At 33.6% G+C, this 72,089-nt stretch overlaps 6 protein-coding genes across 6 annotated transcripts; 4 read left to right on the forward strand and 2 right to left on the reverse strand.

Annotated features, from left to right (window-relative positions):
* Positions 1-1,473: 1,473 nt before the first annotated feature.
* LOC128158555 (uncharacterized) lies at positions 1,474-10,753 on the reverse strand. The gene is made up of 8 exons (XM_052821430.1): positions 10,432-10,753; positions 6,181-6,433; positions 5,547-5,851; positions 5,105-5,251; positions 4,667-5,001; positions 3,235-4,494; positions 2,715-2,943; positions 1,474-2,417 (listed from the first exon to the last, which is right to left on the reverse strand). The coding sequence occupies exons 1-8, from the start codon at positions 10,672-10,674 to the stop codon at positions 1,944-1,946; spliced, it is 3,246 nt and encodes a 1,081-aa protein (XP_052677390.1). The 5' UTR covers positions 10,675-10,753; the 3' UTR covers positions 1,474-1,943.
* A 138-nt stretch (positions 10,754-10,891) lies between these two features.
* On the forward strand, positions 10,892-20,067 carry LOC128158556 (probable inactive serine/threonine-protein kinase DDB_G0274613). The gene is made up of 10 exons (XM_052821431.1): positions 10,892-11,230; positions 13,897-14,116; positions 14,757-15,058; positions 15,211-15,351; positions 15,746-15,943; positions 16,493-16,608; positions 16,954-17,405; positions 17,895-18,591; positions 18,758-19,052; positions 19,297-20,067. Exons 1-10 carry the CDS (start codon positions 11,054-11,056, stop codon positions 19,699-19,701), a joined length of 3,003 nt encoding a protein of 1,000 aa, XP_052677391.1. The 5' UTR covers positions 10,892-11,053; the 3' UTR covers positions 19,702-20,067.
* Positions 20,068-21,466: 1,399 nt separating this feature from the next.
* Positions 21,467-27,904, forward strand: LOC128157859 (uncharacterized). Its single transcript, XM_052820516.1, has 10 exons — positions 21,467-21,864; positions 22,826-23,045; positions 23,554-23,840; positions 23,928-24,068; positions 24,340-24,531; positions 24,709-24,821; positions 25,005-25,456; positions 25,716-26,397; positions 26,495-26,789; positions 27,003-27,904. Exons 1-10 carry the CDS (start codon positions 21,658-21,660, stop codon positions 27,411-27,413), a joined length of 3,000 nt encoding a protein of 999 aa, XP_052676476.1. The 5' UTR covers positions 21,467-21,657; the 3' UTR covers positions 27,414-27,904.
* An 819-nt stretch (positions 27,905-28,723) lies between these two features.
* Positions 28,724-38,418, forward strand: LOC128157986 (uncharacterized). Its single transcript, XM_052820656.1, has 10 exons — positions 28,724-29,036; positions 31,491-31,704; positions 32,324-32,625; positions 32,725-32,865; positions 33,129-33,326; positions 33,493-33,608; positions 34,051-34,502; positions 35,290-35,986; positions 36,860-37,154; positions 37,385-38,418. Exons 1-10 carry the CDS (start codon positions 28,869-28,871, stop codon positions 37,787-37,789), a joined length of 2,988 nt encoding a protein of 995 aa, XP_052676616.1. The 5' UTR covers positions 28,724-28,868; the 3' UTR covers positions 37,790-38,418.
* A 3,845-nt stretch (positions 38,419-42,263) lies between these two features.
* Positions 42,264-48,932, forward strand: LOC128159633 (leucine-rich repeat and fibronectin type-III domain-containing protein 2-like). Its single transcript, XM_052822781.1, has 2 exons — positions 42,264-42,356; positions 43,520-48,932. Exon 2 carries the CDS (start codon positions 43,540-43,542, stop codon positions 45,475-45,477), a length of 1,938 nt encoding a protein of 645 aa, XP_052678741.1. The 5' UTR covers positions 42,264-42,356; positions 43,520-43,539; the 3' UTR covers positions 45,478-48,932.
* A 19,844-nt stretch (positions 48,933-68,776) lies between these two features.
* Positions 68,777-71,586, reverse strand: LOC128161055 (uncharacterized). Its single transcript, XM_052824305.1, has 4 exons — positions 71,265-71,586; positions 70,344-70,423; positions 69,433-69,535; positions 68,777-68,817 (listed from the first exon to the last, which is right to left on the reverse strand). Exons 1-4 carry the CDS (start codon positions 71,584-71,586, stop codon positions 68,777-68,779), a joined length of 546 nt encoding a protein of 181 aa, XP_052680265.1.
* Between the last annotated feature and the right edge of the window lie 503 nt (positions 71,587-72,089).

Consider the following 72,089-nt stretch of genomic DNA (forward strand, 5'->3'; position numbering starts at 1 on the left):
CAATTATACCGTCTTTTCTTTTTCATTATTTTTATACAGTTTAAAAATGTTTTACTAATATTTCGTCGTTGATTTGTTTGACTCCTAAAGATGGAAGCTAAACGGAATTAAGGCCAAGAAAGAGTCATATTCAAATGTTAAACGTTTTATAATGAATTCGGGTCAATGAGGGTTAGGAAAGGATAAAGTATTAAATAACGATAAATGTTCAGTCTTCTTTCTTGAATTGCCTTAGATTTTTAGGCCCTTCCACATTAAACTTAACAAAAAATAAACCATTTATTCAGAAAAAATAGTAAAAAACAGAAAATAATAACCCGATTGACTTGTACATGTTTTTTCCACTTTGATGGATTGTTAATTTTTTTTAACACCGGAAAGCAGAATAGCAATTGCAAGGATAAACTGCGTTTTCAATTTATCTTGTTATTTTATTTAAAATTATTATTGGTTATGTAAAGCAAGACATATAACATGCTGAATGATCAAAGACATGCATTAGATATTTAAAACACCCCCTAGAGTGAAATCTGCATTTCCCACTGCTTAACTCCTTAAATAGCTGTTTTGACAACAACATTACCATTTTCATTGCAAGTAAGGAATTAATGTGAAGCACACAACATTCAATTCTCAAAAATATTAAATGAAAAATATGGATCAAACAGCGCCAATCTTTTAAAACATATTAATGATGAAAGTAAAATATACACGTATTTTACTTTGATAAAAAGGCCTTTTAGTAGGAGAGCAAAAATGTCTTAACATTCAGTTGGACAAGAAATGGTTTTTATAATGTAGAGTTGATTAATAAAGTAAAACGTTTGGATAATTATTCATATAAGTTTTTGTAAAAAAGAGCTGTAAGAATTAGGCAAATTTTCAGCTTTTGACTTCTATATTATTTTGGAAGTCTCATCATCAAATAATGAATACATCGCACCTTTCATTTTAACCTTATAACAATGTGATAAACCACTTATATCAAAAGTACTACCAGTCAAAATTCTTTACTACAATCCATTTAACAAAAAATATCTCTTCATGTTTAAGGTCTTATTTATTTAAATAAAAAATAATGAAACTTTACTGAATTTCCACAATTCAATAAGAGACTTAACATATGCCTTCTTTTACATCCAGTATCAAGTGTTTTCTTACATGGCGGTAGGTGGTTATTCTACGCTAGTGAAACAATGGCAATTGCAAGCAAGCATATCAGTTTGCATACTATCACACAGGTTCTGTCCTATTCAAATTTCAAAAACCTACAAACGCGCATGATATTTTAAATTGTTATGCAATTAATATATCATTAAAACTTAGCACGTGGCTCGGAACTCTCGCATTAATGTTTCTTACGACGCGTCTTTATTGAAAAAAAAATATTTTAAAAACGTTGCCCACGTGGACTTTGCATGTACCCAGTACAGGGAATTTGTCCTTGACCTTTTGTTTGCGTAGGAACAAGACTGATGTTATTTGGAAACCGTTTATTATGAACACAACAGTTATTGTAACAGTTTAAGGAACAGTTCTACAAACGGTCCTCTGTACATAAAACAAGACACATTCTTTTATATCACAGATAAATAAACTTAAATACAGTCACATCGTATTACTAACGTACATACAAATACTTTTATATTAAATCCATATTCTGATGCAGAAGGTTCTAAGATAGGCTTGCTGATATGCTAATTAAATAACTTTTTTTTCAATTAAGTAATTGTGGGACTTGACGTACGAGCTTGTACAACATACAAGTATGTACTAACATAAAGTAAGGTATAGTTACAATGCCCAGGTTTTTCCTGAAGTTCATACGAAACTCTTAACCAGACAGACCAATATACATGCATTCAAAACACACAATCAGCATACCATGACTCACGTATTTAACTGATTTGCGACTGTTCATATGATAAGAGCTAGACAGTAATTTATACACGAGAAGGAGCACCGAATCCATCAAATCTTTGAGCAGAAGTTGGATTTTCTTCTTCCACTGTTCGCATTCTGTCAATGATCGGAAATTTCACTCTCATGAATTCCTCCATATGCGGTCGGTCGTCTGCTTTTCCGAAGCACTTGGTCATGACGTCATACACTTCTCTCGGCTGGCCTTGAAGAGTCTCGTGCAGTTTCAACATTTCCGGCGGATTAACTTCTCTTGCAAACTGGTCGAGCGACCAGGTGCGGTACTCCTTGTAAGGTTTTATTTTGAAAATCAATTCCAGGGCCAAAAGTCCTGCTGCGTACGCATCATCACACGAAAGGTAGGCTTCGTCGTTCAACACTTCCGGTGAAATAAAGACAAAGTGAGAGACTTCGACAGACTCCCTGTCCATTGGGAGATTTGCTTTCCTTGGCAGACACGCTCCAGTTAGGGTGACCTTTTCTGTAGATTGGTCCAACTGATGACAAAAAATAATATCATTACGTAATGAATCGTCATATATTACGTAAGTAATCGAGGATAAATATCAAGCAAGTTTCAAAATTAAATTTGCATACATAAACGACTTTCAAGTGGTTGCAGAATATAATTATAAAGGATAGGTTTAAAATTGACATTAATCAATACAATTTCATTGGGCCCAGCACAATTTTTTTAAAGAAAGTATTTTTCAACTGTTCGGTTCCTAAACTCCGAGCTACTACATTTATGATAACAATTCTAAGGAGAAGAACTATAAACATGTTAAGCATACCGTAATTGTGTGCGTGTTCAGCTCCATGTGGACTAATCTCCGACGATGGAGGTACTCCAGCCCTTTCACTGTCTCCTGAAATATCCGGATCCTCTCTTTTCCGTCCCTGGTTTTACTCTTTAAGTATTGTCGGAGTGTCCGCATTTTGTTCTTGTAGATGAGAGCCGGAAAACCAACGTGAGCTCGATGGAGACCAAGAAACTCAGCGACATGTTGGTGTTTCAAAAACCTGAGCAAAGGAAAGAGCATTGATGTACTAGATGTACTAGAATAAGTAATTTGGACAATTCCAGGTGATTTAATTACTGGCACAATTTAAAGAATTAAAGTGAAGTCCTCTAAATGAGATACTTGTTCAAATATCAAATCTTAACAAGATCAACTGCAATGAATGAGAGAGAGAGAGAGAGAGAGAGAGAGAGAGAGATCTAAAGATATAAAATACTGCAGACTTCTTTATATTCTTTATTCAAACATCTTTCAAAGAGATGAATTGTATTATAGTATAGCGAATCTGTACCTGAGTTTTGAAACCTCCGAAGTGATATTGTTAACCCCTGATGACGTCATGTAAATTCTGATGAACACTGGTGTAACCTCCCTCTCTTCTTCTTTTTTGACGGTTCCATTCTGGAGTATGGTCCACAGGGCTCTTGTTTCGCCCGTCATCGCCCCATTGCTCTCATTCCAACTATTCTCGATGAAGTTGGAAATTCGGATGGTATGTTTACTAGAATGGTTTATGGAGTTTGAAATCCGAATATCGGCATGCCGGAAGTCATCTACAAAGATTTCTCCTTCTCCGTACTCAGTCAACTGCTGTTTTAGATCCTCTAGTCCATGCATCATCTCTTCATATAGTTCTATGGATACACTCGTATCATTTCTGCATCGTAGAATATGTTCCATGACTTCTCTGTTGGCCTTGATGATTGCAGGTATCTTCTGTTGAATATCTGAAAGCTTTTCTCTGCTTTGCTCCAACAAATTGTCAACAAACTTTCGCAGGAAAGTGTTCCCTTTCGGCGTATTGAGAAGGTAACTGTAATACCGGTCTGACTTTTCACGAGTTACTTTGGTCCGATTGTTTACGTACTCCCCCATGCGATTTTTGCCGGGAACCAAACTTTGTAGGGCGTTACCAAGAGGGGAAAGAATTTGGGCAATGAAAGGAACTGACAGTTGGTTTTCCGTGTCTTCTGTGTCCATCATCATGCTTGGTAAATTACTGAGACCAAAAACGGAGTTCCGTTTTCGCAAGGTTCCGAATTGATAACCAGAGTCGTTGCTGGTTATGGATCGACAATCTGAGTTAAGCTCGTCATCCACATCAGTCAATTCGTCGTTCAACAACTTCAGTTCATTGTTGATCTCTCTGAGAATAGTTTTTTCGATGTCGTGAATATGGCCTTGCCTCTCCTCCCATCTTACCAGCTCTTTGGATATTCTTTTCGATGTCATCTCGTAAATTTCCATCTTTAAGTCGTCCCAGCTGGAGAATTTCTGTGGATCGGGAGTTTCATTCAGTGCCCAAATTATAATTCCTGTTCTAGATGGATGTGTCATTAAATGCTGTTTGAACGACTGGAAGATTTCTTCACTTGCTTTGTCAATTTTACCGGAGAGAGCTTTGAAAACATTTTCCGCCTGAGAATTCAACCTTTGTAACTTTAATTCTATATGAGACAATTTTTCCTGAAGACTTTCCTCTGAACCGTCCAAGCGATGTACAAAAGTCTTCAAGTGATGAGTCATTCTTTTTAATATGGTTTCCAACCATCTAAAAATGAAAAGAATTTGCAAGTGAATTCACACTTCTGTTTTTTTTTTTAAATTCCTGGCGTTACGTACTGATATTTACAAGAATTCAGATTTAAGTAACTGTTTTAGTATTGTTGTTTTTTTTAAATGAATGATGTAATTAAAAACTTCGTTTCTTTTTCCATACTTACTTGTAAGTAGATGTAACCCTTTTATCGAGTGCAGATTCAAAAAGTTCATGAATCCCTTCCCATAATGCCTTGTAATCTGGAGTGATGTAGTTCTCGTTCTGGTTCAACTCTCGCCTCGCCTCGAGGGCTGAAAACTTGATCACTTGATCTGTTTTAAGACCAGGCCAGAACTTTTCGAGTTTTGTCACAATGTGATGAAATACTTCCTCTCTCTCGCTTTTCAAATCGTCCCAGTGGTTACATATAAACAGGGCCAGTCTTGGATCGAACCCCAGGCCACTGCCATCTTTCTTTTCCTTTTTGGTGGTAATAATCATTTTCAGCAAATCACCGAGCTGAAAAAGGGAGAAAATTCAAATAAAGACCTGTCCTGATAAGAAATAAAATTCTTTTTTCTTTAGTCTACATGAATATCTCAAATGTAAGTTGAAAACCAACCCTATCTTCGTCCACTCGCGACCCACTGTTTGACTTGATTAGATACAGGAATCCGTGGATCTCGTTGTTGGCAACAAAGCGTTTGATGACGCTGTCCATGACTGGGTTTTCTCCTATTCCTGGTGAATCCACCAAAACAAGTCCACACTAGACAAAAGCCAGAATCACAACATTAGCTTGACCTTTAATCAATTCCAAAATTGTCACCATTAATTAGGAAGCAAAACTCCCCCCCCCCCAACATTACCTTGACTTTAAATCAATTCCAAAATTAGGTTTTTGACTTTGGTTTGTTCCCATTAATTAGGAAGCAAAACTCACCCCCCCCCCAAAAAAAAACACCCAAAAAACAAAAACAAAACAAAAACTATGGAAGAGATCTAAAACAGTCAAAACTAACCTATTAACAAAAAATCTTTTGCAAATAGAACTGCTCAAATACCTTTAGAATCTTGCTTGGGATTTTGAGATGGACTTCGACGATTCTGTCCCCAGTTCGCTCAGTAGTCTCCCTTAGTGTTAGGTCGTGTTCATACAATAATTTTTCTACTTGTTTGTTCACTTCTATGCCGGGTGTGAGAGGGACATCTTCTTTGTTCCCGCTTTCGTAAAGGACGCACACAGAGACCTTTGTTCCATACGATATACGCGTGATGACGGATGTACAGCAAACAGCTTTGACTGTCAGGAGGTCCTTCTCGCCCAGAACCAGATTCAGAAACGTAGATTTACCAGCATTTGTTTCACCTTCAATGCAAAAATGTACCACATTTCTATTACAGTGTTTAAATATCAGTATATATGGAATTACTTGAATAGTATAAAATGTAACTTGTAATGCATATTTGGAGTGTATGAAAAATGACAATAACAAAACCGTCAACCATTTTATTCGGTCTCTCTGTCAAATCATTATGCGAATATAGACAAGGTTCTAGATCGACCATTCATACATTCATGCCACATGCTACTATTTTAAGTTTTATAGTGCTTATTTATTACAGAATTAAGGATTGGTTTAGTAGCATCAACTTGCGAGTAATCTCAGTTCTTTGATTATAAAAACGTAAGTTTACCTGCTACAACTACAACGCAATGTCCGCTAGAGATGTATTTGGTTTTGATAGTAAGATCTGTAACAAGGTCCTTTGTAATGCCCTCGGTCTGTAGAAGAGATTCCAGAGTTGTCTGCCCTTTGATGCGTTCCCTGCCGGAAGTAGACAATTTGTGGAAATTTGCGTTGGTATCCTTGAATTTACCGAGGAGTTCCCGTAGTTTTTTCCTTCTCTGGTAGTCGTCTGCTTGTTTATCGGAGAGTAACTTTAGAACCTTAAAAAGAGAAAAAAAATATTTAAACTAAAATATTTGCTTTCTAAATACTTTTTTGTGATTTGAATTATATTTTCTCTTGGCAGAGATCATTGTACATATTGTTTGCCGTTGTTTTAATATGATGATAGAAATGATGATGAAATAAGACTGATTATCAAAAAACCTTTTAAGAAAGTCTCCGAATAAAATTGTCTTTTATTTAATGTCTTAAATACTATCTTAAAATATTTAGAACCAATATCCAGTTCAGAATTTTCCTACTGGCCAAACAGTGAAAGTTTCATCAGAAAAACCAAATAAATGTGAAATAAACTTAAAAAGCCATTAAATAAGATATCGGAGTACTAGGTATCTTGTTATTTTGCTTACTGTCAATTACCAGTATCTACGGGCTAAAAGTAAATAGTTTTATAATTAGCAATTTCTAAGTGACTGAGATTTTATTTCACCCATCTGTTGTGAGTATAAAGAACACGAACTTCATTTCAGTTGAAAGCTAATCGTCATACAAAAAATAAACATTTTCAGTATGTATTCAACACCCCACAGAGCTTTTCTTTATTTCTGGACAATACCCCACCCGTAATTGGCTTCTGATTGGTGGAAAGTCAGGCTCATGGAACCCGGAAGACAAATTATGTCTTTAAACATTTCAATTGAACAATTTAAAACTGTCTGTAAACTAAAACGGCTTTCAAAATTTTTTAAATGCCAATTCACGCATGGCTGAAAATGACTATTGACAAACTGCACTAAGCTATCCTTCAAGCATCATAAGGCAGAATTTGTATCGATCTCTTCGAAAAATACTGCATTGCTTTGGGTTATATTGATTTAAGAGGACTGGATAATAGTGACCATTTTTAGACTTTTTTTACCTCCTTTAAATGAAGAGTTCTGTATAAAGATATAGAAAAATGTTCAAAATTGTAAAGAGAAAATATTTTAGAATTTCTCTCTCCTAAATAATGATGTAAAGCAGAGCATATCCTGTTAAAAAGTGTAAGGCAAATCTGACTTAATTTTTTTTAATCACCTAGCCTCCTTAAATGCAAAGATTTGTACGAATCAAATAATTGTGAATTTTGGTTAAAAGTGAAAAACAAAATTATGATAAATAAAGGACCATTTAGAATTAAAAAGAAACCTAATAACAAGGATTTAAAATAAGCTATTAAACTACGGAAAAAACCCCCAAAAGATTTATTTCGAGCAATATATTGCACCATTTTTCATGTCAATTTTTTGATTATTAAACCTGCTTGAATACAACGTCACGAAACACATCGTATCTGGTTTCCATGCTTTATCTTTTGAATTCTTTTTCGTGATTTCAATGATAATGGAAAGGATATATATGTATGGTATGTAAGGTTACCGCTGCTATTGAGATGCTGCTTTTAAACACAGAATGAAAATGTAAAGATGATACTGTGGCGAAAACCGAGAATTGATAGACAAAAAGCCCATGACTAAGAATTTTGCGAATTCCCAATACCAAATTTCCCCCCAAATCTACACCTGAGCGTTCAAAGAAAATAATTGAAATGAAAATAATTCGCCTTTGTTTTAAAAATGAACTCCCTGCCATTCTCTTGTATTTTTAGTTTTGTAATATTGTTTTTTTTTCTGTTTCTGAAATTACAAAGGGGAATTTCACTTTCCAAAATGATGTCATAACATATATATTTAAATATGTTTCATTTACTTTAAAATCAATAGACCATAAAAAATTAATTGAAAAATTTATAAATTCAAACTATTTGATAGAGTCGCAATTCTGAAAAGAAAAATATTACATTGCTGAGACCAAAAAAAAAATAACTCAACAGTCATTACATATTATACAAAAAATTGAAATATATAAATTAAATATTTTTTCTATAATCGATAGTCAGCAATTTTTCTTTCAAGACAGTTTTTGGAAAATAAATAATTGATTTATTTAAAATCCCATAACATACTAGACTGTGTCTAAACACACGTACCCCCTTTTATAGCATACGTGCACCTATAGCGAATTGAACGCAGTCGATCAGGTAATTTTCTGTAATTATATATGTATTCAACCAAAACGTTTCGCAGATTTAAACGTTCAAAATCAAAAAAACTTGTCCTTGAATGTACAGACGGTCTCGATTGTAAGATTGTGTAATCAATAAACGAGAGAGAGAGAGAGAGAGAGAGAATTCAGCTTCTCTAAAGTGACTTCAAAATATCTTTTATCAGGTAAGCCCTTATAAATGCTTGGTCTTATTTATTTATATACTTAAAAACAAATAAATGCTTATCAGTTCTAAAATTAATTTATTTTTCATCGACCCGGAAGATAGAATATGCAAATGAGACTGTGATATCGATCTACACCAGTGAAGGTCATTATTTAATTGCTTTAATGACAAACAGAAAAAAAACCTGATATGGGTATGTAAATAAAAGATCAAATACAGTTGCCAAGCGGAGTCATATCATGTTTATTTAAATGAAGCATATGATTTAAATTTAACATGCTTTTTTATATTGTAAATTCATACGTTCCGCCAAAACAGTTCCTAATATTCTCTCAATTGAATATTTTTTTCAAGATTTTTAAAGGACTCTATCCCAAATCATTTTTTTTTTATTTTAATAGATATTTTATAATTCAAAGAATATTACACAAAACTAAAAAGGGACATTTTGTCTTTTGTAATTAAAATATGAAATGAAATGAAAAATGTTCTTGATAACGTGAAAGAAGCTAATGAAAATTAGAATGCTTCGAGATAATATATTACATGATGGAAGTTTTAGAATACATGTTATTTTATCCCAAAAAATAATCTAGGCTTCTGATAATTTGTTGCTTGAAAAAAATTAGGGTCTTTTATGTGCAAACAATTTGACAAGAAACGTTTTTTTTTCCTATTCACAATTTTACGAATATAATTTGTATTTATTCTGACAAAAGTTTTTAGTTTAAAAACTTTTTAAAACATAAATATTTCTAATTCATAACTGGTTATTATTTTTAAAAAATTGTTTAGAATATCTTTAATTTCATTTTTGCAATGATGCAAGAGTTTCACAGAATAAAAAAAAAGTTAAAAAAAAAAATAAATCAAAAATATCTATTTGAAGTCCATAAGTACTTTCTTATATAAAATGATTTAAATAATAATTTTACAATATTTAAAGAAGAAATGTTAAAACATATTCGGCAAATAGTTTGAAAATAAAGGATATGAAGATCTGCGTACATACGCCATAAAAATGCATAAACAGAAGCCCCTCTACCAGAACAATGCCTACCAAAAAAGAAGCAAACAATAGACATGTACAGTGTATATTGCCAACTCAATGATTATCTGATTGATTATATCATGTAACAACATATACAGTACTCTTATAGAAAGTTTCAAAACTAATAAATGTTAATTAATAGAAGAAAGCAGCAATAGGTTTATATTTTACTACTCCAAAAAAAAATCAGTTACTAGTAATTTGAAAACAAATGAAAGATAATGAATCCAGATAATTAAGCCAGATAATTGTAAAAAATAAACACCCCACACACAAAAGTGTTTGCAACATGCAAGTAAACTATATAAATGAAAAAAATTTATGAGATATTGAAATTACTTCTATCATATTATAATACTGTTTCGTTCTCATTCTAAACTAAATAGTATTGTTGGATTGTTATTTACAGTTGTATCTACCTCCCGAATCTGTTATGCTGCGTTTAACATTGGCATTGGATTGCGTTTAATTGTATAAGGTTCAAAAGATCGATGATGAATCAGTTAAAGAGACAAAACAGTCTGCTAATACTATCTGAAATCAATGTCAATCAAAACAAGTTACGAAAGTTACTGACGTGTGTTTTTTTATTTCCACTCAAAATTATTTTGCAAATTCTAATAAAACTTCTATAACTGTACCTGTCTTAAATGAAGAACCTTAATAAAAGCATATCTAATTTTTTGAAATCTTTCTTTAACGGAGTCTGTTACCTTCTCAATTGGGTTCCCCTTCGACTCCATGAAATCCAGGTGCATACAGATTCGGGTTCTCATTTCCTCCACCGTGTTAAGACCGCTCAGACTGACGTCCAGTTCGTCGGCATAGTCCATGACAGTGTCCAAGTCAGCGTCCGGACTGAGCACCATGTCCTTGTTGATGTCAACGCTCCCGCGCCTTGTTATCATAAAGTCCTTATAGGACGTGTCCATATCAGGAGGTCTAGGAATCGCCATTTTTTCTAGCACAGAACAACTCGCTCTTGATTCTGCGATGACTGCGAAAAATCGCCAACTGCAATTGACTATATAAAGACGGGTTTTTCTTATGCAACTGCGCATGCCTGTTTTTTTTTTTTTTGCTTTGGATTTTTTCTTACTTTTGTTCTATTTTTAAAAGTCTCTTCCATGCTTGAAACTTGTATTTGAACCGGGAAGAGCTTTAAAGGTACACCTTCCACAGAGCCGTAGCACTACTTAGGTCGCCAGTGTAAACCGAGAAGAGGAAGAAGTATATTTTTTTTCTCTTAACCTTTCTTCGAAAGACCTTTTCTCCATCTTGTCGTCTGACGAGAAGAAAACTGGAGCTTTGGGAATTATACAGGAATCGAGCACCATGCCCGTGGATATAAAATGTCGGGACGATATCATAAAGTTACCAGACATCGCCTCGCTGCGTGCTTTGAAGAAACAGTGGAACGTCCAGAACGAGGGTCCCCTCACAAACAGGGATGATTATGTACGTCTTCTGCTCAATTTCTACGACAGGATGGGCGCCCCCGCTAACAATAAGGTAAGACAACAACAACAAAAAATAAAATAAAATCGTCATCTGTTTTCTAATTAACAATTTGATCAATCGGTTGATTAAAGGGGCAACGGTGCATTGTCAAACAGGCGAGGACTGTTAAGGACTGTTTCAAAACAGCGAATGGACATAATTATTGTGAATATAAATGCTGCGCATGGAATTTACATTTTTCAAAAGAACTCTTTGAAAGATTTACGTAAAATGCTATATTGTTGAAAAAGAAAGTAGATAACGTTGTGCCAATAAATGTGAAAGTATATGTATTTCTATTCTGACGTCTACTTTCGGAATGTTTATTACGTGGTGCACACACACCTTAATTATATACCAAGCTATAATCTGCGCAGCTAGATCATATTTGTCCCAAAGAATAACCACTGCTGCACAACAGCCTGGAACAACAAACACACAAATATAATACGTTGTGGATCTAAAGGTGCACAACCTGTATGTATTCATTACATTACGAATCTTGTAGAAGGTGCAACGATTGAATTTTGATACAAATGTTGCACTTGTAAAGAATAAAAGATGTCGTCAGTTTTAATTAAGAGCAAAGAATTTAGCAAAGTCTTTTTTCTTATGAAAAAAATAACATCGCCTCAAATATCACGGGACATATCTGCTTGATTGTATGGTATCGTTTAATCTTTGAACAAATTTGAATAGCGTAATTTACCATTAAGGGTGGCACAGAAACTCGAGTGTGAGGATATTTAACATTTGATGAAATTGTCAACATGGCGCGGGGCCGTCGTTTAGCGAGAACGAGCACATTTCCATACTCAGTATTTATTTGAACGAGCGTATGTAAGAAGATTTGTTCTTAGTCTACACAGGTGATTGACAATATGTTTATCAGTTTTTAAACACTGAACGCTAGTCAAGGAAGAATGGATTCAAAAGAGAGCTGTTCAAGCACCACGCTTAGTAGGCAATTTCATTTTGTGCTGAGTTGAAAAAACAACATCGTTTTCTTTGTATGAATATATTTTTTTTTACAAGATAAAATCATGTCATTATCTAGTTTTCGGAAGTATGACAATTTTTTGTCCTCCTATAAACCAGTTTATAATACAAGGCAATTTAAGGCTGCTATATCATTTGTTGGGTATTTAAATGCAGTTGCCATTAGCTGAAGCAGACACGTATATATCCATTATTAAAGTATGTATAAAACATTGTCAGCTAACGATTTAATTTGCGTGTGTCTATGGACGCAAAGAGTTTGCAATCAACACAACCTATAACGAAAACCTTTTAGTTGAATGTCGAAACGCACGGTTTAGATTTCAAAATTTAATGAAATAGAAGAATTCGTTTAGTATACATGTACGTGTAAGAACACAACATAAACATTAGGTACTCATATATATGATCAAACATTCAAAAAATTGTCGCCATAAAAAAATAGAAAGCACCCCCCCCCCCCAAAAAAAAAAATTCCAAAAACAAAAACAAAACAATGGTTCTGATGTTTTTATGATTTAAAAATATTTTGTCAATAAATATTATTCAAAACTAGAAAAAGTTGTTGTTTAATGTTTGTGATAACTGAATTAATTACTAGTAATTAATTTTTTCATTCATTCTTTCATTCGTGAATCTATTCTATATAACAGGAAGTTGACTATTTTTTTTAAATTCAACATAAAAAGCCTTTTGATTGGCTAATTATTATTAGATCCGATTATACTGTTAAACTTTTAAAAGTTTTTATTTAAGTAATAAGGCATCATACTTTGAGTATAATGAGGTGACTAAATACGATCCAGATGATAAAATAAAAAAAAAACAACTAAAGCGTTTATTTTAGATTTGATCACACTGACCGTGTTTGATCACCTCTTAATTGTCAAAGAATAATTCCTTATTTTATACTTCAGCAATCGTCCTATTAAATATTAGTATTAAAAAAGTCAATGTATTAGACTACTAGTTTACATTACAAAATCAATTCATAGTGTTATCACAAGCAAAGACACTGAAAAAAAAGTAAAAATTGTTAAAAATAATAAAGTAAAACCCCGACATTGATAACCGTACTTGTATTAATTGAACATTCAGAACCAGGAAGTACCTATATAAATATCTGATCGGATTATACTGATTAGTTGCAAAGAAGGGATAAGTGAAATAAAATTACGAAAGGTCTGTGGCCTGTAGCCTCAGTGGGATACAAAAACTGCGGTAAATCACCGCGTACACTTTTATTTGGACCCAAACAACTAAAACTATCACTGAGCTTTTCCAAAGTAATAAAAAAAATCGACTGAAGGTAGAGAACTGCAAACATTTGAAGCGAAAACGATTTATAACTTGTTTATACATGTAAAGCAATACAATGTGCCTATTTCGATAATAAATAAAAAACAGATACCAATTTACAAAATAAATTCATATGCACATGTAAGCACGAACCATTTCGACTGATCATTGTTTAAACAACTTTTTAATTGGTTGTTTAAGTACAACCCATCAAATACCTTTCAGTGAAACATTTGAGAAATTACGTACACAGAGCACCAATTCTTCCTTTTATTCCTTTCATTCTTTCTTTAATTCTGATTCACATTCATTTTCATTCATTTGTCCAGCTGCACACTGTTTCAATCTTTTTAAGGATAGAGATTTTTACGTTTTTTTAGCCCCCTCCGGATCCGAATGCTGGACTTTCGGAAGCCATTCAGCTGGACACCCAGAACCGAGCTAAGCTACAGGAGATGTACGACGAGATCCTGAAGTATTACGGCATCCTCCCCCACCAGTACCAGAAAAGTCTGAACACCGCCTACCCCGACCTCGTGAACTATATTGCCGCGCGGAGGAAGGAACTCGATTCTAGGGAATTGGTCATTCTGGTAGCAGGTATGTATCACAGATTTTTACATTTGATATCTGCCAGAGCAGAAATACCGTAACGTACAAATGTACACATCGTCGTCTTTATTATCTACGGTACTACATCTGTTACATTTATATATACTGCAGAAGCAGACATATTCGTTGAGGATTTAATTTCGTTATTTTCTTTGGCAGTATAAATCAACGAAATCCATGATGAACTTTTATCCCAAGTACTAATGATTACAAAGAGCTGATGAAATTATGACAAAATGAAATGCCAACGAAATCTTAGTTCGTTTAAAAACAACGAAATTTTGACCCAACGAAAATATGTGCTTCTACAGTATGTATGTTGGTTTGTAATTATAGTTAAGTTGACCTGAAGGTCTGTAGCTTCCGGTCTGAAAAAAAAATTCGGCCAACCGAATTTCGGCAGACCGGGAGCTACAGACCTGCATCAAAGTTGAGTTGAGTTGCAGAAACAAGATTTGAATACGGTTTATGACAGAAAAAGCTGATGAAAAATGTTTTTTTAAATGAGCAATGATATTCAAGAAATCTTAACATTCAGTTACTTCACTGCATGTAAGAAATTAGATCAATAGGATATCCAACACAAAACGGATTTAACACTTTTGTTAACTAATGAGAACTATTTTAGGTGACACAGGGGCCGGTAAATCGAGTTTTATCAACCTCCTGTTGGAAACTGATATCCTTCCTGTATACGCCATTGAAGCCACGCAGACAATTTGTGAGCTACGAAAGTCCAGAAATGGGGAAAAAGAAGCAATTTGTTACTATAGGCGCGATTCATCAAGGAAGCCGAGAGCCCCCGAAATAATAAAAATAGATGGCGCTAGAGGCATGGAAGATTTAAAAAACCGAATCAAAGAAACCGACCAAGATGAGGAGAGTCCGTATGAACGCATAGAAATATACATGCCTTTCAGAATGCTAGAAGTAAGGAATATTATGTTTGATATTGAAAAACCGAATTGGACTGTTTTTTTAATATAATCTTTTGAACTGTTTTGGGTTTGGTATTATATTGGAAAACTGATGTAAGAAACACTCATGTATTTTCGTTTTCAATGGTATCGTTTTTCTTTTAGGAGGGCGTTGTGATTGTGGATAGTCCTGGGTTTGGAGAACACGGAAAGAGAAGTGGTCAAGTGGAGCGATATTTGGCCAAATCTTTTGGCGCCATCTATCTTGTTAATACCGCATCAGCCGGAGGTGTAAACTCAGGGCGGGTAAGATTATATTTATGTATGAGTATAGCGTAACAATCTCCAATCGTCTTTGCTTAAACGATCAACAATAATTTCGATATCAACATCGACATCCCTATAATATTAGCCAAACAATAATGAACAAACGTCAGAACTATGGTGTTTCATAGCAACTGATGTAATTTTTCGCATGTATCTGTTATTACCCTCAAGTTTGCATTATCTTTTTCAAATAATACCTAAAATATTTACAAAACTGCCGCTCCATTGCACAATCGACATTTTTTAAAATATTGATTTGATTTCAGAATATAGGTATCATCTTCCAGATCCCCAACGTTCAATCAATGAAACGATTACATATGAATACATTTAATAAGATAATAATTATCTATAATAACGTTTCCTTTAACAGCTAAGAGACTTCCTCCGATTCGTCGTTAATTCCGCCGGTGATGATTTCAATCCTTCCGCTACCATCTTCATCGGAAACAAAATAGATTCGGTGGATTCAAGAGACCAAGAGGAGGTCAAGCAAACTACATCATACAAACTAAAGCAGTGCTACCCTGGCCTGAAGGACAGCAATATATTCTTCATGTCTGTTAATGAGGTTAGTTATTCTAATCATCATAACCGTCGAAGCGTCGAAAAACATCTCTAAATATTGAGTCCTCTGTTTTAAGCATCTATTGTCAATAGCATTAAGCTTATCTAGCTACAAAAGATTAGATAAATGTAGCTAGTACAATTTTATTTTTTTTCGGTTCTATTTATTTTAATTTCATGCCATGAAGTCAAACTATGCCATGACTTTATATTTTTTTTATCACATGTTTTAAACTTCTCAAAAAGTGTTCTGTTTAGATTTTTTTAAAAATCGTATTATATTTTAATACGCAATCAAGAGCTTTAAATACTTATTAGATAAAGTGTTATAGATGTTTAGGAATGATACATATAATCATGATCATTTCATTATATCCCCGGTAATGATTTTGAAAATGCCTATCTCCACTTAAAGGATTACATGTGAATAAACATTGGAATTACGCGACCGCAAACATAGAAAATAATGTTGTTAGAAAACTTAAAATCGTTTTAAAAGTCACTATGCACATTTGATTTCTCCGATTTCTATTCTCTTAACTTTTTATTCAAGGCTTTGAAAGGTGTCTCTTACAATACAAGAACTGAGGATCACCAGAGGGTTTTGGTGCACGGGATACAGAAACTCTTTCCCGCCAGTCTCAGGAACAAACTCAGCAACCATTACAGGTCAAAATTAATCTGTTTTTAATTTGTTAGATCATATATTGTAGATATTAGCCGTAGTACTATCTCCTCCTTTAATTTTATTTTAGTGTGAGTGTCGTTGGCATCCCCTCTGTTATTTATAACTGAACTAAATAAAAGTAAAGTGCAATTTATGTCAGATCATGCCAAACTTATATATATTGATATATAGTGTAAATTTAATCATACTACAGATTTTTTAGAGTGCGTTATTATTTTTAGATAACAAATATTATAACAAAAAAACATTTTGATTTATTAAATAGATATGAATAATTAATAAATCTTATTTAAATTTCATTTAAATATTTCACTATTTCACTATAGGTTCCAATCTCAGATACTGAAAAGAACACTAGTATCTGTAAAAGTTTCTAAAACAATGGCAGCGACTGGACGCGAGAAAAAACAAAACGAAATCGAAGATATTCAAAGGCGAATGAGAACTCTCGAGCAAAATGCAAAAGCAACAATCCAAAACTTGAAGATGGACATCAGGCACGAGGAAGAACAGCTCTACGAAGATCTCGCATCTTCTCTACGTGGCAGAACTTTCACCGAGAGTCTGTTCAATATCCAAGAAATTGAATGTGCAAAACCCTCAAGAGATTGGAAAAAAGTAGCACAAGAGGCCAGTGACATTATAAGCAATAAGGTAGCAAAAGAGATCGATGATTGGGACAATAAGAACCAGAGCGTGGAAGGGATCAAGACCAGGATTTTGGTGAAATTCAACAAAGAATGTCAGGTCTACGAAGATCAATTAAAGGAAATTGAAAGTAAGTGGATAAATTTACTTAAAGACTAAACATGCTGTAAACCAACTAGTAATCGCGACGATAATATTTCGCAAATAACCTGAGATGAAATGGTTTGCGGCGACTAATTTTCGCGACTAAGCCTTATCCAGACATGTTTTATTTATCATAACTATAAGGCAAATACTAGTCTGTGGCGAGAAATATTCGCAACAATGAGGTTTCGCTAACCTCGCGAAAATTTCTCTCACGCGAATAAAAGTTGATTTACTGTATATAAAAAAGATTGGATATGTTAAGATGAAAAGCTCAGTTAAGAAAAGTGATTAAAATATTGAAAAAATTGATTGATATTTGTACATATATTATTAAAAAAATATGTGTCTGAGGCATACTAGCAATAATTAGACCGCTTTAACATTAAAAGTATATAATAATAATTTGGGGCTAAATTTGACGAATTTATTTTGTGAAAATAACTGAAAATTATGTAATTTTTGCTTTGAACAGGTGCGTTGTTGGACGGTGACGTCAGGGCAATCAAGGACTTACACAGGTCCATGAAAAAACAAGCTCCCGTGAGACAGATCTGGGCAAGAGCTAAAGAAACAAGGGCCAGTGGAGACAAAATCAACAGTTTGGGATCCATGATGAGCAGCGTCGGGGGTCTCTCCACAAGCGACAAACGAGTTAAAGACGTCTGTAAAGCATACGTAGCAAAAAATCAACTCCAAAGCATGAGATCACTGATCTCAATTTACATTGAAAGCATTTTCGATGGCAACGACCTGAGAATCAAAATCAGCAAATTCGTGACCAGATTCGCTAAAGGTGTGGACACCATAGCGAAAAAGATTCCCGATTTTATTAATGCTGACGCAGAACTGATTAAGAATATCAAGGAGGAAATTCAAAATGCCGAACATAATTTGAGAGAGGTGTATCCAAAGCTTCTTCAAACAGGCACTAGACTTCAGGGACAACTCGACGTTTTCTACGTCAAAAAGGTTATGGAAATGGATTTCCGCCTGCGAGACATAACTTACAACCCACATGAAGACTTGCTTGGAAGTGGGTCATTTGCTGAAGTTTTTCAAGCTAAGCTTCTTTGCTATAAACCCCCACTGACGGTGGCATTGAAAATTGGGAAAGACTATTTGCAGGAAAACAATGTGTCCGATGTACTTTTGGAGGATCGTACCATGAGGTAAATATGAAGGTTTATTACGATGTACCATGAATTAATAATTCTCATGTAAATTTCTGTTTTTTGTTGGTAAGTACATGCATGCTTTTGTTGGTCGGTACATGCATACAAGAAATCATACATTTCCAAATAATATGATATAATCTTAACTCTTTATTGATTTCAGAGAGTTGGATCATGAAAATATTGTACACTATTACGGAGCAACTTTGCGTGAAGAAAAAGTAAGAGGAAAAAACCGACTCTTTTGGATAATGGTTATGGAACACTGCTCGGGGACTCTGAAAGACAAAATAATCAATGAAGATTATGACAACCCCGCCAAAGTAGGAAAGATATATTCCGTCCAAGTGGAACAGATGGAAGAAATGGCAAGAATGGTGATGGAGATCTGTGAGGGTCTACGGTATATTCACAATAAAGATATGGTCCATAGAGACCTAAAGCTCGAGAATGTTCTTGTAAGTATCAACCTTGCAATTATTACATGTAGAATTTTTTTTTTCATAATATTACGTGAGCAAAATGAAAATAGCAGAATGTAATAATTCAAAAAGGGAAATATATGTGCGATTTTTTTTGAAGTAGGAATAACTCACTCTTTGAAATGAGTGTTTAAATTTTTAAAAACGTGTTCATTCAGACATAATTTGTTTACATTTTTTATTAAATTAAAAATGTTTGAGATTATCTTTTTATTTCTAGATTTCCAAGGGTCCAAATGGAAAAGATATTATAAAACTAACAGACGTTGGTCTTACCAAATCTATTACGGATATCGGCGGAACCATAGCAGGTTCCCCAGCTTACATGGCACCGGAAATTCTGCTTCAAACAGAAATTCATAACTGGAAAGCTGACATCTATAGCTTGGCCATAGTTATGTGGGAGATGTGGTACGGTATTGATGCTGCAGATCATATCCAGTCGCAATTATACGGAACGTTAGAGAGTGCAGTTAAAGGGGGACTACGCCCTTCTATGTCTCTTGAACACAAACCGCCCGCTGATTGGATGGCTCTGATAAAGCGTTGTTGGGACTTTGATCCGAAAAATCGCCCGGAAGTCGATGACGTCTGGAAATTTTTCGACAACTTTCTAAAACATTAATTTCGTCCATCGACATTTAGATTGATACTGTAAACAAAAGATATATAGTTTGAGGAGGTTTTACGAATAGAAGCAAGGGAACATTATGTTTAATAAATTAATACATGTAAATACGAGTATGGAATATGATAATTACAAATTTAACATAATTGTTAATTGAGTGTATTGTATGTTTTGACTGAATTTATTTTTTACGGCGATGTAAAAATGTAAATATGTAACCAATAGTAATGAAATGAAAACTGTTATTAATATAACTGCATACTGCATGTAGTTTTCGTGCATATACTGTCAATTTAATACCATTTTTTCTTAAAATGTATTTTATAACTTTCTCTCTCATTGATGATTAAATATTTATGTTGCTCTTGTTTCATTTATCTTCAGGAGTTTTACCAAAAAAAGAGTTTATTTATATCGAGACTATCATGATAAAAAAGTAAAGATAGATAAAAAGGAAAACTACATATGACTGATCCTCGTGTTGTTAATTTAGACTTTTTGTCTATTAAATAATTTTGTCTTGAAAATACGTTTTTGGAAAACAATAAAATAATTAAAATACATCGTTGTCAGCTTTATATTAGAGCTGTCTTACAGTTTTTCCACTAATGTCATTATTATTGGGAACAGTCGAAACAAATGACTCAATTTTGCGAGTTTCAAAATTAGAAGTAAGTAGCCAAACAAAATAGTGATTCTAAAACTGTTCTTGTACATGTATCATGTATTCAATTCCAAAATATTTCTCTCACTTTCTCTCTGTCCGTCCATCCATCTGTCTATCAGTCTGTCTTTTGTCTGTCTTTTTATATGTCTGTCTCTTTGCCTGAATGCCTGCTGTCTGTCTCTCTGCCTGAATGTGTTCTCTGTCTCTGTGTGAATGTCTTCTCTCTCTCTCTCTCTCTCTCTCTCTCTCTCTCTCTCTCTGAATACCTGCTCTCTGTCTGTCTGTTACTATTGTCATGTATTAAAAATCACAAAATATTTTGTTTCGTCTGGATACCATCATGTACTGAAATATTTTAATCTTTTTCATCTAATTATCGTGCACAAGGTAATTCATATTCATAAAAATATGTGATGATGAACTCATGTGAGATGTTAGAATTAAAAAGATGTATGATATTTCTTTCAAAATATTTTAAAGAAATACACCACACTTCTAATGCCATTATCCTCTTTGAGGAGTTCTCTTACCTTACAAATAATCTAAGTATAGAGTCCATTTTAAATATGTAGTAAGCTTTTAATTTGATCGTAGGAATCTGCATATGTTATTAAACACATCTAACGACGTGGCCTTCTTTTGAGGTATATTGTACAATGTGTATAACAATTTTATTTTTCTACAATGTGTATGAATAGTGGAATATTAAACAAGAAACATTTTTGTCCTTGAAATTAGTGTAATATAAATGCTGACAGTAGTTCCATCATCAACAATCAACAAGGGCCATCTTTGGAGGTCATTCTGTTAGTTTTGCTTTACACGTAATACAAATAACAAAGGCCAGAGTAAATCAAAGTAAAACTTGCATATATGGGCTTTATTTGATCCTTAAAAAATAGATAGATAGAAAAACATGTTGGATAGGAGAACATTTTGCACAATTAAATTCATACTGAACGAGATTTAAATCCTTTTTTAGATTTTTTGGCAAGATTTGTATTAACAAAATATTCAGAATAGACAGTCAAACTTTTTCTTTCCACCTACTGGGTTCTAAAAAGTACAGTGGAGGTAAAATTGTTGTTAATACTGCAACAGATATGATGGAAATAAAACCAAATATTCATATAAGAAGCACTATGCAACAACACAAGGAGCAGGTGGTCTTTAAATCAACTGGCTTACTGCCTAATAGACTCACAGAGGATACGTCTATTGTCCATTGTCTGTTTCTTGATTAACTTTATCCAAGGAGATTGCTGCATAACAATTCACCATCATAAATGGACGATGAGAAGAAGAAGGACTCATTACGAACATCTGTGGAAATAAAATGCCGGGAGGATATAATAAACTTACCTCACATTGCAACACTGCGAGATCTTAAGTCACAATGGAATATAGAGAGCGACAGTCCACTACAAACTAGAGAGGACTACATCAGACTGTTGTTGAGAGTGTACGATCAAAGTCATGAAAGAATACAAAAGGTAAGGATCGTTAGTCAGTCAGCAATAACCATAATACCAAATATTATACTCAGTAGGGTGTGATGTCCACTTCACTGACAGCAATTTTTTGTTGTAAAAAAAGTACAAAATGATTTTTCCTCCGTATTCTTATAAGTTTGCATATAATTCATAGGGTGTCTAAACTTTTAATAAGAATGTTTCTGGTGAATTATGCTTTGATTGCCATTTTCTTCACAGATATTTGTTTGAGCAACATGCTTCAACATTTCTTTTCATGGTTCATTGAACCTCTGTTTATTTTGTTTTGTTATCAATTGAATTGGTTTAGTTCTGTGTTTGTGTTCCAAATATTTAAATCCTTGGTAGTGTCTGTGCAAATGCCTATTGTTTTGAATGTCTCGATGATTCAATTATTTAAAGCAATACATTATTATGTACCAGCAACAGTTTTAAAATTGACTTATATAGTGTAAGCAAGATATTCGTTCTTTAGAAAAAAAGCTAGTTCACATCCTTCATAGTATAAAAAAATACCTGTAATATTAAAGACGGTACTCAGTTGACTGAACAGCGGGGATACGTCATTCAGTCATCTTCCAGTTATCATTTAGTCACGTTTTAGTTACGTTTAACTACAGTTTCATCGACTAAAAGAAAGAGCTGTATATTCTGTTGCAAATTTTTTTGTTATTTTGAGATCTTTTATTTTAGTTGAAAAATGACATTAAGGAGTTAACCAGCTCTTTACGCAGATCAGTTTATAAAGCATTTTTTTTTAATTGGTTTAAATTATCAATAGGCGGCAGACTTAATTCAACATTCCTTAACATAATTGCAAACGACATTCATACCTCCCTTTTAAAATACTAGCACGCCTGATTTCACCGTCTTTAAATTTCGGTTAGACCTATGTGCAAGCACATAAGAAAAATAAAGCTGATTACGTAAAAGATATTAAAAGATTATTTTTTTTCTAAAGGCACTACCAGATCCAAACGCTGGACTTATGGAAGCTCTTCAGATGGACTCACGCAACAGAGCTAAGCTACAGGAGATGTATGACGAAATCCTAGGATTTTACAATTCCCTCCCTCCGCAGTACCAAGACAATCTGAACACCGCTATTCCCGACATAGTGAATTCAATTGCAAAACGAAGGTGTGAACTTGATTCAGGAGAACTAATCATCATGGTTGCAGGTACCCAGTAAAATTATCATATATATATATATTAGATTCGAATCAGTTTTACACCAAAGATTGATTCCGATTAGCTTGTTCTTGCTTAGGTTAAACAAATATGCCTGTTTGTAAGGGATAATTAGATTGAATTAAAAGTTCTATGCCAGCTGAAAACTTCTGAGTCATATCTCAACGTTTTTCAAATTTCTCTGAAATGCTCTTACCCTGTTGTCCATTATCTTAGCGGGCCCTTTGAGGTGGTCACCATCTTAATGTTGTTTAGTTCATAATTTTGTTTTCGATGTAACGTACACTGCACAATTTGTTTGCTTGGCACTGTTTTTTTTCAGATATTTTTCAGATACATATAAACTTAATGAAACAAAAATTTGGCATTCGCGATTTTATTTTCTTGCAATTTGATGGAAAACGGTGAAAACGTGGAATTAAATACTCGCGTAAAATAAAGAATATACAGTATTGTTGTGTTTCTGTGATATATTTGAAGATTGCACTGTATTTATAGGAGACACTGGGGCAGGGAAATCAAGCTTCATTAACCTTTTGTTAGACATAGACATACTCCCTGTGCACGCTATTGAAACAACGCAGACAATTTGTGAGCTACGAAAGTCCAAGAATGAGGAAAAGGAAGCCGTTTTTCACTACAAGAGTGGGTTCAGGAGGGAGGGCTTGGCCAAAAATATCATTAATCTGGATTGCGCTGAAAATATAGAAGAACTGAAAACAAAGATCAAAGACAGAGACCAGTATGAACGCATTGAAATATACATGCCATTCAAAATGTTACAGGTTTGTTCATAATATTTCATCAATGCTATGAAAAAAAGTGTGCTGCACGTACAAGTTAATGCTCAAAATCGTTGGATAATATTTCAGGAAGGCGTTGTGATCGTAGATAGTCCCGGATTTGGAGAACATGGAAAGAATTGTGGACTAGTGGAGCGTTATTTATCCCGTGCCTGTGGAATCATTTACGTGATCAATACAGCATCGGCCGGGGGTGTTGATTCTGGAAGGGTGAGACAGTGATGCATGTATAAATACATTATAATACTTTATATTATGTAAAAATAATCCTCAGATCTAAGTTATCCGGTTTATACTGTTATTCATATATTTCAAGTTTTTAACCCAAAAACTCTTATATTGGTAGAAACCTTATAACACATTGAAGACAAATATTTACACTATTTTGATGTATGTTGCATACTGAATAAATAAAAATTAGAGTAAATTTGATAAATATGTTACAATTGCTTTCAAACTTGTTTTTGTTCTCGTTGTATAGATCAAAGACTTTCTTCATTTACTTATAAATTCCACTGAAGATCATCCTTCTGCTACAATTTTCATTGGAAACAAAATTGACTCAGTTGATGCAAGAGATCGAGATGAGGTTAAAGGCACGACATATCACAAACTCAAGCAATGTTTCCCTAGTTTGAAGGATAACAACATTTTCTTCATGTCCGTAACTGAGGTAGGGAAGATTTTTCTAACTCATGTAATATTTGTCTTTTTTAAAAAAGTAAAATAAAAATCCAGATGCCTTTGAAGACACTAACAAAGAATAGAAAACGTGAATCAATTGCCTAATAATCTACATGATACATATGTACATGTATGCTAATGTTTTAAAAATTTATATTTGCTAAAGGCTTTACAAAGTGTTTCCTATGATACTTGGACAAAGGATCATGAGAACATGATACACGGAATACAAAAACTGTTTCCAGCTAGTCTGAGGAATAGACTGAGAAGCCATTACAAGTAATAGACTGTTGCCTTCCTAATCTATTGCAAAGCATATATCATATTTTTTCATAAACGAATTTTTAAAAAGAAGTTAATTATATAAGTAAAAGATAAACAGTTCGTTTTCTTTCATCGGAATAGAAAAAATTGTCCTATTCAGCTATTTATATGATTTAACTTTCAGGTTTTTTTTTAAAGATTTCAGATACAAACATTAAAAGATATAATTGTACCTGTTCAGGATTCACACAATTTAGCCTTAGCAGGACGAAATAAAAATATTACCACAATGAAGGATGTCGAACGTAGAATGAATATTCTTGAGCAAAATGCAAAATCAACCATTCAAATTTTAAAGAAAATTATAAGAGATGAAGAGGATCGACTATATGGAGATGTAGTTTCTTATCTTCGAAGCAGAACATTCACTGAAACTGTCTTTGCTATTGAAGAAAGCGAAAGTGCAATACAAACTAAAGATTGGAAAAAAGTGGTACAAGATGCTAATGTAATCATAGGTTATAGGATAACAGAAGAAATAAATAAGTGGGAAAAAGCAGATAGACGTACCCATGGAATAAAAACATTGATAATGGACAAGTTGGAAAAAGATTGCCTGGTATGCGAAAAACAGCTAAAAGAGATTGAAAGTAAGAAGAAAATATTTATTTCATTCATTTTTCTTGCAAAACCGAATTTTTGTCGTCCTTAAAAAAAAGGTAACCTGCAACAGAAAATCCAAATCTCAGTATTTTGAAACAGATTATAAATACATAGAAGTATGCTACAGAATAAATGAATTATTTTCCTTAACAATACTTAACAATATCAATTAATCAGTTGACAATGGTTCTTAACATAATATAAGCAAATTATCTTTAGTTAAACAATATTGTATTTCCTATGTAGGTGCATTTTTTGGCGTTAAAGATCTGCAAAGGTCCATGAGAAAACAAGCACCAGTGAGAGAAATTTGGACAAAAGCTAAAGAAAACCAAAAACATGAAGACAACATTAACAGTTTGGGTACCATGGTAAGAAGTGCGGGGGTTTTGTGCACCAAAAACAAACGTGTTAAAGAGATATGTAAAGGATACTATTCGTCAAAAAGCCCACAACAAGACATGCAGACCATGATTGCTATATATATTGAAAACATTTTTGATGGAAATGACCTTAGAATTAACATTAATAAGTTCATGAGCAGATTTACAAAAGGTGTGGATATTATTGAAAGAAAAATTCCTGAATTCCTCACCGAGGACGCCAGATTGATTCGAAATAGACAGGAAAATATTTCTGAAGCTGAACACAATCTAAACATTTCTTCAAAGATTCTCCACCAAGGAAAACAATTGCAGGGAAAACTCGGTGTTTTCTGTGTTCACAATATCATAGAACCGGACTTCAGTCTTGGAGACATAAGTTACAACCGATCTGAAGATTTGATAGGAAGTGGGTCATTTGCTAATGTTTACAGAGCGACACTTGTCTGCTACGAACCACCTCTGACTGTAGCCTTAAAAATCAGGAGATGTTACTTGCAGGAAAATAATGTGTTTGACGTTCTTCTAGAGGATCAAACAATGAGGTTAAATTAAAAACAACATTTTTTAAGCTTGTAGCATTGAATTATATGAAGCTTAATGCACATTTCTATTAATAATTGATTCCTTTATCAATTTCAGAGGGTTAAATCATAGAAATATTGCTCATTACTATGGAGCTACTGTTCGAGAAGAGAAGGTCGGGGAAAGCAATGTTATTTTTTGGATTATGGTTTTAGAGCATTGTACGAGCAACTTGCACGAAAAAATTATGAATGAAAATAACGTTAATCCTGCCAAAATAGGAAATAAATCCTCCAATCACGTGGAACAGATGAAAGATATGGCAAATATGGTAATTGAGATATGTGATGGTCTACGATACATTTATGACAAGAACATGGTTCATGGGAATCTTAAGCCTGCAAATATTCTTGTAAGTATATAAAGCAACGGAACAAGTATTCAGTCTACACCTACACACAAACAAAATATCATTTTCATATATGTGCTGTTTATGTGTCGTGACAAATTATTTATATTTTAAACTTTTTGATATTATATTGTCTTAAACTTATTCAGTGCTACTTTACTTAAAAATTGTCTGCCATACCAAAATTAAACTGACCCACACTTCTTTTTTTCTTAGATATCCAAAAATACAAATAACAAAGACATAGTAAAACTATCAGATGTCAGACTGACTAATTCTTTCATGGATATCGGCAATCCAACCATGAATTTGGGAGTCTACACTGCGCCCGAAGTTCTCCTCCAAACAGAAACTCACAACCAGAAATCGGACATCTATAGCTTGGCCATAGTCATGTGGGAGATGTGGTATGGTATTGATGCAGCAGATCACGTAAAATCGATCTCGCAGGGAACATTAGACAGTGCCTTAAAAGAGGGACTGCGTCCTTCTTTGTCTCTGGAACACAAACCGCCCGCTGATTGGATATCTTTGATCGAGAACTGCTGGGAACTTGATCCAAACAAGCGATTAGAAGTTGACGCCGTCAAGACATTCTTTGATAGCTTTCTCAATCACGAAATTTAATTTTCATTTTTTTTTACTAAATGATTTTTATAAAATTAAATAAGATAAAGTATCTAAATCATATACTTTGTGTTCTTTTCTAAATTTAAGCGGGCCAATTTTCGTGGTTTGTTGGTTTTTTAATTATCTGTAGGAATGACATTTAGTTGTAACTGTGTTTTCATACTAGATCAACACATATATACTGCTATAGATTACATGTATATGCACATCTCGGTGGCAATTTTTTTTGGGCTAAGGTGGGATTGTATCTAAGAGACAAAATATCAGCTGTTGCAAGCTATATAGTCATACTCAATGAATATCACAGCCTCAATTATTCATTATGATTTGCAAGTATCATGGGCACATTAAATAATTTAAATCACAAGTCGTTATACTCGCACATCATATAGTTTACGAACATTTAGGTTTTGTATTGTAAATACACCGTGTGCATTGCTTAAACATTCTGAACATAAATCAGCAGGGGGAGTGAAATATAAAAGATTTCTCAGAAGTCAATTTGCATACTTGTTTTTGTTTGTTTGTTTTTTTCCTTTTTCCCAAAAATAAGCAACAACAAAACTTATTCAGTACGCCGCACAATAAAGGATGTATAATGCGAATGGATTTGTGTTTAAGGCTGTTTTCAATACAAATTATATAATCGGCATGGATATATGATCATCTAGTTTAAATATCTTTTAACTAAGATTAAATCGTATTGTTAATGCCTTTCTAAGGCAAATTGTTCCTGAATAAAATTGTTGGATAAAATGTAAGCCCTCGAATGTCCATGTACAAGAATGTGCACACTATTAATGAGGCTAGATTTTAACATATAAATTCGAATAATAGTTGATTAATTTTACTTATCATGAAATCAGTGAATAATCCAAAAGAATGCACATACTTTTGATGAATATAACGATTGTAATTGAGGTAATAAAATACATTCAATTCGAAAATGATGTAATAGAAGAATATTCCCCACCTTACCTTTAACATATCTTTAAACAGATATCCATAATTCAGTTTCATCAAAAAGTAGTAAGTCAAGTTCATTAATTCACAATAAAGATTCCTTACGTTATTTTGTAGGATTGAATTGTTGAGTCACTTCATGCAAAAGATTCTTACGATAGTAAAAAAGAAAGAAAGGAAAACCGGTAATTCTGCATAAAAATACCTAGACGGTATTCTAACTTATAATGGAAGCATTGTAAATCTTTTGTGTAATCCTTATACAACTAGGTGTAAATTTATATTTTCCCCTAAACTCCTTCAAAAAAACATTTTAAGATCCTGGTTGGTTTGTCGACTGAAATTCCAGAGTGAGGCTCAGGCAGTTAGGATATTTGCATCGACTTTTCTTATTTTTGACCGAATCTTTTGAAATTTAACTTAAACAAGTGGTTTTTTTTTCAAAATTCCATTCAAATGGAGAGAGGAAAATAATTAAAACGAAAAAACATGAAAATCAACTGTAGGGAGGACATCATTAGACTACCGGACGTTACATCTCTTCGGGCATTGAAGAAACAGTGGAATGTGAAGAGCAATGGCCCCCTTCATAATAGAGATGATTATGTCAGATTATTGTTGAATTTCTACGACAAAGATCATGAAAGGAAAAATAAGGTAAGAATAATTGTATAACTGAAAGAAAAGAAGAGAAGAAAGAAAGGAAAAAAATGAAGTAAAAGAAAGGAAACTTAAGAAAAGGAATTTGTGCTATTAAAATGCATAAATCTTGTTTCAATGTTCGGTTAAGACTGAGAAATAGGTTGACGTTTTATCATTAATCAAAGATAACTCATTGCAAGTGCAGACACTAAAACAATGTAAGAAATATGAAAATATCGGTATTTTTTTTGTTTTGTATTGTTTTTTAAAGTTGGAATTGCAATGGTCCACAATTTTCTTTATTTGGTATCGTTTAAATTGTTGTCCTTAAGAATTTGAGAACCTAAAAACAATCATGTTTGTATAAGTATTATAAAGTATACTTGTCATTGGTAGAGTTTGAATAGGTGAAAAGAAAAAATAATCAATAATTCAATGATATTAATATTAACGTAATCAGTTTGGATGGAATGTTAAAATTAAAAAAAAAAATATTGTTGATACTGATATGTTTTCTAAAGTCAACTTGCAAAGGAACCTACAGCAAAATGGGGGCGTGTTTCAAGGTTATCGCCAAGTGTACGTCGTATGAAAAACACGACAAGGGCGATAGTACATAGAACAAGGCAATAAACCTTCGTACAAAAGAAAAAGGTTATCTTTTCCAAGTATTAAAAAATCTCAGTTTTTAAATGGCGATGTTTACAGATGAAAGATAATGTTTTAACACAGGTAAATCCATTTCATAGAATTTATTTATATTAGTAAGCCATGTAAACCCACATTTTGATGATAAATAAAAAGAATATATTTTTGAATATTATTTTTCTCTTTTGTCAGAGTTAGTGTTTTTTCCCGATTCACCAGCATTCTACTGTAGTGTGTATCAAATATAAAGTAATTATTGTAAAACCGAAAGCTACATTACATTATACATTTGATGCATTATGGTTAAAGAAATTTGAAGATTAATTGCCCCAAGAAAATTTGTATATCCCGAGGGTTTCGCCTGAGGTAAATTTGATTTTTCATTTGAGAATAAATCTTTATATGTATATTTTCCGAACATTCATGCAATACACGATTTATTTTACCGAACAACATACGATTTTACAAAATACGCCCATTCTTACGGGGTTTTCGACTTTTAGAAAGCAAAAACGTCTTGAACGTGGATTTTTTCTTTTCTTTTATTAACTTGAATTGTGAATATTTAACTTGGTTTTTGTAATAAAAAGAGAATTAAAATAATAAAATGGTTTTTTTAATCACATTTGTCCCTATCGTATGCTCCTATCGTATACCGAAGAGGTGGAATATGATATATATTCCCCGGGAGACACGACATTTGTTCGCCCTGTCACGTGTCCTTCAAGACCAACCAAACAATGCGTTATGTAACATTTTTGAATAAGTTTTCTTGTTATGTCACAAATGAGATAATTTTATTACTATGCCCTGAAAATTGCTGAATCACACCGGAAACAGTTATATTGCCCTCCCGGAAACAGTTATATTTCACAGGAAATAGTTATATTGCCCTCCCGAAACTGTAATATCACCATCGCGTGCAAGAATTCTGCATATTAATTACGTCGGGTTCGAAATTCAACCCAAGCAAACGTAAACAGATCCGCGAATTTTAAACATGTCAGGCCAACATCTGCGGTTTGTTCATCTTAATTCAGATGATCTCGATAGTTTAATTGATGGAAAAAAAAATTCGGCAAATACGACAAAAGTGATAAACTCAAGCGTGAGTGTTTTAAAAACATTTGCCTCTGCCTTGTGAATTAAATGAATATGTTGATAACCCGAGTTTGATTTGTTTAAAAATGTTATATAACATATATTACATGTCTTCTCGGACGACAATACCAGAATATTTGTCCCTCGGTGACAGGAAAGCCCTGGAGTGTTATGTCGCCCTCTGCCTTCGGCATCGGGCGACATAACACTCCAGGGCTTTCCTGTCACCTCGGGGCAAATATTCTGGTATGTCGCCCTCGAAGACATGTAATATATGTATAATATATAATAATCATATTGAGGTGTAATAATCAAACTTATATTGAGAGACAGCGTTACGCTATGACTATTTATATGTTTTGATAAATTGTATGTATCAATTGATTTGGTATCATGTTTATGAACCGTGGATGACAAGTTCAAATCCACCTGGGGCTTTTGATCATATTTACGGAGTTAAATGGTCAAAATACCCATAGTTTTTATAATTCAAAATTACATATATTTGGCATATATGATTCTTATGCATCGTGCTATCTTTCAAAATCAAGTGATTTTCCGTTGATTTTGGAGACTTCCTCGATGGTAAAGAGAGCCACATTAACTTGCCCACTGACAAATCGGGCGAAAAACTTTAAGGCATATCTATCTCTATTTTAGTACTTAAAATGTTTCAAAATCAACATTATTTGATTAACATGAAAGTCATTATTTTTTTAGCCTGACTCTAACGCTGGACTTTCAGAGGCTATTCATTTGGACATGTTGAACCGAGCTAAGCTCCGGGAGATTTATGACAAGATCCTTGGGTTGTACAATACCCTTCCTGTGCAGTACCAGAAAAGTCTAAATTCCGCCTACCCTGATCTTGTGAACTATTTAACGGCAAAGAGGAAGGACCTCGATTCCAGCGATATTGTAATTCTTGTGGCGGGTATTTATTAGAATTTTATTTTCTCTCTATGTTTATGTCAATTTATGTTTCACAAAGTCATACGCTTACAGACTTAAATCTATTTAGGTTCTGAATTTTAATAATGAAAAAATCATTTAGTTTTTGCATTTTTTTAACAAATAGACCTTATATACAAGAACTTATATCAATCAAAAATCTCCTTGGGACTCACTTTTGCATATGCTTTTCTTTCTCTTAGTTTCTGTAAAATAATTATTTGTCGCTTAGCAGGAGTTCATCAGTTGACTAAACATTACCTTAAACAAAATAATAGACCAGTACTTGTCAGTTCCCTGCTAAATTGGAATGACTTGAAAAAAACAACTAGATTTTCATTTTCCGTCCTCAAGCGATGTTTCAGTAATTATTACAGATTTTTTTTTCTTTTATCTATTTCGTATACAGCGTTTTCTTTCATTTACCTTTTCACCGCTACAAACTATATTCAAGATAAAAGACACGCATCAAAAGATTTCTTTAATATGTTGTGATTTTACAATAAAATCATTTAAAGTGTAAGAGCAGATACTTTTTCGCTGATTTACCATTAACATGTATGAAGAGTACACATGTATAAGATAAATTACCTATACTGCAGGTGAAACAGGGGCCGGGAAATCAAGCTTCATCAACCTTCTGTTGGAAACTGACATACTACCTGTTGGTGCCATCGAGTCCACACAGACAATTTGTGAGCTACGAAAGTCTAAAAACGAGAAAAAAGAAGCATTTTGTTTCTTTAAACGTGGAAACAATAAAAGGGCAAGAGCCCCAAAAGTTATCAAGGTAGAAAACCATAAAGGTGTAGAGGAACTGAAAAAGAGAATCAGAGAAAGAGATAAAGATGAAGAAAGTCCGTATGAACGAATAGAAATATACATGCCTTTCAGAATGCTTGAGGTCAGTGCTTTTATAATTGGTTTCATCTTTAGAATAATGTTGTCAAAAGATTTTGATACATATTCATAACTCTCAGTGGATTTTTTTGTCGTGTTAAAGGAAGGAGTTGTGATTGTTGATAGTCCTGGGATTGGGGAGAATGGAAAGAAAAGTGGCGAGCTGCAACGTTACCTCGCCCATTCGTTTGGCGCCATCTATCTCGTCAACACTGCCTCAGCCGGTGGAGTTAACTCTGGCAGAGTATGATACTCTTTTTCTTTTTTAATTCATAAATTAAAAATGAAGAAAAAAATTGCAATAAAATAGATACATGTGTATTAAGTAGAAAGTGTATTAATTTAGCTGTAATTTTAGCCAGTGTTTACATATTTGAAAATTATTTCTTTAATTTGCAAAATATTTGGAATATGAAAGGACGCAAATGAAATCATTAAAATTTCATTTCCAAAAAGCAGTCACGGATAAACAATCCTAAGCCTGACAATAATTTTTCTTTGATATAGCTTAGAGACTTTCTTCGATTTGTCGTTAATTCCACGGGTGATGATTTCAATCCTTCTGCTACCATATTCATTGGAAACAAAATAGATTCGGTGGATCTAAAAGACCAAGAAGAGGTCAAGCAAACTACATCCTACAAACTAAAGCAGTGCTACCCTGGTCTGAAGGACAGAAATATATTCTTTATGTCTGTTAATGAGGTATCTGTTACTCATTAAATGACATGAAATTTAAATTTCTAAAATCTTCAAAATGAATTCCAAATAAATCAATTTAAAGTCAACTAATTCAATCAACAGGAGATATCAAAATGTATCCCAAAACTATTATGTACTTTTAAACACCTTATGTTTATGTTTATATAAGGCTTTACAAAGCGTTTCTTACGATACCAGAACGGAGGATCATGAACACATTTTGGTACAGGGAATTCAGAATCTGTTCCACGCTGTTCTTAGAAATAATCTAAACATCCATTACAGGTACTTAATATTCGTTGAATACCAACTTTCGTGGATTTCGTTATTAAGTTGATCCACGAAATCAAGTGTTCATTGTAATGCAATTTTTATTAATGTTTTGTATTGATAGGATCATTGGCCACAAATTTACGTGTCCTTGAAATTTCACTTTATCCACGAAAATTGATATCCTTGAATATTAATGAAACCACAGTAGCTTCTGGTCGTCTTTCTTAATCTAATTTTATGATAACAATCTATTCACAATTTGATGATTTTTGACAACTATCATATATTTTTTTGAAAGAAAAAAGTACGTTTTGCAGAATACTATAGTATAAATTTCCTTAATTATATAATCACATCTACATGTACATTTTACAGAATATTATAGTATTAATTTCCTAACTTATATAATCACATCAACATGTACTTGTAATTATGTACAAACATTTCTTTTCAGACTTCAGTCTCAAATTTTGAAAAGAACGTTGGTGTCTGTAACCGTTTCTCGAACAATGGCGGCATCAGGCAAAGAGAACAGACAAAACGAAATCGAGGACATCCAAAGACGAATGAAAACCCTCGAACAAAATGCAAAAGCGACAATAGAAAATTTGAAATCAGAAATTAAATATGAAGAAGAGAAGTTGTATGAAGACCTCGTATCCTGTCTTCGAGACAGAACTTTTACTGAAAAGGTTTTTGATATTCAGGAAAACGAATGTGCAAGACCATCCAAAGACTGGAAAGAAGTAGCTGAAAATGCCAGTCATATTATAAGTAACATGATAGCTAGGGAGATAGATTTCTGGGAAAATAAAATTAAGCGTGTTGATGGAATAAAAGCAAGAATCTTGGACAAATTTAACAGTGATTGCCAAGGCTATGAAGAGCAGCTTAAAGAAATTGAAAGTATGTAGCAAAAACACTGTATCGGATAACTAAACTAGTGCCAAGGTGGCATTTTGCACACGTCTAAGCTGCATGTATTACATAATTCAAATATATGCTATATGATCGATAGACCATAGCTGAAGTTTATAACCGCTTGGGTAATTGAATGTTAGGTGAGATATTTACATTTAGAAAATAAATTCCTACAGGAAAACAATTATACCATAGGATATATAAAATGTCCTATCGGATTCCTATAAAAATGTTAATTACAATAGGATTTGAACCAAACGCCCATGATAAGAATTTAAAGTACGATAGCAAATCTTAATTTCTTCAGAAAAACAACCTGTATGAATCAAATTTCTGATGGAAATACTTCTCTTTTATATAAAATATAATTCCGCTAGTTTTTTTTAAAAGAAACTCCTATAGGATTTTCGATATTTCCTGAAGAAAAATATCTCTTATATGGGAATTCTTATTTGGATATCAATTTTAAAGGGTAAATATTTCACCTTTAAAGTGAGACACACAAAAACAAAAGTGGTTATAAACTCCCTAGACAATGGTCTATAATTTTATTTAATTTAAATATTGATTTTAACGAAACTGCATCTTAAGCGGGTGCAAAAATGTCACATTGGCAGAGATACAATTATCCGACACAGTGTTCAAATTTTTTTCACGTTGAAATACATTAAAGTTTGGAATATACATGACAATAAATTCATTAGAATAATAAAATATATAAGTAAATGGTGCATATCATATTCTAAAGTATGTTTTACTTTTTTATGTACAGGTGCCCTGTTGGGCGGCGACACTTATTATATTAAAGATTTACATAATTCCATGAAAAGACAAGCACCCATACGACAGATCTGGGCAAAAGCAAAAGATGTTCGACGCAATGGGGACAAGATAAACAGTCTGGGGTCCATGGTAAGCAGTGCTGGGGGTCTGTCCACCTCAGACAAACGAGTAAAGGATATCTGTAGGGCATATACACCCAAAAAACAACTGGAAAAAATGAAGTCCCTGGTCTATATTTATATTGAAAACATTTTCGATGGAAACGACCTAAAAATTAAGACAATCAATTTCGTGAAAAGATTTGCTACAGGTCTGGATACTATAGCAGAAAAGATTCCCGATTTCATCCATGCTGATGCAGAGTTGATTGAAAATATTCAAGAGGAAATTCGAAATGCTGAATACAATTTGAAGGAAGTTTTTCCAAATATTCTTCAAACTGGAAAAAGATTGCAAGGGCAACTTGATTTTTTCTATACAAGAGAAATAATGGAAATGGATTTTTGTCTACGTGATCTAAGTTATAACCCATCTGAGGACCTGCTTGGAAGTGGGTCATTTGGTGATGTTTACAAAGCAAAGCTCGTGTGCTTTCGACCACCATTGGACGTGGCTATTAAAATCAGTAAAAAATACTTGCAGGAAAGCAATATATCTGACTTACTTCTGGAGGACCGTACGATGAGGTAATCCCAGCTTAAGAGGGATAGATGGCCATTTTGATGCTATATTTACCTCCTTATTGAGAAGAGCTCTATGTAAAGATTTAGTAAAATGTCCAAATTTTAGATCTAATATATTTGGATTTTTTCATTGCTTTATTTTGTTTTTCATAAATATTCCTATAATGAAATAATGTTATGTCAAAATTTAAGACACATCTTATAGCTAATTTGTTGACCACTAAGCCTCGTTGACTTAGTATTTCATAGACGAGTGGTGTTTGAAATCTACTGAGACACCCCATTCATCAGTTGATATCTGGGTCGTTTCTTGGAAGTGAGAGTAAATGCCCCTATTATAACAGCCCTGTTATAATTATATCAATTATAATATAATAGCGTATTATAAGAAAAAGTGTTTGCTTTTTTATTCGATATTATTTTCAGCATTTTTCGAATCAAACCCGATTAACTTTCGAATAAATTGACAATAAATGCTTCGATATTTTGCTTTAATAAGATACATTTAAAGTGGTATGGGACACCTCCATATTGTGACATAATTCTGATAGAAATAAACAATAATGATAAGCAGAATTTTATAAACATTTTCTTTCTCTAAATTGTTATCTACAGCGTAGCGCAGTAAGTTAGAAGGTTAACTACGAATCTGTAAGTCATGACTTCGAATCCCAATTGGGCTTTTAAAATTTTTACCCTTCTTGAAAAAAATTTTTAAAAAAATATTTGTTGGTCATGTATTGTAAAATTTGAAAAATTTAAAGCGGTGAAAGTATATTGATTATTATGTACTTTTATCCACATTAATTTCGACAGCTGTCCAATACCTTTTGAAACATACAATATATTAATCATTTCACCTTCTATCGATTTTAGAGACTTGGATCATAAACATATTATTCAGTACTACGGAGCGTCGTTACGAGAAGAAAAGGTCCGAGGGAAAAAATGTCTCTTTTGGGTTATGGTTATGGAGTACTGTTTCGGAACCCTGAAGGAAAAATTAATCGATGAAGATTATAACAATCCAGCCAAAGTAGAAAAGATCTATTCTGTCCAAGTAGAACAGATGAAAGAAATGGCAAGAATGGTGATGGAGATATGCGAGGGTCTGCGGTATATTCACAATAAAGATATGGTCCATAGAGACCTGAAGCTTGAAAATATTCTCGTAAGTACCAGCATAGCAGATTTGTTACTTATTGGTTTCTTTTTGTATAATTTATAAAAGGCATTTTTACACCGAGTGCTAGCTCTAACAGCATCAAACGAGGAAGCATGATATTTTGTATATACCGAAAATTTTTTATATATTTTGTATCTTGCACTCGTGCTACATGTAGCTTATATTAAAGAACTTTAAATTCTTTGAGTTTATCGTTTGAGTGTGTCGTTTTACAGATTGCTGTGGACTCGAGTGGTAAAGACATACTAAAGTTAGCTGACGTCGGACTGACCAAATCGGTTACTGATATCGATAGAACCGTCGCGGGTTCTCCAGCTTACATGGCACCGGAAGTTCTCCTCCAAACAGAAATACACAGTTGTAAAGCTGACATCTATAGCTTGGCCATAGTCATGTGGGAGATGTGGTATGGTATTGATGCTGCTAAGCATATCCAGACGCAGTTATATGAAACTTTACAGAGTGCAATAAAAGGTGGACTTCGTCCTTCTTTGTCACTGGAAAACAAACCACCTGCTGATTGGATGGATTTGATAAAGTGTTGTTGGGACATTGATCCGACAAATCGGCCGGAAGTTGATGAAGTCTGGACATTTTATGATAATTTCTTGCAATATTAATTTCCGGAATTTTTGTCATATTCTTAAAAATACAAAATGAAGAAAAGTTCAAAGTAACAAGATCCAAACATTATTATATTTTCTTGCGTCTAATAATAGATAAACAAATTTCTTAAAAATTTTAATCCCATGATATATGTAAGTCTCCGGACTCATTCTGATTGATGAAAAAATTCGGGCGTTTCGAATCTTTCGGGAGTCGGCTGACACAATGAAGACTTAACTCATTATGTTTTAAGACCCTTTAGACAGAGTAAGCCAGCCCAGGAAAGAAAATTCCTGTTGTTAATGCCCTTGTAATATCCCTTGTAAACCCCTATTGCCCATATTAGAAAATTTGTGTAAGAACATGCGCAAATATTAAACATTTTGCGTTACGATCTCCTTTTGCTGCTGACACTGGCTGTGATTGAACGCATAATCCGCGTCACAATCTGTTTTATTCCGGGGTCTGCGGCCTGTAATTTGAATTCATTTGAGGTCTATGTAGTTAATTGCCCATTTATAATTTTCATTGTCATAATACAGCTTTATTCCTGGTAAAATTAGTTTATCATAAACAACGTCAGTTCAATATCACTTATCACTGACTTATAAACATTATCATTGACTTATATAAACATAATCATTGACTTATAAAAATTATCATTGACTTATAAACATTATCATTGACTTAAATCAACATTATCATTGACTTATATAAACATTATCATTGACTTATAAACATTATCATTGACTTATAAACATTATCATTGACTTATATCAACATTATCATTGACTTATATAAACATTATCATTGACTTATAAACATTATCATTGACTTATAAACATTATCATTGACTTATATCAACATGATCATTGACTTATAAACATTATCATCGACTTGATCATTGTTTTATATATATATATATATATATATATATATATATATATATATATATATATATATATATATATATATATATATATATATATATATACATGTTTATCAATTTATCGTTGTTTCATTTATGTACGTCAAATAAATAATAGAATCTGCCAACACATTTTCTATTACTCTGTTCTGTCGAATATTTCAGGCCACAGTTTATTTGGTACACTTATGATAAAAAGATAAGTAGTAGCCGAATAAACAGAACCCCCTCCCCTGTCCTGGTATTGCTCTCATGCAGCTTCGATAGATGATCGTATGTTTTATCCTTAATGGGACCTAACATTATTTCTGATGTCCGGGAGAGAGAGAGAGAGAGAGAGAGAGAGAGAGAGAGAGAGAGAGAGAGAGGGGGGGGGGGAGAGAGAGAGGGGGGGGCTTGTATCAACACATGTGAATCTTCTTAACTAGAAATTCTAAAACTAGTAATTTTGCCCAGGTACAACAGGGGTTTGGAGAAATATATTTTAAACAAATACATTGCTTGATTTTAATGTCAGTATCCCAAAAGTTCGTAAACACAAGAAACTGGATACTTTACAGATGATTCTGCGTCTGAGAATTGATCAATTCTAATCAAAAGAAACAATAAAAATGTACTTGCAAACTTTGTCATATAAAAGAGATTGCAAATAGCAAAGTAAACTGACACTAAAAAAGAGAATTCCTTTTGCTTTTGTCACAAAATACAACCCTGGTGAACGACATTTCAATATAGTGGAGTGTCAAAGATAGATAAAGTCGCTTATTTTTCGAGTTTAATGGACCGGCATACCTCACGGCTGAAAGTTATTTTTTCTTAAAGATATAACCCTCTTCAAACATTTTTGTACGGTCCTAGATTTTTCTTAGGTCAAATATGTTTTTTATAATGCAAAAAATTGAAGATTTCAGCATATCTTTTATGTTTTCTTTATTTTGTTGTCAACCATTGTAGTTCTCCAATATATTGAGATATTTTCTTGATTTAACAGTTATTGTTGCCTAAAAGTCCGATGCAAGTATACATTTTTCTTTTTTTTCTTGTAAATAAAACAAACATTGATTAACTCAAAGTCTCGTTTTTAGCTCACCTGAACCGAAGGTTCAAGTGAGCTTTTCTGATCACCTGTTGTCCGTCGTCCGTCCGTCCGTCGGTCCGTCCGTCTGTCTGTCTGTCCGTCCGTCTGTAAACTTTTCACATTTTTGACTTCTTCTCTAGAACCACTGAGCCAAATTTAACCAAACTTGAGACAAAGCATTTTTATGAGAAGGGGATTCTAAATTGTTAAAATAAAGGTCACAACCCTTTTTAAAAGGGAGATAATTGCGAAACTGCGAAAATTGGGTGGGTGTCTTAAAAAATCTTCTTCTTAAGAACCACTACACCAGATATGCCAATATTTACACCAAAGCTTGTATATATAGTGAAGATTCTAAATTGTAAAAATCGCGATCCCCGGGTCAATACTGGGGTCCCAAGAGGGGTTCAAAGTTGATTAAAAAAGACAAATTTAACATAGAAATATATGGGGGGAAGTGTTTTTAAAAATGTATTCTCAAGGACTACAGTTCTAAAATTAGTGAGATTAATATACAAGTACCCTAAAAGTATAGATTCTAAATTGTGAAAACCGTGATCCCCGGACTAATACTACATACGGCTCCAAAATATGTTCAAAGTTAAACATAGACTTATATATTAATGGGAAAATGTTTTAAACTCTTCTTTTTAAGAATTACAATGCTACAGTTTGTGAGATTACTGTGCAATCATTCTGAGATAGTGCAGATTCTAAATTGTTTAAATCATGTTTTATTAAAAGAAGTATTAAAAAAAAAAAAGAAGAAATTTCCATGATAAGATTATCATCGTTAAATTATCTGGTTACACATGTGTATGTTTATCGACTAGTTTTTTGTTTTTTTTTGGAATTTCAATCCCGAGATCAATTACTCACATATCGGGATACAAGTGATCGGGATCAAAGATCATAAATTCAAACAACTTCAAAAAGGTGTGGATCTTAGTTTTTACGAAGTTTTGATTCACAAACACACAGTTAGGAAAGATAAAGGAACAAAAGATATGGAAAAAAAGTAGGAATCATTGATAGACTTTATCAACTATATATAGACTTTCCATGTTTTTTGAGTTTAGTCTATAAGACAGATGATCGATGAAAATGCAAAATCTAACATGCCTAATGTCCTCATCACACCTGCAATATTTTTATTTGATGAATCGATAAAGAAGCTTTTAATGATTGAAATACAAAACAGATGCCAATATCATCTTTTAATTATTTAATGAATATAATTCAATTTTTTCAGTGAAATTGGATTTTTTTTTTTTTACTGCAAATGGGTATTTTAGAGCTTAAAATTCAGTCTCAGTTGATGTGTAAAATAACTATGAATAAAAACATGCCAAATATAAAATTGTTTCTTCTTTTTATGTATTGTTTAATATATGGCAAAATCTTGAAATATATGAGTTTTACAATATTTATTCAGAGTTCACTTCATAATAAACCCTTTCGAAATAAAATGATACAAGGACTATTGTTCAGGTGAGCGATTTGTGGCCCATGGGCCTCTTGTTATAAACTGCTGACCACATGGACGATTGGCTATACGATAGTGTTACATATCTTGTTAGCTATTATAAGGGTGAAAAAGATAGCATCCACAGATACTAATTAAGGCACCTACAGTAATATTTTATATATGTTTAAACAATATTCATAGTGAAGTAAAGACAGACTTATAAAAATATTATTAGTTTTGTAAATCGACATACTTCGATTTACGGTGATATGTCGTATTTTTCCTTACTTGCAGGGTCTTAATGATACACTGCATATTATAAAATATTATACATTAATTAATTGCGTGAAACATCCTCTTCTTTCAAAGCTTTTATCTGTGCCCTAATGGTTACACGTCAAGAAAAGTGAAACTTCATATTTTTCAATATATATTTGATATTACTTCCAATGAGGTCAAACAAAGCGACAAACAGATAAAAAAAAATAGACGACCCACTATACTTTAAAAATGTGATTTTGTAGCCCAACAATTGAACGTTTTAGAAGAATTATACGAATCCGTAAATTCGTGGCCAATGCCTCGTATAGCATTTAAACAACGCACTTTGTTGTGAATAAAATGGCTCAGTGGTTAGAGCACCAGACATAGGTAACTTTATAGAACTTGGGTTTTTAGGTTATGGGTTCGATACCACCAAAATTTAAGGAGTTTTTATTTTTCTCTTATTGTTTTTTGAAATATTTTATACTAAATATAGTTAGAAATTACCCTTGTGTAAACTTGTATTATAACATATGCGGTACTATTATAAATCATTAATCCTTGAAACAAGCGTGTCTTTCTCGAGAAGAATATAAATGAATCTGTTGACAAAACATACAAAACTACAAAAATACAAAAAAAGAGTGTCACTGGCCAAGTGTTCATCTCTCTTATACAAAGTTGTGCGCCGACAAAGGATTACATGTACACATCGGATCAAATCAACCAGGGGCGAAACCACTAGTTACCGTTTTGAACCTGGAGACCGGAAGTGGTTACACAATCCAGGTAGAATGTTGAAATAACAACAGCTGACTAAGAGAGGTCAAACCACGAAATCAGGTATGTATTTATCATAATTTATCAATTTTATCTTAATAAATGAAAAAAAAAATGGTTGGTTGATGAATTGTTAATTGCATGTTGGTAGGTTAAAACATTCAGAAATGCGTTGTTACAGTCTATATCTATGTCACTTCCGGATGAAGAAATATTTCACCTGGCCAGTAAATTGTAAATCAAATTAGGCCTAAATGAAGAAATAGGCCTAACATTATAAACATAGAATACAAGTGGTATATGCAGTAAATAGACTTTTTGTTAATATGCCAATGTCTGAATCGGTCTGGCAATGTCTTCGAAACTATATTTACATTTTTAAAGTGTTGAATTTCACTTCTTTTTTTTCAGTTTCCTTTGTAATTTTTTTTTTCTAAACATAAAACAATATTTGTACAATTCAAAGCATAAAGCACAGTCCAGAGAGAGAGAGAGAGAGAGAGAGAGAGAGATCTTTGTGAGACTTCATTGCCTGCTGTGCATATATCTTAATGTTAAATGTCATTATTGTCCGTCCCAAGATATTTATGCTGCTTATTTGGACGATTTTTAATAAATATACACATACCTGTGAAAGAAGTGCAATTGAAATCTATTAAAGGGAAAATTTCCAAGATAACTTCATTCACACTTATGATTTTTCCCTCGTAAAATTATGCACAGGACCGAAAATAGATTTCCTTCGGAGATTCATAATGGGGAATGTTGACATCTTTTCTCCATTCGGAATATCTCGCTTAATTTGTCAACTTTAGCATCCGGGCTTAATAATGGCTGATGCAATGCAAAATCCCTGTAGACTTTCTATTTTTTAGCCGCATATTGAAACCTGATAAGCTACAGGGGGCGTTTCAAAAGGGAAATCATGGGATTTTTTCATACAATTGAATGAAAATTGTCTGAATCGAGGTGTTTATAAATATTGAATAATTTAAGAAAGTTCGTGGCAAAAATATCTTGGGACAGACTATAAGACATTTTTACTCACTACGTTTTTGATCTTCATGTCATTGAAAATTATTTGGGGAGTTTGCAACTTTCCTCTGTGGTCTGCTTATTATTCTAAAGGCATATTGTAAATTGAAGATTCAATTTCTTCAATCATACAACTGAATATATTTATATGAAAGTATTAAATTAATGCTCCTTTTCTCTATTTATTGTAGTGTAAGAAAACTGAACAAAGATGCAACATAAATTCTTCATTGTTATCCTCATATCTGTGGCTTGGAATATGGAGAACACACATTCTGTTTATATTCAGAGTATTAGTACACATGCACCGAAGAAAAATAACTCTATACCAGACTGCCCTAGATTCTGTGAATGTGATCAGGCAAAAAATGTTTACTGTTCTTCATATTATGAGGGATTTTCTTTTAATTCCATACCAAATGCTCTTACAGTAAGGAGTTTGAACTTATTTGGAGGTTTAAGATCTATTCCAGTCGAAGTTCGGTCTTTGACTGGGCTCAGAAAGCTAGATCTTAGCAGAAATTCTTTAACCATAGTAGACAAGGTTACTATTGGCAATCCAGAAATATTGCAAATGTTGGACTTGAGCTCAAATGACATTGTGAAAATCTCTCCTGGCGCATTTACAGAGTTAGTCAACTTGGAAATATTATCACTCAGTGAAAACAATTTGCAGACTTTACCCAAAGACCTTTTTCTAGGACTGACAAATCTGAAAACACTTCGCTTGAGTTTCAACAGAATTTTCTCTGTTCCTCTTGGATTATTTGACCATCTGCATTCACTAGAAGAGTTAGATTTGGGAAGCAACATCATTCAATGGCTTCCAGGAGGAGTGTTTCAAAATATGACAAACTTGAAGACACTAAAACTTAGTGAAAACAATCTCCGAAGCTTGTCTCCAGATGTACTATCTCATATGAAAAATTACCATGATTTTAGCATTGAATTATACGGAAACCCATGGGACTGTTCTTGTAAATTGGAAAACTTTCTGGAATTTTTGTTTTTATACAAAACTAATGTTTCCCATTTAGATATGCTGGTTTGCCATTCTCCTGCAAGATTACTTGGAACGAAATTACTTGATTTGGTCCAAACCGAATTAAGATGTGATATACCCGTAATTGATGAAATATCGGATTCTCAGGAAGTGGTTGTTGGGTCAACTGTCACTCTTCATTGCAGAGCCTCAGCAGAAAATCATGCCATCGGATACTGGGTGACTCCTTTGGGAGAAAAAATAAGTCACATCTACTACCAAGAAATGCTTGAACAAATGAACATTACAACTAAGCCACATTTGAAGTATAAGCACTATGGAGATGTTTTCTCTGAAGCCTCCATTTCACAAAACAATACATTGACACTAACCAATTTTCGAGACGTTTTCAATGAAACTTTTCAGTGTGTTATGATCAACAGCGCTGGAAATGGTACAGCTACCTTGACCTTGACTGCGGTGACCCGATTGTTCACAGTTGAATGGGTGAGCATGGTCGTTGGGGGAATCTGTGCTCTGACAGCACTGGTGATTGGCCTTTTAGTGGGCACTACAAAACTCTGTGCCATTCATATATGCAAGTGCCCATGTGTGCTTTTCGAGCCCAGAAAACCAAGCAACGAACCAAATTATACTTTTGAGGAGTATACAGATGATCAGAACACTTACAATAGAAGTTCTGATGACCAAGACTCTTATGACGATTCGTATCAACAAGATGAATCACTGCTGAAAGTTCCTGTGAACTCTCCTGTTGCTCGCACACCGAGGTCGTCACCAAGGAAATGTGCCACACCCACTCCTGAAGAATACTTAGAGAAAAGTCGGGGAAATACCAACAACACTCTGAATGAAGTGAAAGTAAGACTGGAGAGAAAGATGGAGAAAGTGAAAAGTCGAGTACACTCGATTCGTGAGTCTGGTTCCCAGTACCTGATTACCATCAAGGACACGGGAAGCATCGCTGCTAATCGGGTCAAGGCAGGGGTGGCCATGGGAGTGGAGCAGGTCAAGTTTGGGGTCATGTCCATGAAGGAGTTCTGTGGGACGGGTGACATGGCTCAGACAGTGTCCGTTGTGTCGGTCAATACGGATGTGGATAGTGAAGAGAAATCCACTAAAATCACCAAAATGACCACACTTTAGCGAACCTAAATCCAATGGATTATTATTATGTTAATAATAGTCAAGTTTGGAGTCTCATAAGTTTGGAGTCTCATTAAGGCTGATGCGCTGATGTATTTGTGCCAGGTTTTTGTTGTTTGTTTTTTTTACCTACAGCCACTTGGATTGCTGAGCAAAATGTGAAAATAGATATTTGCACATGAAAAAAGTGATATCTTTAAATGCATGACCATGAAGACTGCAGTTATATTTTTGTATAAGATTGGAGTGATCACTTTTGTGATATTATGTTAGTGAGTTGTAATATATGTCAAAAAGAGTTGCTTTTATGACATTTGTAAAAAAAAATAAAGTTCAGAGATTGAATTCATGCATATGTGGGAAAGGGAATGAGATTGTAAGAACGCAGAGTGGGTAAGAAGTATAGTACAAGGAGTTGTATATTTGAATGATTTTGAATTAATGTTGCCATACATCATGTACATTGTTTGTCTCATATTTTTATGATAGAATTCCATTTGGGTTAGTTTTCCTCCATTTGCATGATAGAAATATATTTTCCCTTGTTCTTTTTTGAATTACAATCATATTTGTTCTTATTGATATTTTTATTTTAAATGTATGTATATTTGTTAAAATGTATGCAAATCAAAATGATGATGATGTCGGATACTGGGAGATATGTTAACAATGATTTAAGTTTATCTCTTTACCCTACCAAAACCAAAGGCACATGATCCTGATCTAAATAGCTGCTATAATGATTATTATATGCAATTTGAGAGAGAGAGAAAGAGAGAGAGAGAGAGAGAGAGAGAGAGAGAGAGAGAGAGAGAGGAGAGAGAGAAAAAAAAGAGAGAGAGAGGAAGGAAGAAAAGAGAGAGAGGGAGAGAGCCATACATGTACACTGCTAAAATGCCCTTTAAATATAACTGAGAACAAATATTTTTGTCGGATAAAATTTTTGATTTTTTTTTATGATGATAACATTTATTTCTCTTGAGCTTTGGATTTTTTCTTTTGAATAACATACATGTACATTCAAGATCAACCAAAAAAAAAAAATTCAATTTCATAAATGAGATTAATGCATAGGACTCCTAAAACAAGAAACATCTTACACTCCTGAGTCTCCATAGCAACAGTTCTTTTTTTTCGTTCAAATTCTGATCAAAGTCCTATTTAGCAGAGCAGGTGTCAACAAGCCCCCATCTTAATTAGTGTTAAGAGAATTGGATCGGAGATATTGATGGTTGTGAACATTTTTAGAAAATAATTTATTAATTTCCTTGAGAAAAAGAGCCCTGTTCAAAGGAAAATTTCAAAATTGTAAAAATTTGGACTTTTTCTTTACAGAATAATTATTTGTGGCCAAAAATGTCATATTCAAAAATTTGTTGTAGATCTGATGGTTGATTTATTGTCCGTCCAACCTTCTATTCAGGGTAGGGAATTTTGACAGGTGCTCTGCTGAATATACCTATGTGTAACATTTTTCCGTTTTTGTTGATTTAGCTGTACTGTATCCAATATTAAAGCAGGGAGTCTGTTTCTTTAGAATATTCGGGGCTCTTTTGTATAATCATGGACTACATGTATATCTTTTACCCATGGTAATGATAATTATTGAATTGTTTGGAAACAAAAAAAGTTTTACTTTTGCTTGTTTAAAATTAAGTCAATAGAAAATGTTGACATATGTTCAGATGGGTATATAGAGATTGAAGGATTTAAACAGCTTAAGGTTTATATATATATATATGTATTTATATATATATATATATATATATATATATATATATATATATATATATATATATAAATCTTCATTGTTTACAAAACTTATTTTCACTGGAATCTCCTCTTAACTTCTGGACATTAGTCATTTTTTATGTGATTTGTTGTTTGATTGCTCCAACTGAATTCAAAACCACAGAGTTATTTTCAAATTGACTGTGACTTGCATGAACAAAGAGTTTCTTATCTCTAGTTTTGTTGTTGGATATATTCACTGTCAGCTACTGTTGATTGGCAAATAATCACGATGGTTTTAATTTCACTATGTTTGGGCTATAATTTTTTTCTGTCTGCAAAATCACAGCCATTGTGGTTTAATTTTAATTGATTAATTGATTCTTTGTCAGTAACTTAGTTTATTCATTTATTTATAATTCAACAATAGATATTTAGTGTGTAGTAAATAGCCAATGTCAGAACACATTATCAAATGCCTTTTACAGAGATCAAGTTGTAAAAAATACAATATTTCCAGCTTATATTCTGAAAAGAAATGTGTACTTTTTTTCTTAAAAAAAAATTGACACCAATTTCATTTACAACGGTTTTTTTTGGTCAACAGTGATCGTGTCAGATTTTAGAATATACACATGTATATGCAAAAGTGCTTTTCTCTAGACTATTGATGAATATGTAGTATAGTAACTGAAGTAGTGTACCTGTTGTGTATACCCAGAGAATAATAGACATATCAGCGTATACACAATTTATTTCACTTGCACGTTCAGGCACGTAGCATCATTTTTGAAAGTGGGGGGGCCAGACTCATGCAAAAAATCTTGACAAGCAAAAAAAAAAAAAAAAAAGATATCACAACTTTTCCAAAATCTTCAAAATCCTAATCCGTGGGGGGAGGGGGGGGGGGGGGGGGCAACTCCATGATAATTCAATTTTCTATATGTAAATTTTAAAAAATTTGCTGCTGCGAGAAAAAGTGGGGGGGCCAGGCCCCCCCTGGCCCCCCCTGATGCTATGTGCCTGACGTTATTGGTCCTGATAATAGCTCCTACACACCTTATCTATCTAATGAATTTATCAGCAGTTTTTGAGAGAGGTTAAAGATTAAGTGAAACAATGATTACTTTATTTGATGAATTTGCATTGCTTTATTAAAGATGGTTTTGTTTGGTTTCCACTTCATGACAGTTTAGTTTATATGAACTGCAATACATATTTGTCGCTATTCATTGGAATGATACATGTTAAAGTAGAAAGAATGTTAGATAAATTTCATATTTTTTGGAGTGGCTACCTAAGAGATAATTTGGTTAACAGTAGTTAAAAGCTGCTGAAATTGTTTCTAAAATGTTCATATTCATAGTTTAAATAAGAGGATTTGTTTGAACAGTTTCTAAGTTATGTATTTTCATGTACAAATTTGAAATGTATTTTTTAAAAATGTTATATCATTCTGATCTGTTGATTTTTCAGCTGAAGAACATGAAATCCATCAAACTCATTTTTTTTCTGGTATTAAGAATGTATTTTCTGTAAACTGTGTCTGGCTATGCATGGTTAAACATTCCAGCTTTTGATGCGCTCGACTTTCAATTATATATATATATATCCCTTACATGTAAAAAAAAAAATTGTTGCGTTATATTTTATACATTTATTGATATGAACTGGCCATGTCTTTCTAGCATTTGTATTTTTCTATTAATAAATCTCAGTTTTGAGTATGCTTTGACTTCAATTTTAGCTAACCAGGACAAAGTCTGGAGGAACGCATTCAATACCTTTTGAGTCGATGTCCAGAACTGGTTAAATTTTTTAAATTGTTACTTGTCCTATCTTCACCAAACTCTGGGAATACTCATGGACTTAAAAGATTTGGATGCTGAATCTAGGCCATGAATTTCAGATGCTTAAGGAAGTTTAGATGTTTGGAGCAGGTGTCCTTTAATGGCCATATCAAAGTTATTACTGGCAGTCCTATTTTTACCATACTTGCATGGATTGTGCACTCAGTGCCATGTACTTGATAGGCCTGAATGTTGAAACTGAGCCATAGATTTTAGATGCTAGAAGAGGTTATGGTTTTTGGAGCAGGTTAAAGACTTTGAAGCAAATGCCCTCTGGTGACCATATCTAAGTAAATACATGTACTATAATTTGATGCAATATTATACATTATAGCATGATACAATGTCATCACTAAAGTATGATACAATATTATACATTATAGTATGATACAATATCTTATAATATATATTGTTATAATATATGTTACACTACAGTATGATACAATTTTATATACCCTAGTATGATACAAAACCATACACTAAAGTATGATACAATATTTTACTTTATAGTATGATACAATATTATACAATATAGTGATACAATATTATACAATATAGTATGATACAATATCCTTTTTATCACGATACAATGTTATATTGTTTATAAATGTAATACTAGGTTTTATCTTATGTATGATTCAATATTATTTATTGAATCAAAATTTGCTGCAATGCAATTAAATGAAAAAAAAACCCAGTTACATGTATATAAAATTCATCATATTGTATAATAACGATATAGATCATATGCTATGCTTATTATATCTTATGCATGAAGGATTTTATGGCTCATTTAGGTAAATACTAGTAGGTTCAGATTTCTGATTAATTTCGTCTTTAGCAGTTGTTAACTTTTATCTCTTTCATCTTCCACTATAAGAACCACCGGCCAATTTCAACAAAACTTTGCCCAAATTGTCCATAAACGAAGAACGTTGAACTTAATAAGTAAAACAATTAAATGGCAACATATCACATTAAAGGAGAAGATAAGTTAAAATATTGTTAGCTGGCGTGTTTATACCCTTGAATTGTTATCCTTTGAGTACTTTGAGGAAAAACGTTTTAAAGGGAATAAAAATATCTAAAATAAATCGTCGTTGCAAATAGGAAAGAATAATATATATTATATTTTGTGGTCAGATAACGCTCGAAGATTTCTTCACTAAAAAAAAGTTCTCGTTTGTGCAATTTACGTGTGAGGATTAGCAGAGGCGGATCCACAATTTGGAAAAGGGGGGGGGGGGGGGGGGGTTCCAATCGATGAAAATCAATGCATGCAAAATTCATTATTTGTCAATAAACAAGGCCTTTTGAACGTTCTCCGTGCGTAAATTTAATAAATATTTATTTCGTTTTGCATAATTTCTAGCCTTAAAAAAAACCAAGTCTACAGCAATGATCGAGAACGTGCGTCTGTGCTTAATAGAAAGAAACACTAAGAAACAAAAATGATTCAGACTAATTCAGACAACAGGCTACTAGTATTATAAAAATGATTTTTTTTGTAATTTTTTATGTCTTTGATGTGTAAATTCTGACTTATTTATCGATTTTGATTTCTATCGATCGCCTTCTTAAAGAAAGGTCTAAATGATAGGATATAACAAAAAATTGGGATAGTTTATCTGCTGAATAGATGGAACATGCGTAATACAACTGTACAAGCAATAGTCGTCCCAGGGAACTTAATTGATGTTACCTTTGTAATGGGTGCTTCACATCATCCGGCACTAGTACAGATGCGATCCTATTCAGGAAAGTTTTGAAAAGTTGTGCATTTTCATCATGATTTACAAATAAACCCTTTACACGGTATTTTTGTAACATAATTTCCGATTCTTGGAAACAAAACAAAAAAGGATTTCTTTTGTGTTTCATGTGGGTATGAAGGTAGCTAGTATTCCAGAAAAATAGCATAACCCGCATACGCGGGTTTAATTTTCTTTGTATTTTTCTTTTTTTTTTTTGCATGGAACGAAGTAAAACTTTTTTATCATAATTACTTAAGTTAACTAAACAATACATTTGAAAACAGCTTTTAAAAATAAAACGAATGTGTGTACTCGTACTTGAAAGTCGTTTAATTTACTCGATGGCTTATCAGTTCAAAACTGTATGTTTACTCATGGAAGTGAACACCGGATGCTGAAGGGGAGTACTTTTTTTCGATAAAAAAATAGTTCAGGTTTTTTCATATCAGAAATACATGTAAATTACGGTACGTTGTAAGAAATTCTTTGGATAAAAATTTTTAAAAGCATTTATTTGAGATAATTAGAGTATTTATATTATAAATGGGAAAAATTGCCTTTAAATAGGCATTAAAAGTTTTCAAAAAATTCATATGTCTCAGAGAAGGGGGGGGGGTTCCGACCCCCGGAACCCCCCCCCCCCCCCCCCCGGATCCCCCAATGGGATAAATCTTGCATGGGGAGGGAGAGGGCGGGGGGGGGGGGGGGGCGCTCCTTGCCGCGGAAGACTATAACTTGGTCAACCTTGAAGATTCTTGTTTTTGTACCAAATCTTATTTAACGTCCAAGAAACCAATACGACTTTTAGCGGTTTTTTTTTTTTTAGAATTTGCATGGAATATACATTGAAATGGATTTGGGATGTGTAAGCACCGAAAGTTTGATTTCAACTGACAATGATTTTATATTGAAAACCATGCATAGTGAACCCTGAAATAAAAAGAATGTAGATCAAACAGCTAATAAGGAAGTCATACAACTGTAAAAGTGTGTATATAAAAGGGTAATTTAAAAGATGAAAGATAAGCATCAACAAATATAAAAAGAAGTCAAATAAAAGATAAAAAAGTTCATCTTTCACTGTGACTCAGGTGGGCGGAAATTATAGCGATTTTAGAACAGGTGACGACGTATGAGAAAAGGGTTTGTTGCAATTTGCACAAGGGCTTAAAAATAAATTTGTACAATTGTTATAAATACTAGTGGTCCAAACGATCAAGTGTCACATCGTGACACACGCATGAAGTCCCCGGTCGTTTTTACTTTGAATAGGTAATCAAACCAGTTTAAAGTACTTAATTTATTATTTAAAAACAACAAGTCTCTTATCAAGAACTGAAACAATTTCCCCTGGTTCAACATATAAGGCTTATACCTTTGTAATTTGAATAAATACTTTGATCAGATGTAAGATCTATCAATAATTTGACAACATTAGCTTTTTGTTCATTTTTAAAATTTTGAAAGGAAAGTATTGACCCCAAAATTAGAGAAAATAGACTTTGCAACAAAGTAACAAGGGAGTCAAATTCCATTATCTGTTGTTACAGGTCATCCACATCACTTCATTTTTCAACACCTAACATTTTTAAAATCAAATGATTTATGCAATAGATCGTTGGAGCGTAGTGAGGTAGACATTTATAATTGCGTTTAATTCTTTTACATCACAGAAAATTTGAATTCGGTGTAAAATGTAGGTTAATTGATCTGTAAGTCATGAGTACGAATCCCACAGGTCATTTTAAAATTTTTACCTTTCCAAAATTTTTAATACGTTTTTTTTTTGTTTTGTTTAAGATTGAAAATTCTAAACCGGTGAAAGTATTTTAATTATAATGTACTTCAATCCACATTGATATCGACAGACGTCCCATACCACGTTTAAAGGGCTGGATGGCCGATGCCATTTTTAGGCTATATGTTCCTCCTTGTGAGAAAGAACACTGTATAACGATACAGGAAAATGCTCAAAAGAACTATATATGTTATTAGTCAAATTTGGCCCCCATAATTCGCTATTTTTAAAGTGATTCAGATACATCAATTTGTTCTGTTATATTATAAAAGAGTTGACATAAAATATGTTTTTCATCTATTTATTTGATTTATATGCACTCACTGGCAGTATATGACGTCAGAAGTGACGCTATTTTTATAATTCATTCAAAATCAGTACAAAATTGACATTTTTCTTATCTTTTTTCGAATGGGAAATACAGAGCGACTCTTTGAAAAAGAACGAACTTTTGGTCACTTATAGGTACTGGGGAGATACATCTTTGGTGAAAATATTTTGTTTGTTCAAGCAGTCGCTCAATGTTTCCTTAAAGACAAACTGCTTCAAAACAAGCCGTTTTATGCTAAAAATGCGAAAATGGCGGGAAAAGGTAAACTTTATGATGTCATATTTTTAAATTGGGGGCATTAAAATCAAAATTAAAATTATGAAAAAACTACAAATGTATATCTGTACAAATAAAACAAAGAATTACAGTAAAATGACCATGTTCATTTAAGGGGGCCATTTTAGGCTCAAACCATATATATAGTACTTTAAAGCTTAAATATTTTGATTGTTTTACTTGACGTTAGTATAATTTTGGCAAAAAATATTATATGCCAAAGTTGAAGGCAGATCTGATGGTTAATTTGTTGATAATTCAGCCTCCTTAAACTGATATAATAAAACATCTTATTAAAATATTCAACACAAAATAGACTGGACGAATGGCTTTTACGAAGGTGTTCTGAATATAATTAAAAGCTAAACTTATATTTGAACTAAAAAGGTGTCCAATTCAAGCATAGCAGATTTGATTGAAACGATGAATTGCCCTTTTTATGGAAAAATTTTTGTCCAAAAAAAAAAAAAAAATAAAGAATCTTGATATTTTTTAAAAGACATTTTTAATTTTTTACTTAACAAAAAACATTTTAGAAAATGCTAGAAAATAATCATGAGGAAAGGATATTACAAGAAAGATGTTATACTGACTGAACGAATAAAAACAATTTATTGAAAAGTGCAGAAAGGACCGGAAAATGTATTTTCATTTATGTGACCAAAAGTGCAATCAACCTACATTTGACACCGAGTTTAAATTTTCTGTGTTGTAAAAGAATTACACCCAATTATAAATATCTACCTCACTACAGAGGTATCGTTGGAATACCATGTACAGTTATACTGTTAAATACACCTTGTTGAAACTCGTGGTTTGTGTGGAGTTTTTATTCAGCGTAAACTTGAGCAAGTGTAACGAATTGAGCTTTACCCTGAATTCATCATATGGATTCTAAGAGCTTTACCATTTATATTTACAGTCAGTTTACAATAAAAATCAAATACAAGATACGTTCGTGAAAGTTAGTTAGTATATTAGTAGAAAGCTAAGTGGCATGCTACCAGGCTAACCACAACTTTACGGAAACTTGACGAAAAGAACTTTGCACTTAATATAGCATCGAATCATGATTTTTTGAAGTATACAGTCTCATAACTGCAGCGGTGTGTGAATACAAATTGAGTAACGCGCGTAAGCCTTAAAATTCCTATCTTATCCTAAGGGTAAGTTCATATTAATGGAAGAGCCACAGTAACAGCCGCAAGCGTGAACTTTGATTTTCGCTTGTGACGTTGCAGTTAACAGCGTTCAACGTTTGTAACGTCATTATAGAACTCGTCATTTTAACCTTTGAGTACCCTGTGTGCATTACAGTGTTATAACTGCCGTAGCTTTCAACACACTTTACAAGCAAAAAAAATGTGGAATGTAAATATAATGTATTGGTGAAATTAGCATATAAATGTTTTACATGTAACAGATTTTGAAGGAAAATGTAAAAGAATATATTGCAGAAAATTGAAAGGCAAAGCTGTACAAGCTTTCCTCGATTCCCCATTTAGTAGAGACGGTTCAATTAAGCATTGAATCATTATTTTTTGAAAGATATAGTCTCATAACTGCAGCGATGTGTGCATACAAATTGAATAACGCGCGCTATCGATTTAATGCTTAAATTTACATTTTTTTTAACTTCTTTCCTTGTCTGCAAATGTAATTTTTACGTCAACATTTCTGTTTTATCCTATGGGTAAGTTCAAATTAATGGAAGAGCCACTGGAACAGCCACAAGCGTGAATTTTGATTCTCGCTTGTGACGTTGCATTTTACAGCGTTCAACGTTTGTGACGTCATAATAAAACAAGTCATTCTAACCTTTGAGTACCCTGTGTGTGTTACAGTCTTATAACTGCAATATCTTTTCACACACTTTACATGCAAAAAATATTTGGAATGTAAATATTTAAGTATTGAATCCTTATTTTTTGAAAGATATAGTCTCATAACTGCAACGCGCGTTATTCAATTTGTATGCACACACCGTTGCAGTTATGAGACTATATCTTTCAAAAAATAAGGATTTAATGCTTATATTTACATTTTTTTTACCTTCTTGCGTTGTACGCAAATGCCAATTATACCTTAAATTACTGTATTATCCCATGGGTAAGTTCAAATTAATGGAAGAGCAACAGTAACAGCTACAAGCGTGATCTTTGATTTTCGCTTGTGACGTTGTATTTATCAGCGTTCAACGTTTGTGACGTCACAATTAAAACTCGTGATTTAACCTTTCAGTACCCTGTCTGTTTTATGGAGCTATATCTGCAGTAGCTTTACATGCAAAATATACGTGGAATGAAAATATTGGTCTTTAACAAATATTGTAACATATATAGATATTCTAATTGTACAAACTAAGACAAATGAGGGAGAAAACCCTAATGGTCATAACAAAAAACATTGTTATGAATTGAAATTGTTACAATCAATTTAAATTATGGAAAAAAATTAATACAAAATGATGTAAACTTTATCCGGAAAAGCAAGAATTGTCTACTCATTACCTGTATCTCAATTAAAGGAGAAAGAATCTAAAAATATGTTGTAAAATAAATCAATTAATTATCATCTACATGTACTATAATTGTAAATCTTATTTATTTTCAAGAAACCCCTGGAACAATGAACAATGATAAATCAAAAAAATCAATTGCTTAATTTCAATTTCCCGCCGCTATGGTAGATGCCAACTTTAATCTATGATGTCGTACCATCTATTTCCGGTTTGTTTTAATCAACATAGCATCAGTATTAGCAAATCATGATATTCGCTTTAAATGACAAGTTCTGAAAAATTTGAAACAATATCGATTTAAGACCATTCTTTTACCTTTGACTTTCCTCTAAATTATAAACCAACGTCAAACATAGCATGTTCCGCGATAGCTGGTTATGAAAAGTTTTCTTCAATTATAATGGCTACTGTAATGACCTGCATAGATCATCAGAGAAAGCATTTTATTGTTTATAGTTACATCTTCCTTTAAACAAATATATGATAGATTTAAGGATTTTGTTTAGGTTTTAAAAAATTAAGTTAAATTAACAAATTTTCTATTAATGTATTTCCGTACTATAGCTATAAGAAACAGCCAAATCTCTTACATGAGAATTTGAGTCTGACATCACCATGATTATTTTGTGCTGTCCGTGATTTTTCCTTGGTCGCTGCAGGTTCCGACCAATCGATAAACGGTGCATGCAGATTTTTGTCCTGTCATTATCCTGTCAGTTTTAGCCGCAGTAGGTTTCGACTAATTGATAAACGGGGCGTGTAGATTTCAGTCCTGTAAGTTTCTATATAGGTATGAATTAACGATTGGGTTCCGTAAGAAACAGAGGGAATCATACTCAGTAGATTTAAATATTAATCATAAATATGGAAGATAACAGTTTTAACAGTAATTTCTATAATATGATGTCGCCATTACAAAATGCGTAAACACTATGCGTGTAAAACTTATCATTCAGAGCACTGAGAAGGAAAAAAATCCCAAACTAAAGCAATTTTGAATTCATGGAGTTTTATTGTTTGTAATTAAATATGATAAACGCATTATACAACTTATCTATTTTGATCTTAAATATGGAATGGTGAATAGGAAATCAATGAAGATAGCTTACAAAGTAAGATATCAAAAGTTTAAAAAAGGGGAAAAATATATTTTGTCTACCTATTTTAGCATTAAGAGAACAGATTTACTTGTTTTTTTTTTTTAAATAGGTTTTCTGAAAACTGAAACTGAAAACACCCACTAAATTACTTTACCACGAATAAGCAAAAAACCCACAATCCACGAAAATCTGCCCCCACAAATTTAATTGATTCAAAAGTAAAGGAAAACAGATTAACTACAATTATACAATGTACAAGCAAGAAACACGCACAAGTGCCACCCACGGTATCTGATTGACAATAATATTGCTTATCTCAAGTAAACATGATAAAGCAACTTTAATAGTTAATAGTTAATATATAGTTTAAAAATTCGAAAAGTTTTTTTTTAATCTCTTCTAGATGTTATGTTCTAGTGGAAAACCATTATTTTAAAACAACATTCTCAATCAATTTAGCAAAAGTATATCTAATACTGAAAATAAAGAATAAGTTCCAAAATAAATCATGTTAGATGTGATGCAAATCTAATTCACACAAATTTAAAGCATAATTCTTTAAATTTCCTATTTTCAATTAAAAATGCTTTTGGAAAATAACAACAAATAAAATAAACATTCATTGAAATCATGGAATAATTCAAACGTAACAATTATTAATAAATAACACTTAAATATAAATACACATAATGTTTAATATTAGACAACTCCGATTGTTTACATGTATATCTCGTATTTTTAAAATATCTATAACAAAAAATAACATAATTATTTCTGGTTGTTGGTTTCCTTCTCTTTTAAAAATATGTGTTTGTAAACGCATAAGACACGACGGTATCTTTTACACGAACGTGTATTGTACTTATATATTAAATTTGTTTGTTTTGTTAAAATACATGCATAAAGCATTTTCAAAATTGGTACTTAGTATCGTTCGACAAGAATTTTCGAAGCATAGATTCGAAGTATTGAGAATGCAGAGCGTTAGTTTTAACAAAAAATGTACATAATAGTTCCACAGAAACAAACAAAGCAAGCAGTTTCTTCAAACTTTCATACTACATGTATATAACAAACCGAGCCTTAAAAAATGGCATAATACCTTATATCCAGGTTTTTTTTTTATCAGCATGTCACAGAATTTTCGAAAATGAAAAAGAGGCGAACCATTTTAATTTTCGTCAGTCATTTTTTGCAATTAATAAGTTTATCATAGACAGTAAGACAAGATACAATTTCTGCGTATTCAATATTTGCGATGTAAAATAGAGCGCAAAAAAGCAAAAATTAGATCATTGCGAAAATCACCATATATATGGTATCTGCTGAGTATTAGCGGCTGTCCTCTTAGAGACGGTCATTACTGAGGATATATAGCCTACGACAACTTCCTTTGCCTACAAATACTTCATTTTTCAAGAAAAATGTCTCTTTCACAAATGATGTTCAAATTTTTACCACAATATTCATCATTCCACAGACCGTCGGAACACAATCCCACGCAATGCTCGTTGCCGTTAGAGTTGCTTGGTTCAGTTGAAAGCCAGTTTGTGAATTCGACATTTTCTTTGTTTGTCCACTGGAACACATTCTCATTATCTTGGTCACTTGCTCCAATCCATGAAGGACAACAACTGCAAGCAGCTATATATTGGATACATTTATATGTAAAATTCAGGGTTACTGTATTAAAAGATAAGCGATATTTGGGCAAGGGTAAGAAATCTAAAGAGAGGACAAGACGTCGAGCGATCTGTGCGTTTTGAACCCGAGCCCAAATAGTGCTTAAAGGAATCGTCACATATTTTGTTTATAGAATATGACTGTCACATACAAAAGTCTAGAAGGCTCATGCAAGGTTCAAGATTCGAAATACGAGATTCGAAATACAAGATACGAGATTCGAGATTCAATATCGAAATTAGCTAATCACATTGTGGAACTGAAAACCTGTGTCCTAGCGTCACCAAACTGTTTAATTAAAGACCATCCGTACATGATCTTACCTCAAATTAATGTTGTGTCATCTCTTATAAAATGGTTTTATAATGGTAAAATAATGGATTGATGAACTTTCCCACACAGTAAAAACTTTGCAAATCTAAACAATTTTGCTCGCCCTGTGTGTATTTTCCACAATAGATTTTAACCCAGTCTGTATTCGCCCAGATAGTGTACAAATATTCTTGGCTTGCAAAGAAAGATGATCTTTAAACACCTGTTACAGTCTAAATAATTACAATATTAAGTATAGTTTTAACAATGAAACGAAATTCAAAGTAGAGGTTATGATGAAGTTCAAATACCATGATTTAGATAACAAGTATATAAACTATTGATGATAAACAACCCCGACAAGAATCCAAAATTTCTATTGTGGTGCATAAATAAAATGATCAAATTAAAGACAATAATACAGAGAGAGAGAGAGAGAGAGAGAGAGAGAGAGAGAGAGAGAGAGAGAGAAATGAAATATACACATTAAGACATACAGAAAGGGGCTATGAATAAAGCTATTTCCTTCTAGCTAAAATGTTATCAAACATATAAAAGTTAGGGCACAATATGTTTATTAGAGGAGGGGGTCGGGTTAACGGACGCAAATCCACGATACATTTTTAAGATAATAAGCAGAACATGAAAGCAAAATAACTATACTGGTAAAATTTTGTTACTTTTTGTTAAAATGTGATAAAATTTACAGTAAAAAATGTATTCAGGCTACTTTTAATTTGCAGCAAACGTCTATGCTTTTTCAACATCACATACAGTTTCTTTAGTCGGTGTTACATATGCGTATACATGTATATGGCGACAAAGTGTAAATTTAGCTTTCCAAACAATCTTGTATCTACCGTCCTTATTGGATTTTATCCAATCAAGTGTGATGTAGTAGCATTCTTTGCAATGCATGTTTACATCTTTAGAGAGTACTAGTAACTTACATACAAAGCACATTTATGATTCCAATGTGATTTTTAATCTTGGTGTGTGTGTGTGGGGTTGGGATTGGGAAACTACAGAGAGATTTAACTTCGGTGTGATGCGAATGCCTGTTTTATACCTTCTATTCTTTCTTGTTGATAAAATTTATAAAAACAAACTAAAAAACTAAAGGTTGAAAACTACTTTCAATCAAATCTCAAAGTTTTATTGTTCTTCACATTTTGGCAATGTGATTTTGATCGCATAAAAATGGATCCTTCTGTATTGAAACTCTAGATTACGAATTTACATACTGTGGTTTCATTAATTTTCAAGGGTATCAATTTTCGTGGATAAAGTGAAAATCACAGTTTCAAGGATATGTAAATTCGTTGCCAATGACCAAATCTATACAAAATATTAATAGATATTGCACTTCAATGAACATTAAATTTCGTGGATCAACTTAACAACGAAATCCACGAAAATTGGTATTCAACGAATATTGATGAAACCACAGTAGTAAAATTACTAAAAATAGGGCCTCGAAATACCCCTTCCACATTAAACAAAATTGTTCTGGGACAGTGCATGAATCTCTCTAACATAACTGCATTGATACACAACAGTGGTCAATAAACCCCGGTTTTAAACTATTGATGATAATATATCTCCGGGTCCAGGCGCATCAAGAAGGAATACACACAGGGCTAGCAGAATCGCATAGATGTACACTTCATTCTTACTGGTCAGTTATTTTGTGTAAAACTAAATACAGTTACAAATAATAATTTAGCTAAGGGTAAAATAACATATATTTGTACATAAGAGCGTATACGGATGATCTTTATTTAAAACAGATTGGTATCAGTCTTATATTTTGAATCTCAAATTTCGAATGAGCCTTTTTGGGCTTTCGTAGTCACAATCGTGCTAATATCACAATTGCAATCAGTTGCAACTTTAGTTCTACAATTTACTCCTTATTCGAACAACAGTTGACAATTATTTTTTGCTTGTCAATAGTTGAAACGCAGGAGGATAAAACGTACGCCCAACTAGGACCCCAGGTCACCTGCTTATTCACAACTTCCAAATCTGTGCACTCCGCTACAAAATGTAGTGCATTACAACCGCAAAGTGAAAGTAGAATAACTAGTACCACTACTTAGCCTTTAGAAATGATATACAACAGGCAGAAATGTATTTTTTTTAAAAAGAATATCCCTCAAAGTATTGGAAATACACTATAGAGGATAAAAAATTCAATATTGACTGTTATTTGAAAGATATATGATATACGTTATATAGACATAAGGTGACCTGTGGTCCCCCTAAGGATATATAAGTTAAATGTAACACAAAATCCTCCTCATTAAAATATCAAAGTACTTCACCTTCTTACTCTGTATACGTAGGTGTAGCCTATAGAAAGATGTAGTTTTGCCCCCCCCCCCCACCCCCAAGCCACCCACCCATAGACTTTTTACTGATACTTTAATATAATGGTAAAATGATTTGATAATAAATTACATTAGATGACATCTGGTTTCCGTAATGGATGCATGCCAAACAGTTTTGTATAAAAAAAATATCTGACATTTTCGAGCCCGTTAGTGATGAGAACTGTGTGATATATTTTTTTTCTCCATACAGAGCTGTTTTCGGCATACATCGTAGTTAAAACACTGCTATTGAATTTCATTGTTGATTTACCTGAGACAGTCTGATTTTGAAGGATATCAGTACTGTAACCACTAGTAACGGTCTTATTTTAAGAAGCTCACTAATATCGGACTGTACATGTAAAATTTTAGACTGCTGGAACAAAGGAATGACATCAAATTTGTGTTCTAACTAAAGATACATCTGATCATACAACAAAGGCAACCTTATAAACTTAATGCTCTAGCTAACATCTAGTCTCTTTATTGTCATTACGGAGTAGGTGCTCCCCTGTCTACATTTTTAACCTGTTGTCTCCTTATAAGTTATGCTATTTCTGGTCTCCCCAATGATGTACAATATATGGCGAACTCTGGTTTACGTATTCATTATCATCTTTATGTGACATCTGTTCCCTCTAACAATTATGTTCTTCCTAATAAACAATATAAATATAGTGCATGATTTTCGTCTTTTAAAAAGACATAAGATAATCTCTGGTATCCGTATTGATTTTCAAAATATTACATTGATTTAGAAGCTAAGGTGACCTCTGGTCTCCTAATAGACATTGGTTTCTTTACAGTGGATGAATTCTGCATGGTAATTCTCCATCTTGTAAAAGAAGGTGGCATCTGGTCTTTGTATTGATGAACAATTTACTACAATAATTTAGGTCTAAAGGTGACCTCTCATCTCCTTATTGATAATTCATAAAATTTTATCCCTAGTCTCTCTACCGTGGATTACTTTGGTCTCTCTACAGTGGATTACTTTTGTATCCCCACCTTATAAAATGAAATAAGGTGACCTCTGATCTCCTTCTTAATTAACAAAATTATTACGACACATATCCAAGACCTAAAAGGAACTCTGGTTTACCTACAATAGATGATATTTTATGATTCCTCATTTTGTAAAATAACATTAACGGATCTCTGATCACCGTATTGATTTACAGAATTAATAATAACTACATCAATTTAGATCATAATTAAGGTGACCTATGGTCTTCTTTTGGATATTCCACTTAAGGTGACCCTTGGGTCCCCTACAGTAGATGACTTTTTTTTAATCTCCATCTTGTAAAATGACATTAAGTGACCTCTGGTCTTCGTTATTAGTTAACAAAAATATAACGACATAGATCGAATACCAAAGGTGACCTTTGGTTTTCCTACAGTGGATGGCTTGTTGGGAATCTCCATCTTTTAATGACATGACATTATCTGACATCTGGTTTACGTATTAATCTTTGAATTATATCTAAACCTTTTTGAAGCTAAGGTGACCTCTAAATTCCTTTTAGATATTCCTCTTACAATTACCACTTGGTTTCTCTACATGCAGTAAATGACTTCAGGTTAATGTCTATCTTGGAAAAGAAGGTGACATCTGGTGTTCGTATTTATCAACAAACTATTACATTGATTTAGGACATATCGGGACCTATCATCTTGAAATTCCATTCAAGCTGACCCATGATCTAACACATGGATGACATCTAGTGAGTATACATCTTGTTTAATGACATTTGGGGACCTCTGGTCTCATATTGGTAAACAAAATTATTGCTACATTATTGTAGGACATAAGGGGACCTCAGGGCTCCTCATGGATATTTTACTAAATGTGAACTCTGCTCTCCCTACAGTAAATGACTTATTTGAATCTACATCTTGTAAAATGACATTAGGTGACCCCTGATTTCCGTTATTAATGGACAAAATTATAACGACAAACATCGCTTTCCAAAGGTGACCTTTAGTGGATGGCTTCTAGGGATATCCATCTTGTTATGACATAAGCTGACCGTTTCTATATTAAAATTATTTTATTGATGAAGGACCTGAGGTGACCTCTGCTCTCCTTGTGCATATTTTTACTTCAGGTGACCCCTGATCTCCCTATTATGGCTGAATACCTATCATGTAAATGACATAAGGTGACCTTTGGTCTCCCTATACATGTAGATAAGGAAAATAATCATTTAATTGATAGGGGACATGAACTGACTTCTGGTCTCCTTATTGGTGTTTCTGTAAATGACATACGTTGACATCTGGACTTCTTGTCATTACAAGAAAATTAAATCTACATTGTCTTTAGACCTAGGTTGACGTCTGGTAGCCTTTTAGATATTCACTTAGGGTGATCCCTGGTCTTCCCACTGTAGATGGTTTTGGTAAATCTTTACCTTGTATATTGATATTTGTTAAAACTCAGGTCTCCATATTGAATCAAAGAATTGCAACGTCAATCTAAAACTATTGGTGACCTCTGGTCCCCTTATCGATTTTTTACTTAAGGTGACTCCTGGTCACCCTACCGTGAATAACCTTAGTGAATCTCCATCTTGTAAAATCATCTGAGGTAACACCAGGTAGTCAAAGAATGGATGAAGACTGATTAATCTCCATCTGCAAAATGCATCTGCCGACCTCCAGTTTCCGTATTGATTTACAAAATCACTACGACATTTGTATAGGAAATACATGTAAGAAGGTGACTTCTCTTTCTCTCATGATATTTTAATTACTACAGTGGATGACCGGTAGCTCTCAATCCTGTGAAATGACATAAGGGGACCCCTGGTCACCCTACAATGGATGACCAATGACTCTCCATAGTGTAAAATGACGTAAGGTGACCCGTGGCCACCCTTCAGTGGATGACTGGTGACTCTCTATATTGTAAAATGACATTAGGGGACACCTAATCACCCTACAGTGGATGACCGGTCACTCTCCATAGTGTAAAATGACATAAGGTGACCCCTGGGCACCCTTCAGTTGATGACTTGTGACTCTCTATCCTGTAAAACGACATAAGGTGACCCCTGGTCATCCTACAGTAAATGACCGGTGACTCTCTATATTGTAAAAATGACATAAGGTGACCTCTGGTCACCCTACAGTGGATGACCGGCCACTCTCCATCGTGTAAAATGACAGAAGGTGACCCCTGGGCACCCAACAGTGATGACTGGTGACTCTCTATCCTGTAAAATGACATAAGGTGATCCATGGTCTCCGTATTGATATAAGGAATTAATACAATAGTGATAAAAAAAAAATTGGGTTACCTCTGGTCCCCTTAGGCATATTTCAATTAAGGTGACCCCTGGTCTCCCTACGTTGGATGGCTTTGGTAAATCTTCACCTTGTATATTGAAATATTTGTAAAATCTGGTCTCCGTAATGACTCAAAGAATTACAACATCGATCTAAAAACATTGATAACGTCACTTATTCATTTTTCACTTAAATTGACCTGTGGTTATCCTACAGTGAATAACTTTTGTGAATATTCATCTTGTAAAATGATCTGAGGTAACACCAGGTAGTCAAAGAATGGATGAAGACTGATTAATCGCCATCTGCAAAATGCATCAGCCGACTTCCAGTGTCCGTATGTAGTGATCTACAAAATTATCACGACATTTGCGTAGAAATACATGTAAAGAGGTGACTTCTCTTTCTCTCATGATATTCCACTTAAGGTGACCCCTGGACACCCTACAGTGGATGACCGGTCACTTTCCATCGTGTAAAATGACATAAGGTTCACAAAATTATAACGACATTTGTGTGGGAAATACATGTAAGGAGGTGACTTCTCTTTCTCTCATGATATTTCTGTTAAGGTGATCCCTGGTCACCCTACAGTGAATGACCGGTAACTCCCAATAGTGTAAAATGACATAAGGGGACCCTTGGTCACCCTACGGTGGATGAATGGTAACTTTCCATTGTTCAAAATAACATAAGGTGACCGGTGGGCACCCTTCAATGGATGACTGGTGACTCTCCATTCTGTAAAATGATATAAGGTGACCCCTGGTCACCCTACAGTAAATGACCGGTGACTCTCTATATTGTAAAATGACATAAGGGGACCCCTAGTTACCCTACAGTGGATGGCTGGTCCCTCTCAATCGTGTAAAATGACATAAGGTTCACAAAATTATAACGACATTTGTGTGGGAAATACATGTAAGGAGGTGACTTCTCTTTCTCTCATGATATTTCTGTTAAGGTGACCCCTGGTCACCCTACTGTGGAAGACCGGTAACTCCCCATAGTGTAAAATGACATAAGGTGACCCGTGGTCACCCTACTGTGGAAGACCGGTAACTCTCCATTCTGCAAAATGACATAAGGTGACCAGTGGACACCCTTTAGTGGATGACTAATGACTCACCATCCTGTAAAGTGTCATAAGGTGACCCCTGGTCACCCTAGAGTAGATGAATGGTGACTCTAACCTTATGTCATATAACATGATGGAGAGTCACCAGTAATCCACAGTAGGGTGCTCACAGGTCACCTGATATCATTTTGGAGAGTCACCGGTCATCCTCTGTAGGGTGACCAGGGGTCCCCGTATATCATTTTACACGATGGACAGTCACCGGTCATCCACTGTAGAATGATCAGGGGTCACCTTATATCATTTTACACGATGGAGTGTCACCGGCCATCCACTGCAGGTTACCAGGGGTCCCCGTATGTCAGTTTACACAATGGAGTGTCACCGGTCATCCACTGTAGGGTGACCAGGGGTCACCTTATATCCTTTAACACGATGAAGAGTCACCGGTCATCTTATGCAGAGTTACCAGGGGTCCCCGTATATCATTTTACACGGTTGAGAGTCACCGGTCATTCACTGTAGGGTGACCAGGGGTCACCTTATGTCATTTTACACAATGAAGAGTCACCGGTCATCCTCTGTAGGGTGACCAGGAGTAACATTACATCAGTTTACACGATGGAGAGGCACCGGTCATCTACTGTAAGGTGACCAGGGGTCCCCGTATGTCATTTTACGTGATGGAGAGTCACCGGCCATTCACTGTAGGATGACCAGGGGTCACCTTGTATTATTTTAAACAATGGAGAGTCATCGGTGGCCAGGAGTCACTTTATGTCATTTTACACTTTGGAGAGTCACCGGCCGTCCACTGCAGGGTGACCACTGGTCACCTTATGTCATTTTACACAATGGAAAGTCAACGGTCATCCACTGCAGGGTGGCCAGGGGTCTCCGTATGTCATTTAACACGATGCAGAGTCACCGGTCATCCACTGTAGGGTGACCAGGGGTCCCCGTATGTCATTTTTCATGATGGAGAGTCACCAGTCATACACTGACGCGTGCCCACAGGTCACCTTATGTAATTTCACACAATGGAGAGTCACCGGTCATCCACGTGCACTGCAGGGTGACCAGAGGTCACCTTATGTCATTTTACACGATGGAGAAACACTGGTCATCCCCTGTAGGGTGAACAGGGGTCACCTTATGTCATTTTACACGATGGAAAGTAACCGGTCATCCTCTGTAGGGTGACCAGTTGTTACCTTATGTCATTTTACGCCATGGAGAGTCATCGGTCATCCTCTGGAGGATGATCGGTGACTCTCCATTGTGTAAAATAATATAAGGTGACCTGTGGGCACCCTGCAGTCAATAACTGGTGACCCTCCATCCTGTTATATGACATAAGGTGACCCGAGGTATCTGATTGATATTAAGAATTAATACAACAGTGATAAAAAAACTTAGGTTACCTCTGGTCCCCCTAGGCATATTTCAATTATCCATTGTGTAAAATGACATACGGGGACCCCTGGTCACCCTGAAGTGGTTGAGCGGTGACTCTCCATTGTGTAAAATGATATAAGGTGACCTGTGGGCACCCTGCAGTGGATTACTGGTGACTCTCCATCCTGTTATATGACATAAGGTGACCCGAGGTCTCCGTTGTGATATAAAGAATTAATACAACAGTGATAAAAAAAACCATGAGGATACCTCTGGTCCCCCTAGGAATATTTCAATTATTCATTGTGTAAAATGACATACGGGGACCCCTGGTCACCCTACAGTGGTTGACCGGTGAGTGACTCGCCATTGTGTAAAATGATAAAAGGTGACCTATGGGCACCCTGCAGTGGATTACTGGTGACTCTCCATCCTGTAATATGACATAAGGTGACCCGAGGTCTCCGTATTGAAGAATTAATACAGCAGTGATAAAAAGAAAACGTAGGTTACCTCTGGTCCCCCTAGGCATATTTCCATCAAAGGGGGATGGTCACGATTTTGGTCAAATTCTATTTTTATTTTTTAGAATGCTTTAGACATGCAATGGTCAAATGAAATTTGAGAGTCATTCGTGGAGTTGAAAGCAAGATACAGAGCTGGGAATTCTTTGTAATGTAAACAACGCCCGTGCCCTGTTTTTGTTTACATAGGTTCAATATACGAGTAAAAAGTTGTAAACCTGATTTGTCTATCTTTTAATTTACTATAAGCACAAATAAACAGTTTCATTTCATTGATTTAGGACCTTAGGTGACGTTGGGTCTCCTTATTGAAGTTCCACTTATGGTTAAGGTAGTCTCCTACAGTGTCGAACTTTTAGTGATTATCCATCTTTAAAAATGGCATTAGGTGAACTTGGTCTTCCAATATATTACCAAAATTATAACAACACTTGATTCAGAACCTAAGGTGATCTCTATTGATATCGTATTTATAATGATCCCTTGTTTCTCTACAGTGAATGGCTTCTGGTGAATCTGTATCCTTAAAAATCTATAAAGGTGACCTTAGGCACGTAGCATCGTTTTTGAAAGGGGGGGGGGGGGGCAGACTCATCCAAAAAATCTTTAAAATTTTGACAAGCAAAAAAAAAAATCCCCCAAAGTCTTCAAAATCCTAATCCGTGGGGGACTGGGGGGAGCCCCCCCCCCCCCCGATGCTACGTGCCTGGGCCTCTATTTTCCCTATAGATTATAAGAATACATAGGTCCTAATATAATATGACCTCTAGGCATATTATGAATACAGTAAAACACGGTTATAGCGAACACGCTTATAATGAATTGACGCTTACATCGAAGTGAATTTCATTCCCCAAATCTCTATTTCATGTTGTAAACTTGACGGATATAACGAATTACGCTTATAACGAAGTTAAATTGCCTGTCCCTGGGACTTCGTTATAAGCGTGTTTAAGTGTATTTCACTTAAAGTGACACCTGCTCTATTAATTACCAAAATTATTTTTTCTCTCTTCATATTTAGGTAACCTCTGGTCTCAAACGAACATTCCACTTAATTTAACCCCCGGTCTCTCTAAAATGACTGACTTCCAGTAAATATTAATCTTGTAAATTGTCATAAGATGACTGGATGACATCTCCCCATTGATATTACACATTTGGTGACCCCTGGTCTCCCTACAGTGGATCACTTCTGATGAATCTCAATATTGTAAAACTGACACTAGGCAGATGTTAGGTAACTTTTGTTTCCGTATTGATTAACAAAATGATTACGACATTGTTTTAGGACGTAAGGTGACCTGTGGTCTCCCTATGGATATAGAAAAAAAGAAAGTAGATTTACATTCTTATCTTCACTTGTAAAAGAGTTCCATAAGTGCTCATCAATACACTCATTTTGGAGAACTATTTTCGGGTGACCCAAGGTCCTAGTTGAGCGTACGTTTTATCCTTCTGCAGTTGAAACCATGACGCCATTGCGTAAGCGTAGAAATAAGAATGACGTCACAATGCATCTGAATGTCGAGTAAACACACTAGCCTAAATAGGGGCATTAACCGAATATAGCTATGATTTATTGGGTCACTTTTATGCAGTCAATACGAGAGGTTCACGCAGCTGTAGGATAAAAATAGTGATGTTCAAGCAACATTTGACCTTAATTATTGTATTAAAAAAAAATCATCATGTTTTCAAAAAAATTATAATCGTTCATTACAAGTAAGTGAGACTTTATTAAAGTCAGTTGACTCAATACTCCCCCCCTCCCCCCCAAAAAAAGGATTACAGACAATGAACATAATAAGTTTTTTTGATATACATGTATCGTAATAGGCTTTGATTTTTGTGAAAAAAAATTGATGTAAAAAAATGGGTATTTTTTTTACTGTCTGATGCTTACTAACGTAATTATAGTGAATCTTACCGGCTTCATTCCTGAGTACTGATAAAAAGGTTTCATGTAACCAGTCACTTTCTTCCTGTCTTTCTATTCTAACAAGATAGGCACCGATACTTTCACAGAAATTCTATAAAAAAGAAGTGATTAACATTATTAACCCGAATCAGAGTGACCTGTTCTTCTGATGAAATCTTTGAGGAGTAAACTCTGACAACAAAATCAAATCGAGGCTATAGTCATGTTGTATATTTTATTTCATAAAATGAAATAAATCGGAAAGAACACTATAAAGCCTACACATTGCAATCTGCAATTGATGAGGTTGTTACAAAAGACAAGAAAACCCTTTTACAATGTAAAAAAGAAACAGACAAAAGCAGGGTTCCACTTGCTACTACCTATCACCCCACCCTAAGGAACCCTAACAACATCCTTATGAGTAATCTACCCACTAAGAAAGAATGGCCGTCCTTTTCAAGGATCCACCTTATATAAACTTGGGACAATGTTGTTGATTTCATTGTTTGCTATCTAAATTTTGCCACAGTGCGGTCCTGGTCTACAAAAAGATGCAGACATTATTTACTTTGTATGAACGACGCGGGTGTTCGATGATCATCAGAAGTAACACAACAAAACACTATCTGTGCAAGATAACGAGGATACATTGGAAATTATTTCAATAAATAATCAATTTTTCAAGCTTTATCGATTGCAGTTTCTTTTTTTCTTTAAAAAAGCATTAAATTTACTAGTACTACAATGTGTTGTTTTATCATTTAGAATTAAGTCCGTTAAACCTGAATGCCCCAATCGGAAAGGAACCGACCATTACAATTTTGGCCGATATGTATACCCCAGTAGCAGTTGAGGAAAAATCAAAACTAACATGACAATTCAATGTTGTATGAATAAATGTCAGGTTAAATAGATACCTTTGCTTCTGTCCATGTTTTTTTCAACTCCAAGTGCGTATAACAATGAGTTTTGTAGAGATGCCAACCTTGACCGCAAACTGTAGTTGTTAATGTATATAATTACACATGATATAATAGTTAATAAATTTACAAAGTAATAACGATAATGGCACGATATTTTGATAAATAAATATAATATTTCACTTAAGAAGGCTTGGTGTCTTGGCCATTTATAGACTATTTTAATTTCATAAGAAGAAGAACTTTGAAAAAAATTATAGGGAAATTGATAAATTTTCAAACTAATAACATTTTGGATTCTTCTTCTATACAGAATGTTAGTATATGGACAAAAATATCTTATGTTAAAGCTTTAGGCAGATCTGATGGATAATTTATTGACAAACTAGCATTCTTGACGTTTATTAAAGCTGCTCTATCAAACTTTTGTTTTTGATGTACATTTATTAAAATTTTTATTTTCCTATTATTTCAAAAATTGAAATATTAACCAAGACGGACATTTAAAAAAAAAGAATACGCATTCTTGGTAGGTCCACAATACATTATATAGACTTGAAAATACTTTGAAGGCATGGTTAAAATAGCAATTTGCTCGAACCGATATCATTCTGCTTGAATACATCGCGAGTTTGCCCTTTTTACATTAATTTTGAGAGAGCTTATAATATCTTCTTTAATGATAATTTTTTTGTTCTTTTGATTTTCAGATTGACCTTATACGCTTCATTTAATCATTTACAAATATGATCAAAACTTTCTTTAAAATTGGACCATTCAGTATTTGGTTTTTAAATATTTTGCAAATCGGTTTAATTTGATTCATCTTGTTGAAAAACTGAAAAAGAATTAAATAACTAAATATATCAATGTGTTTTAAATGTTTTGATTTTGATATCTTTTTAATTTTCGACATACCACTCAAACGGATGTAAAATTCCCATCCGATGTCTACAAGACTTGTATTAAAAGATTCCTGGATAGGACGAGTTTTCACATGATGGCAGGTTCCTGACGCACTGTTATACAAAAATCCGGCACAAAATGCACATCTACTAGCACACTCAATCTGACTAAGGTCATACTTGGTTTCTAGGAAGTTAACATTGCCAGTGATAGGAAGTAGATCTTTAAAAGTTTCATCTCTCTCAAAACAAAATTTCCTGTTCTGTGCCATAGTATCTCCAACCAAGAAAAAAATCATAAAAACAGCGAAACGTTCGGAAAAAACCCCTAACATAATTATAATGAAAAGAAATGTCCCGTATCTGTGATGAAAGTCAATAAGTGTTGCTAATTATTGCCTCCAATCTTCACGCTACACGTCTGCTGTAGTTTGTGGTTTCACCATTTATATAGCTTTCGACACTGCTGAGCAATCATGATTGGATCTTAAATATCTTGGGTGGAACACCGATCTCGTTTGTATGGTGGCAGTTTTAGCCTCGTACATGTCACTATGCAAAATAAGTAAATGACATGGGAGAAAAATATGTTTACGTTTTAAATAACTATGATGATATACAAGTCGGCGGTCCTTTTGGTTGTTTTTTTTAATTGGGTAAAAAACTTACTTACGCCTGTGTTTTACAGTAATTAATTAAACAAACGACATATTCATGTCAACAAGCGTATTAATTATGTCAACATGTCAACATTTGAAATAATTATTTAAACATTCGACCTATTTAGGTCAACATGCAAGAAAGGAATGTTAATGTATAAGTTTACTCAGAATGAAAA

Source organism: Crassostrea angulata, chromosome 8 (genome assembly GCF_025612915.1).
Source record: "Crassostrea angulata isolate pt1a10 chromosome 8, ASM2561291v2, whole genome shotgun sequence".
Classification (NCBI taxonomy): domain Eukaryota; kingdom Metazoa; phylum Mollusca; class Bivalvia; order Ostreida; family Ostreidae; genus Magallana; species Magallana angulata.

Coding starts and splice junctions, on each gene's coding strand:
- LOC128158555 (XM_052821430.1), bottom strand. CDS start 10,674: ATGGCGATTCCTAGACCTCCTGATATGGACACGTCCTATAAGGACTTT. Junction 5,002..5,104: donor CGCGAGTGGACGAAGATAGG/GTTGGTTTTCAA, acceptor TCCCTTTTTCAG/CTCGGTGATTTGCTGAAAAT. Junction 2,944..3,234: donor TCGGAGGTTTCAAAACTCAG/GTACAGATTCGC, acceptor TCCTTTGCTCAG/GTTTTTGAAACACCAACATG.
- LOC128158556 (XM_052821431.1), top strand. CDS start 11,054: ATGCCCGTGGATATAAAATGTCGGGACGATATCATAAAGTTACCAGAC. Junction 15,944..16,492: donor TCTTCATGTCTGTTAATGAG/GTTAGTTATTCT, acceptor TTTTTATTCAAG/GCTTTGAAAGGTGTCTCTTA. Junction 19,053..19,296: donor TAAAGCTCGAGAATGTTCTT/GTAAGTATCAAC, acceptor TTTTATTTCTAG/ATTTCCAAGGGTCCAAATGG.
- LOC128157859 (XM_052820516.1), top strand. CDS start 21,658: ATGGACGATGAGAAGAAGAAGGACTCATTACGAACATCTGTGGAAATA. Junction 23,046..23,553: donor ACTAATCATCATGGTTGCAG/GTACCCAGTAAA, acceptor CTGTATTTATAG/GAGACACTGGGGCAGGGAAA. Junction 26,790..27,002: donor TTAAGCCTGCAAATATTCTT/GTAAGTATATAA, acceptor TTTTTTTCTTAG/ATATCCAAAAATACAAATAA.
- LOC128157986 (XM_052820656.1), top strand. CDS start 28,869: ATGAAAATCAACTGTAGGGAGGACATCATTAGACTACCGGACGTTACA. Junction 31,705..32,323: donor TATTGTAATTCTTGTGGCGG/GTATTTATTAGA, acceptor CCTATACTGCAG/GTGAAACAGGGGCCGGGAAA. Junction 34,503..35,289: donor GCAGCTTAAAGAAATTGAAA/GTATGTAGCAAA, acceptor TTTTATGTACAG/GTGCCCTGTTGGGCGGCGAC.
- LOC128159633 (XM_052822781.1), top strand. CDS start 43,540: ATGCAACATAAATTCTTCATTGTTATCCTCATATCTGTGGCTTGGAAT.
- LOC128161055 (XM_052824305.1), bottom strand. CDS start 71,586: ATGTTAGGGGTTTTTTCCGAACGTTTCGCTGTTTTTATGATTTTTTTC. Junction 70,424..71,264: donor ATTTTACATCCGTTTGAGTG/GTATGTCGAAAA, acceptor TAACAACTACAG/TTTGCGGTCAAGGTTGGCAT. Junction 69,536..70,343: donor AAACATGGACAGAAGCAAAG/GTATCTATTTAA, acceptor TCTTTTTTATAG/AATTTCTGTGAAAGTATCGG.